The 69,841-nt window shown below is 32.7% G+C and overlaps 10 protein-coding genes and 1 long non-coding RNA gene across 18 annotated transcripts; 3 read left to right on the forward strand and 8 right to left on the reverse strand.

Annotated features, from left to right (window-relative positions):
- Positions 1-4,935: 4,935 nt before the first annotated feature.
- LOC107417109 (uncharacterized) lies at positions 4,936-6,083 on the reverse strand. The gene has a single exon (XM_060816535.1). It carries the CDS (start codon positions 5,927-5,929, stop codon positions 5,360-5,362), a length of 570 nt encoding a protein of 189 aa, XP_060672518.1. The 5' UTR covers positions 5,930-6,083; the 3' UTR covers positions 4,936-5,359.
- Positions 6,084-12,266: 6,183 nt separating this feature from the next.
- Positions 12,267-16,315, reverse strand: LOC107417098 (elongation factor Ts, mitochondrial). 4 transcript variants are annotated; one of them, XM_016025660.4, is made up of 9 exons: positions 16,175-16,315; positions 15,665-16,010; positions 15,411-15,583; positions 14,996-15,079; positions 14,398-14,572; positions 13,667-13,851; positions 13,012-13,137; positions 12,703-12,791; positions 12,267-12,606 (listed from the first exon to the last, which is right to left on the reverse strand). In XM_016025660.4, exons 2-9 carry the CDS (start codon positions 15,984-15,986, stop codon positions 12,567-12,569), a joined length of 1,194 nt encoding a protein of 397 aa, XP_015881146.3. In that variant the 5' UTR covers positions 15,987-16,010; positions 16,175-16,315; the 3' UTR covers positions 12,267-12,566. The 4 variants fall into 4 exon arrangements, with proteins under 4 accessions (XP_015881146.3, XP_015881147.3, XP_024928996.3 ...); XM_016025661.4 differs by having other exon boundaries at positions 15,665-16,006; positions 16,175-16,313; XM_025073228.3 differs by having other exon boundaries at positions 15,665-16,102; positions 16,175-16,313.
- LOC107417087 (integrin-linked protein kinase 1-like) lies at positions 16,175-22,307 on the reverse strand. The gene is made up of 11 exons (XM_025073263.3): positions 21,808-22,307; positions 21,508-21,600; positions 21,106-21,189; positions 20,845-20,936; positions 20,626-20,746; positions 18,177-18,256; positions 17,948-18,010; positions 17,759-17,850; positions 17,453-17,541; positions 17,215-17,315; positions 16,175-17,057 (listed from the first exon to the last, which is right to left on the reverse strand). The coding sequence occupies exons 1-11, from the start codon at positions 22,063-22,065 to the stop codon at positions 16,913-16,915; spliced, it is 1,218 nt and encodes a 405-aa protein (XP_024929031.2). The 5' UTR covers positions 22,066-22,307; the 3' UTR covers positions 16,175-16,912.
- Positions 22,308-22,797: 490 nt separating this feature from the next.
- Positions 22,798-28,057, reverse strand: LOC107417124 (uncharacterized). 4 transcript variants are annotated; one of them, XR_003055627.3, is made up of 8 exons: positions 27,766-28,057; positions 26,835-27,106; positions 26,090-26,741; positions 25,775-25,974; positions 25,177-25,421; positions 23,516-24,978; positions 23,235-23,398; positions 22,798-23,144 (listed from the first exon to the last, which is right to left on the reverse strand). XR_003055627.3 is itself a non-coding variant. In XM_025072674.3 (6 exons), exons 2-6 carry the CDS (start codon positions 27,104-27,106, stop codon positions 23,705-23,707), a joined length of 2,643 nt encoding a protein of 880 aa, XP_024928442.3. In that variant the 5' UTR covers positions 27,766-28,057; the 3' UTR covers positions 22,798-23,704. The 4 variants fall into 4 exon arrangements, 1 of the variants encoding a protein (XP_024928442.3); XR_003055628.3 differs by lacking the exon at positions 23,235-23,398; XR_003055626.3 differs by having other exon boundaries at positions 22,798-23,398.
- A 969-nt stretch (positions 28,058-29,026) lies between these two features.
- On the forward strand, positions 29,027-35,928 carry LOC107417089 (TPR repeat-containing thioredoxin TTL4-like). Its single transcript, XM_060816229.1, has 9 exons — positions 29,027-29,286; positions 29,618-30,203; positions 30,507-31,076; positions 31,180-31,297; positions 31,511-34,041; positions 34,313-34,508; positions 34,646-34,818; positions 35,022-35,355; positions 35,466-35,928. The coding sequence occupies exons 5-9, from the start codon at positions 33,014-33,016 to the stop codon at positions 35,637-35,639; spliced, it is 1,905 nt and encodes a 634-aa protein (XP_060672212.1). The 5' UTR covers positions 29,027-29,286; positions 29,618-30,203; positions 30,507-31,076; positions 31,180-31,297; positions 31,511-33,013; the 3' UTR covers positions 35,640-35,928.
- Positions 35,929-36,642: 714 nt separating this feature from the next.
- On the forward strand, positions 36,643-42,138 carry LOC107417100 (uncharacterized). Of its 2 annotated transcripts, XM_025073259.3 has the most exons (8): positions 36,643-37,016; positions 37,927-38,052; positions 38,539-38,739; positions 40,085-40,181; positions 40,716-40,819; positions 41,146-41,197; positions 41,479-41,514; positions 41,627-41,757. In XM_025073259.3, the coding sequence occupies exons 1-7, from the start codon at positions 36,790-36,792 to the stop codon at positions 41,512-41,514; spliced, it is 843 nt and encodes a 280-aa protein (XP_024929027.1). In that variant the 5' UTR covers positions 36,643-36,789; the 3' UTR covers positions 41,627-41,757. The 2 variants fall into 2 exon arrangements, with proteins under 2 accessions (XP_024929027.1, XP_015881148.2); XM_016025662.4 differs by lacking the exon at positions 41,479-41,514 and having other exon boundaries at positions 36,644-37,016; positions 41,627-42,138.
- A 504-nt stretch (positions 42,139-42,642) lies between these two features.
- On the forward strand, positions 42,643-50,386 carry LOC107417111 (DNA ligase 1). The gene is given in 19 exon segments (XM_060816530.1): positions 42,643-43,625; positions 43,724-43,843; positions 44,110-44,211; positions 44,292-44,361; positions 44,364-44,407; positions 45,070-45,270; positions 45,355-45,452; positions 46,014-46,101; positions 46,852-46,929; positions 46,931-46,984; positions 47,213-47,322; positions 47,691-47,792; positions 47,876-47,937; positions 48,195-48,266; positions 48,371-48,444; positions 48,550-48,606; positions 48,940-49,017; positions 49,133-49,210; positions 49,703-50,386. Coding segments are annotated over 19 exon segments (2,313 nt in total). The 5' UTR covers positions 42,643-42,860; the 3' UTR covers positions 49,763-50,386.
- A 1,901-nt stretch (positions 50,387-52,287) lies between these two features.
- Positions 52,288-53,176, reverse strand: LOC107417114 (uncharacterized). The gene is made up of 2 exons (XR_009638808.1): positions 52,959-53,176; positions 52,288-52,734 (listed from the first exon to the last, which is right to left on the reverse strand). It is a non-coding gene; the product is annotated as an uncharacterized LOC107417114 (long non-coding RNA).
- Positions 53,177-54,827: 1,651 nt separating this feature from the next.
- LOC107417110 (uncharacterized protein At5g39865) lies at positions 54,828-56,183 on the reverse strand. The gene has a single exon (XM_016025673.4). It carries the CDS (start codon positions 56,029-56,031, stop codon positions 55,048-55,050), a length of 984 nt encoding a protein of 327 aa, XP_015881159.3. The 5' UTR covers positions 56,032-56,183; the 3' UTR covers positions 54,828-55,047.
- Positions 56,184-60,998: 4,815 nt separating this feature from the next.
- On the reverse strand, positions 60,999-62,655 carry LOC125422120 (phospholipase A1-IIgamma). The gene is made up of 2 exons (XM_048472584.2): positions 62,071-62,655; positions 60,999-61,658 (listed from the first exon to the last, which is right to left on the reverse strand). Exons 1-2 carry the CDS (start codon positions 62,653-62,655, stop codon positions 61,026-61,028), a joined length of 1,218 nt encoding a protein of 405 aa, XP_048328541.2. The 3' UTR covers positions 60,999-61,025.
- Positions 62,656-67,567: 4,912 nt separating this feature from the next.
- LOC132803505 (uncharacterized) lies at positions 67,568-68,281 on the reverse strand (the record flags this gene model as incomplete). The annotated part of the gene is made up of 1 exon (XM_060816693.1): positions 67,568-68,281. A coding segment is annotated over one exon (678 nt), but the record flags the coding sequence as incomplete, so codon positions are not given.
- Between the last annotated feature and the right edge of the window lie 1,560 nt (positions 68,282-69,841).

Here is a 69,841-nt window from a genome sequence, read left to right on the forward strand (position 1 = left end):
AAATGTATATGAATTTTCCAAATGCTTTTAAACATTACATTTCATAAGCCACATCTATTAGAACTTAGAAACAGATTGGAAAGGTATATAATAGAAATATTTGCAGGTTCTTAACTTGTAGATATAAATAAGGTACACATATTATCTAACATTTTTTTAAAGTAATATATTACCTTATGTGTATTTGCAAATTAAAAACTTACATATATCATAGGAAAATTAAATAATAAATATTAAAATATAGTTTATTTCAATTTAGGCCTTCTAGTTTTAATTTGTTCAATTTAGGCTTTCTAGTTTTAATTTGTTGCAATTTATAGAGACCCTTTCTTTTTTAAAAAAAAAAAAAAACAAAGATTGCCTTTTTGTCAAAAAATTTAATTGAATCAGAATGAAATAAATTGAAATTCAAAAGCTTAAATTGGAACATTTTAAATTTAAAAATAAAAAATACAACTTTTTCAAATTATAATATACTAAAGTGCAATTAATCCTGAAAAGAATTGAAAAATATTTGAGGTACAAATTGTAATTTTGAAAACAAAGAAAAATATATAATTAGCAAAAAAAAAAGGGACTATTTTGAAATTTATGCTAAATTATAAAATAAAAAAATGAAAATAAAGATAATTTATAAGAAATTAAACACCATGACCATGCATGTTTTGCATGGAATTTGAATAAAAAGGATGACTCACTGATTGAAAATTGACTCCTTGCGATCTTTGTTTTCACCTTCTTACTAGTTTATACATATATAAGTTATCCTTGTTAATTTTTTTTTTTGATCACTTTCCCACTTAATAAACTATTTTCTCCGAAAGTTTTTGTTTGAAGGTATTTCCATATTGTTATCAATGGCTGATGCGTGCTCACAGCAGAATGGATAGTGAAGGTACTAGCACAAACGCCCACCAACATATCCGTGATAAAGTACTGGAAAAGAGGGATGAAACCCTAGTCCTACCTATCAATGATAGTATTAGTACCATCTTTGATCCAAATCATCTATGCACAATCACCACTGTTGTTGTCAGTCTCAGCTTCAACCGTGATGTAAAAACTATTTTCACGCAAATTAATTGAAACTAGCTATTTTTATTTTAGTATTATATTTGGAATACTTTTTTGGTCTTGTTTGGACGATGAAAAAATAGTAGTTTTTTTTTTTCCTGGTTTTATTTTTAATATCTGTAGAAAAACTTATTGGAAATCATTATTTATAAAAAAAAAAAAAAAAAAAAAAAAAAAAAAAAAAAGCTATTCTGGAAGGAATATTGCTTCTTTTAGGTAAAATTTACAAATTAGACACTATAAATTAACCAACTGAAACTATGAATAAGGAATTTAATAATCATTATTTATTTTAATGAGTCACCCTAATCATTAGTAGTTAACCAAAGTAATTTAACCACGTATTCAATGGTGGTACTCTAAAAATGAATAAATAAATAAATAAATAGAGATGGAATTTAGATCTCAAATAAAAAGTCTATAACCTTATATCATGACAACCAAATAAAACATATTATACATTTTGATCATTGCAAATACTTTCTTTTTTTTTTTCTTTTTTTCGTATTCATTATAATATTCAGCAAATGAACTAGTACAACCACAAAAAAGAACAGCTAATATCCCAAGTATGATCTAATCAGTTGCCCCCGTGACCCTATGATTAAAAAATAATTTATTTTTTTTATCCTCTAAATCAATGTTAAATTTTAATTTAAAGTTTAAACCATATCGAGATTCGTCCACAAAAAAGAATGAAAAGAAAAAAAAAAAAAAAAAACAGAGCTAATAACTTTTTAAATTATACAATCTCCATTCTTTTTTCTCGATAGAATTATATAATCTCTCTTTTTTCCTAACTAAAAAAAAAAAAACATCGATCTACGTCACAGATTTTCCAACCGCGAGAGTGCTAGAGTTTTTTCCCCAAGCCATTACTCAAGTCCCACATCGATGAACAGAAAAGTAGAAAAACAATTTATAAGGGAGATTTTCGAGTGCGGGGCAACAGTCGGACTTAGTAGCACTAGTCTGTAACTCGAGTGAGGGCGTTAAGATGATTGAAGAAACTGTCCTGCCGGTTGACCAGCGCAATGTCTCGGATTTCCACCTCAACACGAAGCACACATCAAGCCGCTTTTCCACATAATAAAAAGACCACAACATTAACGAAGTCCAAAAACAAAGCCCCACATGACCAAAAAACACAGAAGAAGTGAAATGGTCTCCAGAACCTAGTTAGAGAAGAGAAGACAAAGAAAAAATGACAAAACAGTGAGAGAACCCACACAAAAGATAGCCCAAAGAGGACCGACAAATACTGAACCCACAAAAAAAAAGCCCAAACAGGACTGAAGAAGGGAACCAAACCAACAAAAATGACAAATAGGTGACCACCCACACAGGAATATAAAAGACAATACCCTAGAGAGAGGAAGCCCAGTGCTGGCTGGGAATGGTGGTGCGTAAGTGTATGGCGTTAAAAGGCTGGGCTGAGCTCAAATTTCAACAGCCACTGTTTTGTTTTTTATTTCTTTATCTACTGTTTCTTTATTTCTTTATAGCTACTAATTTGTAATCATTACAAACTAAGCTTTTTTATTTTATTTTTATATTATTTTAATAGGATGATGATTTTATAAGAAGTTTTCAATGTAGTAACTTATATTATTTAAATAATAATATTATTTTAAATATATATATATATATATTTTTCAAATAAAATTTAAATAGGTGAAAAATAGTTTGTAAATTCTATCAACAATAATTATTAATGATTATTAATATTAACCATATATTTAGTAGTAAAATTTATATGAATTTTCCTAATGCTTTTAAACGTTACATTTCATAAATCATGTCTATTAGAACTTAAAAATAGAATGGATTGGTACATCAATGTTAATATATCGCCTTGTATTTCATTAGAGATTTTTGTTATTTAGGCTTTGAAGAGAAATCATGGGACACATAGTATTATTATCACTAGCCACTGCAATTTTTTTTTTCTTCTTTTTTTTTTTGTTTGTTTGTAACAGCCCACAACAAAATGTTGCACTATTACTATTCCTTTCAATCTAATGCCAATCAATTGCCACTTTGGTCATCAATATTAGTTTGTAGTTTATATTTATGTTGTACATATGTTAGATAAAATAATTAAATATACGTATTGATCCTAAGTTTATATATATATATATATATATTTGAATATTTTATTGCTTATTGTCATACAAATTTATGTTGTTTGACTAGAACCATATAATATATAATATATGTAAAACTATTAATTTTTTTGGGGATAGATCGCTTATGTATGGAATTATATTAAATGGTAGACTAAAATTACATATGTTTGTATAGATATATATATATATATATCTAGAAATGCTACTGTGGACTATAAACATTTGTCAAATGCATTGTTATATGTAATCAGATGGCAATTGGATAGTTGTACTGTACCAAGAGGTGGGTGATGATGTCCATATTCATCTTTTTATGATATAGATATTTATAAATTTTTAACTTGCAAATATATATAAGGTACACATTATTTTAACATTTATTTCAAATAATATATTATCTGATGTATATTTGTAAATTAAAAATTTATTGATATCTGTATCATAGGCAAATTAAATAAAAAATATTAAAATATAGTTTATTTCAATTTAGGCCTTTTAGTTTTAATTTGTTACAACTATATATAGATCTTTTATTAAAAAATAAATAAATAAAAATTGTCTTTTAGTGCTGCTAAACTGTTAACTGCTATTTGCCAAAAATCTAATATGACCAAAATGAAATAAAATGAAATTCAAAATCTTAAATGAGAATATTTTAAATTCAAAAGTGTAACTTCTTCGAACTATAAGATACTAAAATACAATTAACTCTAAAGAGAATTGAAAATTATTTGAAGTGTAAATGTGATTTAGAACAACAAAGAAAAACATATAAGAAGCAAAATAAAAATGGACTATTTTAAAATTTATGCTAGATTATAAAATAATAAAAATAAAGAAAATAAAGATAATTTATATGAAATTAAATACCATGACCATGCATGTTTTGTATGGAATTTGAATAATAACGATTACTCACTGATTGAAAATTGAATCCTAACACACTCGGTTTGCTTCCCTTCACCTTCTTGCTAGCTTATATATATATATATATATATATATATATATATATAAGTTATCCTTGTTATTTGTTTATTTTTTTTGTTCACTTTCCCACTTAATAAATTTTTTAAAGATATTTACATATCGTTATCAATGGCTGATGAGTACTTACAGCAGAAATGGATAGTGAAGCTAACAGCACAAAAGCCCTCCAACATATCCGTTATATTGGGAAAGAGGGATGAAACACTAGTTCTGCCTCTCAGTGATGGTATTTGTATCATCTTTGATCAAAATCATCTCTGTACAATCACCATTGTTGTTGTCAGTCTCAGCTTCAACTGTGATATAAAACTATTTTTATGCAAATTAATTGAAACTAGTTATTTTTATTTTATTAGTATGTTTGGAATACTTTTTGGAATTGTTTAGACGATGAGAAAATAATATTTTCTACTTTTTGGGTTTTTAAAGTACTTGTCCAAAAAACCTATTGGAAATCATTATTAAAGAACAAAAATATAAAATAAAAAAATTTCTGGAAGGATGTTGCTTCTTTTAGACTAAATTTACAAATTAGACACTAATAATTATAACCATTTGAAACTATGAATAGGGAATTTAATAATCATGATTAATCTTAATGAGTCACCCTAATCATTATTAAATCAACCAAAGTAATTTAATCACGTATCCAACAACTGTACTCTAAAATAAATAAATAAATAGAGATGGAATTTGGATCTCAAATAAAAAGTATTACCTTATGTCATGACAACCAAATAAAACATCTTATAAATTTTGATCATTGCAAATACTATATATTTTTTTTTCGTATTCTTTATAATATTCACAAAAAGGAACAACTAACATCCCAACTGTGATCTAACCATATACCCCTGTGCCCCTATGATGATTGAAAAAAAGAAAAAAAGAAAAAAAACAGAAATGTTTTTTTCTTTCTTTTTCTAAATTAATGTCAAATCTCTTAATTTAAAGTTTAAACCATATTGAGGTTCTTCTACCCAAAAAAAAAAAAAAAAAAAAAAAAAAAAAAAGCTTATAACTTTTTTAAATTATACAATCTCCATTTTTTTGACTGAATTATATAATCTCTCTTTTTTCCTTAAAAAAAAAAAAAAAAAGTAGAGAATTAAACAAAAAAATAATTATCGACCTATGTCACATATATTCCGACCCCTACTGCATCATCATCATCTTATCCAAACCGGTTCTTCTGCTATGGTCTCCAACAATGGCTTCTTCGACCTACACATAGACATCCTATGTATGAACTCCGGCGTCGAGAACTCCTCAATATCATCCAAGTTCAACTTCGGCGCCGGCGTCGGATCCTTGTTCCCGCAATCATTCGCATATTCCTCCACAAACTTCTGCTGCAAAGCCACCTCGACTCCGGACTCCGGCAACAGTTTAACTTTGCCACCGGAAACCCGCTGCTTGGCCGCGGAGTTGGCGGTAATAAACAAAGCCCCCATGTCGCCGGCAGTCACCACGGAATTGACTCTCTTCATAGGAAACATAACGTAGACATTACCCATCTCAAGGTCTTCATCAGCGTTGAGTGCAGAGAACCTCCTTCCGATTCGCAGAGACATCGTGTTCACCACGAAGAAGTTCGGCATCTCGAGCATTAGCTCCGCCGCTTTCGTCGGTGTGTAAAACTGCCGGACTTCGCCTCCCGGAAAGATCACTTTGGTTGCTTTGCAATGCTGCTTCCCTATTCCCGGGGTTGACAGAGTGCATGAAACATAGTTTCCCATTCTATGTATATATATATATATATACAGTAAGTCTCTTATCAGATCGACTTGATAGTATGAAACTAGAGTCGAGAAGAAGATGAATGGAGAAGGAGATTATGGTTATGGAAATGGTGGTTGTGGGGGGTGGATGTTTTTCTTGAGAAGATATATATATATATATATATCTGAGGGAATGGAAAAAGTCGCAAGTAGAAGATTCTAAATAATTTTGGAGCCAGTTGGAAAAGGATTGGGGAGGTTGACATGGTACATTTTGAGTCCGCGTAGAGCAAAACAAGCGGAAAAAAGGAAATACATGAGAAGTTGCATTTTCCAGTTGTTAAAGTTTTTAATTAGTCAACAAATAATTTGCATACATATATCGTCAATAGTCATCATCCTTTGAAATGCGTGTGGGACCCCCTCTTTTTAAAAAAAAATAAAAATATTTTGGGTTAATTTGATTTTGAATATTTATGTAAGAAATTTTTGAAACCTTCAAATGCAATTAATTTATATGTACTTGTTTGTTTCCTGCAAAATTAATTTTGGCAATAATTTTTTTCCTAAATTATTTTTGTAATTATTAGTTAGTGGTTTTTTTTTTTTTTTTGCCCTTTTCGTTTTTATGAAATAAAAGACAATTGTAAGAAGAAAATTTTCATAATTATCAAAGAATGAACTGCCTAGTAACAATACATAAATCAAACATCAAAAGAACATCTCAAAATCAGAGAAAGATACGATCCTATAACCTTAATTTCAGGATTTCAGTTCAGCGAACATAATAACAAGTTATCTTTTTCATCTATTATAATTGTCATTAATTCTTTTAACTATATGTGTTATGGGAATTAATTGTCAAAATATATATATATATATATATATATATATAATAAGGTAATTTGACTTCTGAACTTTAATTAATTTGTAAACGAATATATTTAATTTATATTTGGAAATCAAGATTGAAAAGATAATTCCAACAAATATACTAAAAATGAAATGCATTTCTCTCTCCTTTTTATGTTTTTTTAGGTGGGGTATATTCCTAGGGATGTTGGGAATGATGTTTTTTAGAGCTCTGTTTACAAAGCAATCTTGATTGGGATAAGCTTTGGTCCCAAAATTGAACACAAAGAAACAATATGTGAAGTGGGATTGGGATTTGACCACATGAAAATTGATGTGAAATGAATATGGTTGAAAAAGTATCTTTTATTTTTTCGTTTGCGTGAGAATTTTGGGTAATAATTGTATTGTGCTTGTGAAAGAAAAAGAACTAAAACTCAATAGGATGGCGGTGTCGGTTAGTGTATGAAAAAGGCAAGTGGGTGCAGCTCATCATATGCCTGCCTCGTCACGGGATTGAAATGTCGGGTGTCACATTTTCTATGTACCTTTCCATGTTTCCCATTTTCTTACTCTTTTCCTACCATAATTAATTACACTTTATTTTAAATTAATCTATTCGGTTTATTTTGAATGGTGCTGTCAATATAATATATATATATATATATATATGTCAGCTTTGAATTTGCTATTCAGGCGGTGCAAATAAATAATTTATGTTTCGGGGGTTTCATTAATTATATGTGTAAATTTTTGTTTATAATTTGTCTACTTAGATACGAATTATGAATGAAAAATAATATACTTTATGTGTCAAAAAAAAGGTAGTATATATCCATCAAAAAGAATTAAAAGGTAGTATGTGTTTGTCATATTTATGGTATTTAGCGAAGAAGACAAATTAAAGCACATAGCACTACATTTTCCATTTCATACAGCAAGGCATGTATCCGTGTTATTGGAATACATCTCATTCTTGCTTGAGGGCAACTCCACAAGTGATAAGGAGGAGGAACATCATGGATTAATCTATAACTATTCGAGTGCTCAACTTCGTACTCCATCATACACCATCATTATTTATAGACAAAATGAAAAAAAAAAAAAGTAATAATTAAATAAAAAGAATATTATTTATCACATAATAACTATATACTTTTATACGCATTTATATATATAGGCATATGTGACTGTATATATACATAAGTAATTAGTTTCTTATCAAATCAAAATTAATAGTTCTAAACTAAAGACCAACTATACTAAACTCTGTTAAAAGTTGCGTTTGAAAGATGGACTTGTAATTAATTAAACAAATATAAAAACTTTGATAATAACATTTATTAACTTACAAGTATCTAAGTCAATCAAATAAAAGATTAATTATACATAATACATTGAATTTTGCTATTTGTTATTATGAATAATAAATGTAAATGGGATCCATATTGAAATAGTAAATATTGATTTGATGTATTTAACTATATATTTGATTTTTTTATAAAAAAAATAATACGGAAAAGAAATCAGGGTCGCAGTGGCAGCTCAAGTGGCTGGGCACGCCACAACCCACGCTGTGTGCCCCGGGGGGCGGGTCGCCTGGGGGCAATGCCGCACTAGCAAAAAAAATATATATATATTCTAGTATTCCATTAATAATGATAAATAATATTTTTATAATATATTAAATATATTTTATATAGTGTGTGTACGGTTGGCCCCGCTCTCGCTAGCTTTTCACTTTAGGCTATTATCACATTCTTTGTTCCTTTTGGTGAATTATCACATTCCCTGTTAGTTTGCTTGTGACGTGTGAGAGTTGGCGCTACCAAACGACGGTTTATATATAAAATCCAGCTCCAGCAAACAACATTTCATAAAAGATTCTTTCAAGTCCTTATTAATTAATCACGGATTCTTTGAGTAGTGATTAATTATGTTGTTAATTAACTATAGTTATAAGACTTGGTTAAGTTAAACCATTAAACTAATAAGTAGCAATTTTCAATTATGAAACTTCTTAAAAATCCATTCTAATTTATTCAATTAAATGGAATTATTTATTTAGCAACGTTAAAAAATAAATTACAAAATTTTAAATTTTCCAATCTCCATCTTGAAATATTCATTCGTGTCTAATTTTATTGTGCTTGGTTGAAAGATCATCAATTCACGAGCACAAAAGTACTCCAATTCTAGCATTTATTTAAAGGTATGAGACAGTGAATGGGTCATATGAATAAGTTTGATCCAGCCATACTTGTGAACTACCTTATAACACCAAGACTTGGTAGTTGGTTTGGACACATATCACCAACCATTTAGACTATTAAACTAGAAGATAGAAGTCTCATACATCTATTGATTCTAGGTTAACGTAACACTGGGGAAAAGTGATGTTTTGATCAAGGTTATGAGAGAAAAGGTCTCCTTGAGAAGAAAATATCTCAAATCGTGAAAAGTAGGATGGATGAACGTTGTCTAAAATATAGTGTGCATGATTATATGTAATATCCGCAATTCTTCCATGAATTACATGTATATATATATATATACATATTTTAATTCTTTTTCTTGTTAAGATAAATTATATTTAAATCTAATTTACTTACTATACCCTTAATGGGCAAGCCACCTTTGTAATTACAACCTAACAGGCTGTTATTTTGCAAGTCAGTTGACTGGTGTAGGGCCAACCAGCAAAAACAATATAAGTTAATAAAAGAGGGCGCCTCTCACTTTAGCTTGAGCATTGCTGTAACAAAATCTGTGGTGCAAAAAATGAATACGGCGAGACCATAAAGACACATCGAAAGACAAAGAAAGTCCATAAATCTGGAGTAATAACAACTTCATAAAATCGAACTCTTATCATCACAACTTTCCTCGTTAAAGGAAAGCTAGACTTGAAAATTAACAGGCTGAGCCAAAGGTATCAGATGATTCTTCTAGCCTGCAAATTACAACTAAGACCTGGACTTCTGTTGCTTGAGCAAACGCAATCCTTTTGGAAATCAAAGTAGTAAAACCATGCCCAGATGTAGTTGTACTGCAACTACTACTCAGCAATTTGTTAGAGAGAATAGCACTAAGAAAACGCTTTGCTCCTCCACGGAAAGCCATGCTAACAAAACCCAAGTCTCTGTGCATTTCTTATAACCCAATATACAGAAATCCAATTTCCAATTTGAAGAAAAAGATATGGCAAATGAAAGGTCTTTTTTCAGGGGTTTTTCCTATTGTTTTCTGAGGAAACAGAAGAAGAAAAGGTAGTACATATCCATCAAAAGAATAAAACATAGTATACGTTAGTCATATTTATGGTATTTAGAAGAAGACAAATTAAAACAGCTATTATTTCCAATTTCATACAGCAAGGCGTGTATCCCTCTTTTTGGAATACATCTCAGTCTTGCTTGAAGGCAACTCCACAAGTGATCAGGAGGAGGAACATCATAGATCAATCTGTAACTATTCAATTGCTCAACTCCATACTCCATCAAATCCCATCATTATTTATTGACAAAATAAAAAAATAAAAAAATTTATTTATCATCTAACTATATACTTTGTACATGACTAAGGGCTTTCCTTTTTTCTTTTTTTTTTTTTTTTTTTTTTTTGTGGTGGCATATAAAGACAAGAAATTGGCGAATGCAGCTCAGCAGCAGCAGCTAATTGCTTCTAGTCATCTAAGAATCAGTACTTCAACAAGGTATTGTATTATATCCACTAAACTCTGTAACTAATGAATATAATTTACTTGTAATGCGAAAGCTAGCCATCATAATTTTGTTCCCAATTTCGTTGAAACATGGCTCCTTTATGATGATTGATAGTTTTAGCAACGGTTTTGTCCATTTTTGTCAATGTACTACTAAAGCAAAGGATGATATTTCTTTTGGCAAATTTCAAGTCATGAATACAGGCCATAAAATAAAATTGAACAACTGATGTTTTTATTATATATTCAAATATCAAAATGCCAAAAATTTTAACTTGTAACTCAACCATTTGATAATAAATAAAACTCAACTCATATATATATATATATGTATATATATTCCTAACAATTGCACATGGAAAATACAAAATGACAAGCATTTTTACTTGTAACAATTTATTTATTTATTTTTTACTTGTTTTTGATATTCAGAAGCTCACTTTCTTAGTTAGAAAGGAACCGGATGGGATAGAGTGAGAAAACACAAGAGAAAGAGTATCCTCTGTATTTTTATCTTGAAAAAGTCAAGGTCTGAAGGTTTTTGATCTGGAAAAACCAAGAGAGGACAGAAGACTCGGAGAGATTGTGTTTGTAACCTGTAAACTGATCTTGCAAGCATGATTTCATAATGGAACAGTGGGTATATTCAGAGATGGACATAGGTTCTCATTTGGAGAGCTGAACCAGTATAAATTTGCGTCGCTTTTCTTTGTTTTTTATGGTTCTGGGTTTCTCTTTTTTTTTTTTTTTTTTTTTGGTTTTTTTTTTTTTTTTTGGTAATATGGTTCTGGTTTTGTTGGCTTTGATAGGTCTGTGCATGTGTGTTGGTTTCTCAGCTAGTTTGCAGTATTTGTTAGTTTGCATGTGTCTGGTGGGAGATTTACGGTGACCGTGTTCGTGAGAGTTGGTGCTACGAAATGAAGAGTTATATGTATGTAAAATCCAACTCCACAGGCAACATTTCATAAAAAGATTATTTCCTTCAAGTCCTTATGATTGATTAATCGCGGATTCCTCAAGTAGTGATTGATTAATTATGTTGTTAATTAACTATAGTTTGTACGAAGTAATGCATTATTATTAATTTTGGTCAAGTCAAATCATTAAGTTTAAGCAAATCTAGTAAGCAACAATTTTCAATTATGAACTTTTAAAAATCCATACTAATTTATTTGCCAATAATATGGGATTCTTTATTTATCAAACTTGAGATTCATGATTAAAAAATAAATTACAAAAAAAATTAGTATTTTTTTTTTCCAGTCTTAATGACGTATTCATTTGTGTCTAATTTTATTGTGCTTAGTTGAAACTTGAAAGATCATAAATTTACGAGCCATAAAAATATAAACCAACTCCAATTCTAGCATTTATTTAAAAGGTATGAGAAAATGAATATGCTTGAACCAGCCATACTTGTGAACGACCTTATAACACCAAGACTTGGAAGTTGGCTTGGATACATATCACCAACTCTCGAGACTATAACTAATTAGGAGATAGAAGTCCCATATTTCTATCTAATCCAGGTTAACCTAACACTGGGGAAAAGTGAGATTTTGATTAGAAAAGGTCCCCAATCATGAAAAGTGTATATATATATATATAAAATTTTGCTATTATGGTGATATCGCCTAAAATATAGTGTGCTTGGTTATATATTTAATTCTTTTTCTTGTTAAAATAAATTGTCCTTAAATCTAATTTACTTAGTAGACTCTAAGGGTCATCTTGGTAATTACAACCAAACAGGCTGCTATTTACAAAGTTAGGTGACTGTTGTAGGGCAAACGAGCAAACACAGTATAATCTTTTATTCTCTTCTGTTTGTTGCCTAAAATAAGAGGTAATTCTTTCACAAAAATTGTGACTAGCACCTACCTGCTTAAGTTAATAAAAAGGGCCTCACTTGAGCTTGAGCATTGCTGTAACAAAATCTGCTGGTGCAAAAATGAATACGGCAGGACCATAAACAGACATCGAAAGACAAAGAAAGTCCACATATCTGGAGTAACAAATTCATAAAATTAAACTCTATCATCACAACTTTCCTCGTTGAAGGGAAGCTAGACTTGAAAGTTAAACAGCCTGAGCCAAAGGTTCAGATGATTCTTCTAGCCTGCAAATTACACATTGAATGCCTAAGATGTTGGGAAATGTTAAAAGACATCTATTATCATAGCTATGAGCTTAAAATGACAGAGAAAAGCCTTACCTTTGAATTCCTTCTCCAACTTCCATTCTGAAAAAGCTCCCAACCGTCACTGTTGATCCAACTTCCTTAGATAGATTGTCTAATATTGTCTGCAAAATAGGGTGTGAAGCATCAGTCGATATATGCACCATACAGTCAATATCTACAAACTCTTAAATGCATCTAGCATAAATGTCAAACAGTAAAGTTGCCTGCCTTGTGCATCTTATGGCAACAGATACCATAGTCTATATAGATTATGTGGAAGATGGAGCTGACAATTTCAACGTATATCTTAAAGATCAGAAATAAAATTGCTATTTAACATACCTTTACATTTACAGTGTCATTCATAACAAACTTCTGCTCCATAAGAACAACGTCCTCATAGTATTTACGCAAGCGGCCTTCTACCATTTTTTCTATGGCCATCTGAGATTTCCCAGTACTTTCCGCCTGTCAAAGGATAAGTAAAACAAGAAATATTCGGTCACTGATCCCCCAACCAAAAATAAAAATAAAAATAAAAAATAAAAAAAAATGTCTAGATGGCAATGGGATGTAGCATAGGTACATCAACCACACAATTAACACTACCAAATCCTGATCCTTTATAAATGGTACAAACTAAAGCTCCAAATTTCTTAATAGAATTTATTAGAAATAAGTAAAATCAAAATAAACATCAAAACTGATGCTGGGCAGAGTCACTAAAGCAAAACAAAAAAATACAAATATCAAAAGGCCAAAAAAAGGGTACTTGTTATGAAGTATTATTCATAAAAATATCAAGAAACCTACCTAAGCAGGTACATTCAAAGTAAAAGTCTATACATTGTCTTAAACAACAAAAATAATCTAGCTATTTTCTATCATGTGTCTGATTGAATTTGAAGATTCCAGACCTTTCAACTGCAACCAATCACATCCATTTTATATAACATAGAGTCACCTATTGGTGTTAAATCAATACATCACCACTTACCTGAGACTTAAGAACTTCGCGTTCGTTCTCTAATGCATCAGAAGAAACAAGTTCCTTTGTCAAGAATAATGGCTTTGCTGCCACCACATGCATGGCCAGTTCTGACCCAACTCGCTGGAGAGAATCCAGTTGAAAATTCCCATCCTCTACTTCAAGAGATAAAATTCCAGCAATCCGACCCAAACCTATAAATAAATAAAAAGATAATGATTAAGGCCAAAGAAATCTTTGCTAGTGCTAATTTTCCATCCTTCAAATTCTCATACTTTCCTCACTGTCTTGAGTCTAACTAAATTTAAGGTGGGAAGAGGTGACAAGATTAGATTTTGGGAAGATTATTAGAAGTCAAAAAGTAATATTTTCTTCTATGTTTCCTTGGCTGTAGCTTTTATCAATTTCAAAATATTCCTATCTGTTTTTGGCACATTTTAGCATATTTTATGCTCCATTCATGCACTGAATGGTCATTGTGCTCAATTTATGCAGCAAGGATGTCCTGTAAATTGATGCAATGTTAGTTTCCTTTTCGTCTTTTTCCTTATATTTTCCTCTCTCCTAATTTTTTTTTTTTTTCCCCTTCTTTTTAAAAAAATAAAACCACTCTTAGTCATGTTAAGTGTGATAGTATGGGTTAAGATGGACATTGTACTTATGAACTGTTCTTGTCTAAATGAGGGCATGGATATGTGCCATCTTTAAGAAAGGGAAAACAATCAGTCTGAAATAATTACCTGGTTGGGGACTGGTATGGAGATAGGTAGAGACAACACCATGTGAAGATGTAGATGTCACATAACTTCTTCTAAGTCTAACATTCTCGCCCATCATAGCAGCCACTTCAGTAATTGCATTTTGAACAGTTGTTTCTCCAGAAATTTTCGGGTGTTCAAGATTTAGTGTCAAGTCCTGGCAAAAATTAAATGAATTTAACACAGCTTTCCAAGTTGACCAAGTTTCATTAGTAATAAACGAGACTTGAAAAATTATAATAAATTTCTATAGAGTGCCTCAAAATACATATAACATATTATCCTCCCCCACCTTTTAACTTTAATCCTTAAATTTCAATTGAAGCATAAGAAGAGGTATGTCTTTAAAGTCCTTAGAAGTTGACACCGGATAGAATTCAAAATTTAATCCTACCCTGCATAACCACTAAATCTTGGCAGCTATCTTCATCCAACCTTCCATGCATTTCCGACCCAACTACCCAAAACAGAGCCATTATCATACATTTACATAAAATCTTTCCCTTTTCTATTTCCTTGGAAACAGCTGAAAGGAGCAAGCATTAACATTGTACCCCCAGAGAAATGCATAATATTTTACCAGCAAATGCTCAGGTCCAACTGGAAAGGTTCCCGGCTGAGAAGAGTTGCTGACTAGCAAAGCTTGCTTTGCTAAAGCTAAAGCCTACAAAAAGAAATTCAAAAGAGAAAATAATAATATATGAAGCATGAATTCAAATCAAACCTAATGAACAATTACAATAAGATTAAATGAATTACAGTAGAACAAAAAAGGACAAACTTATAAACATTTTTTTTTTTTTTTTGAAAATTGTTTCCTTTACAAATTTCTTTTTACAATAATGATGAAAATAATAAAGGGAAAAGAATGTGGATGCATTTCCGTATACAAATAATATAGATATGGATACATAGTCTAACTAAAACTACAATTGTGATTAGAAATGAAAGGGAACATGTTGACTATGAAAGGAAGTGGTGTCAATTACACTAACCAAATATTGGAATATCTCATTTCTAGCAACAAAGTCAGTCTCACAATTAAGTTCAATAAGAGCAGCTTTGTTCTCATTCTGGGCCAATGCCAGCAATCCCTCTGCAGCTGTTCTAGCAGACTTTTTCGATGCCAGAACTTTCCCTCTCTTCCTCAAGTCCTTCTGAGCAGCCTCTGCATTTATACTAAAACTATAACCAAAAGAAGGAAAAAAAATAAAATTAACAAAAGAAATCTTGAGAAGGGGATTTATACCAATGTCCCAATTGCTAGCAATGAGAGCAGCCTTGACATCTTTAATGGGAGCACTTGTTCTTTCCCTCAGTTGCCTTATGAGACTCACTTGGTCAATAGAAGAAGCTTCCACACTGAATCTTCTAAAGAAGGGAACAAATCCACAGGGCTGATTGGCAAAATTGGAAGTAACTGAGACCTGGGTTTCTGTGGCTTGAGCAAAAGCAACCCTTTTGGAAACCAACGTGGAAAATCCATGTCCAGAAGTACTGCAGCTACTACTCAGCACTCTGTTACAGAGAAGACCACCAAGAGAACGCTTTGCTCCTACACGGAAAGCCATGCTAAACAAACCCCAAGTCTCTGCCTTTATTGCAACCCAATATTTAGAAATCCAATCAGAAGAAAAAGAGATGGCAAATGAAAGATCTTTTTTTCTGGGTTTTTCCTTACTGTTTTCTGAGGAAACAAACAGGTTGAGGGTTTAAGGGTTTAACAATAAAGCAAAGAAATATTAGGGCAAAAACTTACCTGGAAGAAGGGGGGTTTTTAGGGAAGAAGTGATTGTGATCTAGCAAAGCTGATGGAGTGTAGGCGGGACGCAAAGAAGGTAGCAACCGAGCCGCGCCTTGGTTTTATTCTACTTTTGTTTTGTTTTTGCCTTTAAAAGAGAAGAAGGAGAGAGAATTATTTTTGCACCAAAAAAAAAAAAAAAAAAAAAATCATTTGTAATTCAAAATTTAAATTATTTTTGCCTTTTTTTAAAAAAAAAAATTATTTTATTTTTCGTTATCTGATGTTATTGCCTTGTCTATTGTTCCCAATTTCATAAGCCCTCGTTAGCCTTCATTTTCTTTCTGTCAAACATAATAATAAATTTTAAATTGAATTGTCTCATTTTAAAAAAATATATAAAATATAGCACATCGAGGTAGAACATATAATATGTACTTATTTCAAGAACCTGTTTGTATTTACAAAACTGAGTTCAATTGAAATTTAAAAATCATAAAGGGTTCAAATCATGAATTAAACCAAAACCCAACCTTGAGAAGCTTCAACACTAAATATAATTTACATAGGAAAAACGTTTTATACATCATAGTCGAAAACAAAATTCATCAAACTTAACATTCAAGATATCTTACACACACAAACGCACACAAAAAAAAAAAAGGAAAGCAAGTTTTACAAGATTATGCAAGTTTTTTGATATGAGATAGAAGAATGTTTAATTACATGGCTAAAATGCAAGGTTTTTTTGTTCATTCATGGGTGGTGTTTAATAATGGAGTCAACACAAACAGGACATGAAGCCATCCCAAGAAGCGAAAATTCCTCTTCTAAAATTGTTATGACAGCATCGAATGAAGGTCTCCGGGAAAGATCATTACTTGTGCAATTCTCTATCAATCTGCAGATATTGATAGCCATAGAACAAAGTGCTGTCTATCAGATATAAACTTGTATTGACAAATGTATATACCTCATACTTTAGATATATCTTACATTTATATATAAATATATATGTATATATATATAAGTAAGAATTGAATATGAACTATACTTACTCTTTAATTCTTCTTGAAGACCGGCTTACAAGAAATATTGGTTTAAAATCAATAGATTCAGGATCTACAGTGTCAGAGTTTGAAGGCCTTCCTTCTAGCATCTGTATTAGTACAATGTCAGACATGAAAAAAAAAAATTTTTAAAAAAAATACACAAAAAAAAATTAAGTAGTTGTGATTAACTCCTAGCATTACAATTCAGGTCCTATAACATAAAGTACCATATGCAAAAATGTACCTCATAGAATATGTATCCAAAAGAACAAATGTCTTTCTTGGTGCCATCCAATGGACCATTACTCATGCTCGCACTATCATTTCTTTGGCCTATCGAATGATTGTATTTATTAAATTTTGAATCTCAAATGTTATGGCAGAATATGAACAATTAGAAAATAAAAGGGGTCGAAATGCACGAATGGAACCAAACACCAAAAAATAAATAAATAAATAAAAAAGAAGAAGAAGAAATGACATATCACTTGGCATCTAAATTTTAACAACTAAAGAATTTGGTGACTCTAGTATTTTGATTTTTACTTACAGTTATCTTCATGTGGGTTTGTTCTTTCATACAACATTTGTACCCAATATTCACCAATCTTCAAGTGGCCACCTTCATCTTGCAACAAGTTTCTATGTTCCAAAATCATAAAAGAAGGAAAGGGTTTATCACATAAAAATAAAAAAAAATAAAAAAAAATGTAAAATGTGGAACATAATGAAGGCCAACCTGGTATTCAAATGATAGTGAACAATGGGGAAGGGCTTGTGCTCATGAAGATAATTCATTCCCCTGCCAATTGTTTACATATTTATTTTTATAATATGTAATATCAATATATATGTATATATATATATATATATATATAATTCAAATATTTGTACGTCTTCAATTATTTGATATAATGAAACAAATTGACAATGTAGAACATCAATAAGAACATAAAACACTTGTTTACCTGGCAATATCATGTGCATAGCGCAGAGCAGTGAGCAGGTCGAGTCGATCTCTTTTACTTATAATATCTTCCAGATTACCCTATAAAATTGAACAAACAATTAATTTACCAAACCTTGTACATTTTGGCTGCTTATTGAATTGCTGAGAATGTAACAAATACATATTGAAATGTTAGTTAAGTATTTGGTTTATACTTACTGTCAAAATTTTTTATCAGAATACATATATATATATATATATATGTATAACAATCTAGCACTTTCGAGCTAGCCTACCCAATAGTAATATCAACTGGATTATTGGTCTTTTTTCTTAAGTATCAACTTTCTTTGTATCTCATGCTCATTTTTTCTCGTAGTAAAAGATTATAGGAAATTTTGGAAATTTATTAACGCATTTAAGGAAAGATTGTTTTGTGCATATTGTCGTATTTGAATATGTGATTTTTGTTTCCTTAACTAGCTGTCTTCTGTGATTTATTTGTTAATTATCTATCTACTTGCCTTTTTCTATTTTTGCCCCTCATGTTAGCCTGAAAATATTAGCTTGTAATCTTTATAACTTATCAAAAGAAGTACTTTTTTTATTGTGTCTTTCTAACCAAGCAATTTCCGCAACCTTCAATTGCTGCGCTGCATATTTTGTTCTTCTCACAGTCCACAGTTGCCGCAACCCATATACTTTTTCTCTTTTTTAGCTTTTGAGATTGTGAAACTTTATTTATTTATTCATTTTTATTGATTATTGTTTTGGACATTACAGCTTTGGAACTTTTGAAAGTTCAAAATTTTACTGTTGCCAGTTTTTGTTTATTCTGCTTATTTTCCTTCCAACAATCTTTAAGGCTGTTGGGAATTAGAAAGGAAGAAGAAACTTCAAGTGTATCGGTGGATCAATATAAAAATGGCCATACCACCAGTTCTTGATTACAGTGACAACATAATATAGATTACAACCCACAAACTGAATGGTCACAATCTTCCCCAATGGTCTAATGCTGTGAAAATCTATGTCCTCAATGCCTCAGCTAAACGACCTGAAGAAGATGACCATTCCAAGTTTCCAACATGGGAAGCAGAAAATGCTTTGGTTATGTCCTAGCTTTTAAACTTCATGGAACCAGAAATACGTGAAACACATATGTTGTTCTTCCATACAGCTAAGGATTTTTGGGATTATCTATATGATACCTATTTCCACAAGATGAGAAATATTCATACCTATAATATCATGCTCAAGAAAGTGTCACAGAGTACTATGCAGCGTTGAAAGGACTATGGCATGAGTTGGACCGATATTATCATTTGAAATGGGAATGTGCTGCTGATGCTCAGAAATTTTAAAAGATGGTGGATGAGAAGCGTGTGTTCAATTTCCTAATCATGATGAATCATGAATTAGATGATGTACGTTGGCGCATACTTAGTAAGGAATCTCTCCCTTCGACTCACGAAGCATTTGTTGAGGTGCGAAGCAAGGAGAGTGTAAGGAGTTTGATGCTAAGAAGTTCTTCTGTGGATGACCAAGCTACAAAGAAAAGTGATGAGAAGGCTAAGGTTTGGTGTGACTATTGTAAAAAGCCTAGGCACACCAGAGAAACTTGTTGGAAACTCCATGGCAAGCCCCAACATTTGGAGAACGATGATTACAGTTTTTCTTGGGAGAACAACCAAGGTCTTCAATCTTCTCAAGACAGTCAACCTACCTCGAACTCTTTGTGGTTCTGAAGCTAAGAACAGTAATTTTTCAAGGAAGAACAAACAAGGTCTTCAATCTTTTCAAGACAGCCAATCTACCTTAAACTCTACTGGTGGTTCTGAAGCTCAAAACATCACCATAGAAGAATTAACAGAAAAGTACAGGTTTCTGAATCAGTACCAAACTCCTACACCCTTTAGTTCTTTAACCATTGGAGGTAACTTTGTTACTTCCTTAATTTGTTTCCTTTGAAAAATTAAGTATTTGGCATCATTGACTCAGGAGCTACTAATCTCTGATCTATTTTCCTTGTATGCTACTTAAAATTGCTGGTATTTCTATGAATTCCAGGACATGTGGTTGAAGAAGATGATTGGGCAGATTGGGGGTGGTAGAGAAATAAGTGGACTGTATTAATTTTGGGAGCAAGCTAATATTGGTAGACTCTAGACAAAGTTCATTTAGCCAACAACGGCATCTCTGTATCTACATATAAAATAATGTTATGGCATCATTGATTAGGTCATTCCGGTTTTCTTTAATTGAAACTTCTGTTTTCTTCATTAATCAGAAACAAAATTAGCTATTTTATTTTTCAGTGTGAAATTTGTGATTTACCATAACCTCATTGTGCATACTTTGATAGATATTGCAAGATTATCTAAATATTTTAAAGATAGATCAATTGCCATTAAAAGACAACCTTAAAAGTAAGAAAACAGACAATTAGCTATTATAAAAAGACTTACTTTTGATAGATACTCAGTAATCAGAACCATCTCTTCTTGCTGCTCAATTGAACCAAGAAACTGCAGAATATTGGGGTGCCTAAGCTCTCTTAGAAGAGTATTATCCTTAGCAGAAAGTATCCTGCAAATCAGATTGAAGCAATAAATTTTGTTTTATATTTACTAATAATTCCAGCAAAGCAAAACACCTAACCAATAAACTGTTCTTATAATGCATACATCTTCTCAGGCTGAAATATGTGTCGCTTGACAACGGTTTTAACAACCCAGGTTCCACGCCATTTGACCTTGACAGACTCACCAAAATCACCCTGAACATTAACAGCACAAGAAAATGTCTTAGGAGATAAAGTTTATAAGAAGAAATTTTGAATTTGTCTCATCTTTCTTTTCTTCATTCTTAATCTCTCTTTTTATCACTGTTTGCTTTACTTTCTTATTTCTAGCTTTCTTTTCTTCTCGTTATCTTTTTTAGTACACCTGCTTAACCGATGAGGAATCCGGTGTATGTAATTCCGAAATGTCAAAGTTCACTTCATTCGAATCTTGCTCATGCCGGATTGTCTGTGCAAGAAATAAAACAGGCTAGTATGTCAACAAAAGGAACCGAGCAGTGTCATCTTTCTCATCATCACGAAGGATCATTCGCATGAGAAATACATAGAAATTTTCTTAAAAGAAATACAATTAAACAGATAGTAAGAGGTCAGAGAAGATAAAATGAAAGAAGAAGAGAGGGAAGAGAGGAAGAGAGAGAGAGAGAGATTTATATTCTATCAGAAAACATATTGAACACTTTTGATTAAATAGGGAAAAAAAGAACAGTATTTGCATTTTTAAACCATTAATATGTTTCATAAGAATAATAATAAATTCAATTACCAATGGTTGGTCATGGATAAAATCCTTGCCTCCATTTACTTCTAATATCCTGCATATATCTCGATGTCCATAGAGTCTTGCATCTGTCAGAGGCTTGATATTGAAAATGAAATATAGAATTAATATTTATGAAACTTACAGATCTCAAGGATATTTAATTCAACTAAAAGAAAGAAGCATGAAAATAAATGTACTTTATACAGGCAGATGATAAGAAAAACACCAGCAGGTACCATGCAAATTCAATGAAAGTGTAGGTAGATGAGAATTTGAAAATTTCCATTCTAAACAGGTACTTACAGTGCGTTGCCATCGGTCTTTGAGATTAACATTAGCCTTGTAGTGAAGAAGCAGCTCAATAATGGAAGCATGGCCTTCACTTGCCGCAAGGTGCAATGCAGTCCTATTGTCATAGTCTTGCACATCAGGGGATGTGCCTTTTATCAACATCAGGTTCAGTCCAACTCTGTCACCCCTGGAAGCAAAACTCAAAAACTTCCCTATCATTTGCATATCAAAATCACCAAATGAATTCCTTTCCTTCATTTTCTTCATCATCTTGATCCTCAGACCTATGTATGTATTGTATATATTCTTTTCTTTCACTTTTCCAGGGGTTTCTCAAACAGAAGAGGAGGTGAGTTTTCCTTGAGTATTCTAAATTATGGGTTGTTGAGATTAAGCGAAGAAACCTGCAGAGAAGCTCTTAGAGAAGAGAATAGCATAAGCCGATATTTTGCAAAGGAGACCTTTTTTGGTTGGAAAAACTGACGGTTATGTCTATGAACAACAGGGTTGGGCATAACGACAACTTTTTTATTCCATTTTTTTTTATCTAATTTTATTTTCATCATCACTGCTGTGGTAGATGTAAATGATTTTTTTTTTTCTACATCTAGATGTAAATGATTTTTTTTTTCTACATCTTTTTAAGATGTGTTATTTTAATTTGAAACTATTTGTTATCTTTTTAAGACGTGTTATTTTAATTTGAAACTATTTGTTATTATATGCAGTCAATGAAAAGCAGTTTTATAAGAAGAAAAACAAGAAAGTTGGTAGCATTGTTATATCAGAAGCATTGCTATTGTCATCTGCTGATGATAGCTGTTAGTCCTAGCCATAAATTGATATATATGCTTGTTTACTTCTGCAATTGAGTATGAATTTACTTTGATACCCATAATTTTTATGATCATGACCGCAACCATTTACCAGCTTGGTGAGAGATGATAAGCAAATCTTATATTCAGGAGTTTTAAACACAAAAGACCAATCAATTCACAATCATGTTCAAGGAGCTTATTTGGGAACTCAAATAAAGTAAAATCACTGATCAAGTTTTCTAAGCGTTTCTCCAAGAAAGTAGCAGATTACAGTTTCTATGGATAAATTTTTGCAGAACGTTTTTAAAAGAAAGTAAAATAGACAACATTAACCGCTCAATAGGTCAAACAAGAGTTTCTTTCTCCCTCCTTGAGGGGGTCAAATGAGTCTTCTACTAATGTATAATGTTTCACAAGATGTACATATGCAGTTAACTTGACGTGGTAATTTGCAGCTGTAGGCCAACCTTTTCACCTTCCACCAGGCCAAATATACTTCCTCCTTGGAAACTTCATCAAAATGGTGTGAGACTGATCAAAGTAAGAATAAATCAGTACAATTAAACGGCATAAATTCTTAAATTTGGAATAACAAAGATAAGTAAATTAGAAACCGCCTACAGATCCACTATCACAAGGGCATATTCCAGCAAATATCTGATGTGTGTTAGACACTGTATTTGAAAAAGAGTCTCCTGCAGTCTCATTTACATTGAATCATTTCTCTCACAGCAGCTTAAAAGAAACCAGAAACAGCATCTAGCTGACTGATCATCTCATTATAGCTGTTAACATAATTAGCAACGTTTTCAGTTTAGAAATAGTTGCTTGAGTTAAAAACAAAAATGGTAAGTATTACCATCTGTTTTCTTTAGATTCAACCTGAATAGGTAGCAGTTTACCTCTGTAGTTTGATGCTGATGAGCATTTTATCGACGATTGTGTTATATACATCATAAACTGCAGCATGCCTTCGATTTGAGCAAGAGTACAACCATTTGTCACATCACAGTGCACCTCATATGCAATAGCATCTTCTGTAGACTGCAAGACTGCAGATACTTATTGATGCTTCCATTGTCACTTTCAAATTACATTCGCTCATTCTCTTTAATAACAACTGCAGTTTCAGACATTTCAACCTCTTCTGCCTCAACAGCTATTGCTATAGATGGGGAAGTTTTGTTAGATAGGTTATCTGCACCCTGCATATTAGAAATACCAATGAGTTTAACATCATGGCTATGGACATCACTTCGATTAGTCACCGCACACTGCTCCACAATCTCTAACATTGACGGAGGGATATCAACAGAAAGTGGTTCAACATCTATTGTACGTTCTTGACGACCTTTAGCTAAGACATCATCTTCAAGACAATTTTTGTTTGTAAGAGCATCACTTCTGGAGGGGAAATGTTCATTATCTGTGTCAATCTCTCTGTTCACTGAGAAGGCACCATTAGATACAACCTCATCAACAGAATATAACCCAGGTGGTGATATGCAGATGGATGATGGGTCAACATCCATCTCAGCACAAGCAATTTCTACTTCAGCACTCTCACCAGATGCACCATTCCCACTGCCCATATCATTCAGCTCACTATCTGCATCGCCCATAACTCTAGCTGAAACATCAAGTCCATTCCTAGAAGCATTCTCATTATGAGACATTACATTCTCATTTGTATGATTCTCATTCATAGACTGTTGATGTTCGCTAGAAGAAACTGCTTGATCCACAGTGGTATTGCTGCTTTCTAAATCAACCAGCACATCTATCTGATTCTTTACAAAGACAGATAAAGAAACAGCATAATCATGAACCAAAGAATCATGGGGTGGGCAGTGCAGAATGCTCATTAATGCCTGGTGATACTGCAATAAGCTGATAGATGGCATGACAAATTTCTTTTTGCGACAGATACTTATAACTTTTAGCATATGCTCGCACATGTTACCCATTTGTGCCCAATTGCAATCACATATACCAAACTGTGAACCAGGGTTCCAAACAACATAAACCCTATCTCGATCAAGCTGGTCAGTAACTTTTGCACATCTACCATCCATGAGCAAATCAGAGTCTGAAATTTTCAAAGCTTTGCGCCAAGATGTTAAACCACTCACCCACTCTTCCTTCCAATATCGTGCAAAATTATCTTTCCCAGAGTATTCATCGAGCCAGAAGTACGAATGCACTTTAGTACCCAACTTATCAACCAACCAGTCAGTTCGATGATAAACACTAGATTCTTTCTCATTCAACAGCCTAAGCTTCAGTTGGTTATGGTAAAACTCCATTGCAGCACTAGTCTCCTGGCTGGCAAGAGGAAGAGTTTGCAGTGCTGTGATCCACTTCCCTAAGTCAAAGAAAGTTCTCATTAGTAAAACCAATAAAACTAGAGGCTCAACCTTATACAATCATGGACCACAATACCGTTTTTTATCTCCCACTCCAAAAATCAGAATCTCATTTTCTGATTAGGATTGCAAAATAATTGGCAGACAATAATACCACAGGACAAAAAATACCTCTACTTAAGATGATAATGACCAACCTATTCTAGGATACCAGGTAGCCTTAAAGTAATCCATAAAATCTGATTCATCAACAAAATCTTCCATCAAATCCTCAAACAAACGTATGGTTCCTTGTCCTCTGCAGATGCTGTCCACTATTTCCCCAAGTCGTTTTGATATCTCAACTCGCATATCATTTTCCATACACTTCTTTACTAGATTTTTATGCCATGCATGGCGGACCCTCCAAAAGCATATCAATACTGAACACTGAAAAACATCCCTGAAAATAACGCACATAAATATATTTGTTCAGATTCAATTCAAGTATTCAAACCATCAAAAAAAATAAAATAAAAAATTACAGCTCCTCACCCTGTTTCAAAGGGCCAATCGCCTGCACCACTTAACTATGATGCACACAAACTTATTTATCCAAAAGGCAAAAAGAACTTTATAAGAATAGGGTGTAAAACCCCTGAAAGGTACATTTGCAAGCCCTTTAATTTTGATTTACCACATCCTCTACAAAGACAATATTACATGCATTGAAATCAACAGACATCTTAGAATATGCAGATAATTTTTTGTATTAACAGAATGTTTTGAGTTTGAATGATAGACTAAGCAGCTAACCTGATCATGTAGACATCAGCTAGAGGATCATCCACAATATACCCAGCCAACTTCCATGTAGGATCTTTTGTTTGAACTCTATTATGAAGAGCACGCATCCATTTATAGGCATCGGAGCTTGCAAACCTTGGAGATATTATCCATGCTACTGGAATGGCTTTGTTGTCAGGGTTGAATACAAGGAGACTGTGAATTGGATACTGGATAAAATTGAAAAATTAGCAAAATCAGTTTCTCATGCTACTAACAGTCATGATTAACAAGACTTACTAACAGTCATAATTAACAAGACAAGGTTACGTAAACAAAACAGACCTTCAATTTGTTTGTTCCAAACCTTGAATCAGAGATTACAAGGCTGCGATTACCAAAACGAATCATTTGTTGCAACTGCCACTCTGTTTGAATGCCCAAAGTAAAAGGTTCAGAATCAGAGAAATCCTCATAGAAGAAAACATTGCTTTGATGGCTTTCCACCCACATGCTAACACTGACTGCATCATCTGCATCTAATTCGTATATAGAACGTCGAATGCTCCTCTCTTGTCTCCGGACATACCGATGAGTTAAAAGGTCATCACGATTACTTGGACCACCCTGTCTTTCTACTGATTCATTGTGTCTCTGCATTATGGTCTCAACAGAAACTCCCACATGTAGTAGTGATAACACACGAAGACGAAGATCTTCTGAGATGTATGGGGCAAATGAAGCACGAGTTCCAGCAGCTTTCTTGTCCTGCGGGCCATGACATGGCAGCCCTTTTTTATCCACATGCTTATCCTCGTTATATATGACAAGCGCTACTGAAGGTTCAGCAATTAAACGTTTCACAATAAAGTGGCAGGTGCAACCTCTCTTGGTATTTGGTCGACCAGCATTTTTCTTCTTTGGCACATAAGTACTCCTACTAGGCCGTACGATGCCACCCGACCTGTGGTCATCAGGACCAAAGGAACACCAATACCTACATGTTCAAAAGGATAAACTAAGCAGATAATATGCAGGAACAGTAAAAAAGAAAAATGAAATAAAATAAAGGAACAAACATTCAACTTACAGAATATATTCTAGAACCCCATCAACCTTTGGTTTATAAGGCATTGTTGGACTCCTCCTCCGCCTCGCTTCAACATGAAATCTTGTTGGACAGTCCTTGTTTGCGGATTCACCCCTAACAAAATCATCCACTCTAGCAAAGGGGATCAGAGCAAGTCTATCCATATTGTCACGCCAACCTTCCACCTTCGACCACACCAGATCAAGAGCAGAAAACTCTAAGGTTGGAGGATTCTGTACAGGAAGGGACAGAATCTCATCCCATCTGGCCATCTGAAATAGATTGAACAAAAGCTCATAAACATTCTAAACACTCATATTAATTTACAATCAGCAAAAAACTTAGATGCTATAGTTCAGATGCTTAACTTAAATACCCAACTTAGAAACTACGTCCTATCTTTTAAATCTAACTATTAAATCCAACACAACTCACGCAGCCTAATTAAAAACCAACTTCTTTGAATTGGTTTCTTCTTTTTCACTTCTACATCTTCAACAGCGAATTACTCTTTTCTTTTATTTTTTCAAATTGTTTCTCTTATTAATACAACTCTCATTCTAACATAAGGTTCAAAGTTCCGGAAACATACTCCAAATTCCTTAAGTTCCTTTTGTCACAAAAAATTCTCAGCTCAAAATTTGCCCTTACTTTTTCTATTTCTTGAATTTTGTTAAGAACCAAACAAATACTTCGCCAAACTCAAAAACCCAAAACATAAAAATAAAAAATAATCCCAAAAAAAAAAAAAGAAAAAGAAAAACTACAACTTCTAACAACAACCTTTTAACAGCATGAATAAAGAAGCTAACTTCAAACCATTTTTTTCTCAGACATAACAAAAGGGTCTTACACAAACATGGATATAAATAAGTTCATGTGTGTACATATATATATATATATATATATACGATATGTTGTTTAGGGTTACCTCTTTATTAATGAAGAAGCTTCCAGCTACTGCTTCCGCTTCTGCTATCTAACTCTCTCTCTCTGCGGTATGGAAAATGAAGGAGAGAATTCAAAGGAAGTGAAATGGATAAGACGACGACGGTGTGAGAGAGTGGAGTCGCCGGCGACAGCGAAGGTGATGGCGTTTACAGGGGGTAGTGCGAGTGAAAGACTGAAAGAGGGGTTCTGCTGCAGTCGGCTGTTGGGAATGAGTTGAGAATTGTGAGGAGGATTGTTTTTCTTTTTTTATTATTAATTTTTTTGTTGCAAAGAAAATTTTAATTTTTTTCTTTTGATATTAAGAAAATTATAATCTATAAAAAAATATAGCATTTAGTTAAGGTATCATCAAATTATTATATTGTTATTTATTTATTTTTAATCAAAAACCCCTGTTTTATAAAAGTTAGTATAATAACATTTTAGTTATTAGCAAAATTATATATATATATATATATATATTATATTACCATTATACTTTCGAATGACATTGACATAAAGAACTTTGATATTGACTTTTTTTTTACTCATTTTTTTTTATTAAGAACTTTATTGACTTTTTTTTTTTGGTAATAAAACATAACATACATTAATAAGTTATGTATAGTGAATTTCATAAAATCTGTGAAAAAATTGTATGATTGAACCAAACAAACAATGTTCAATTAAAACACTAGTAGGAGTAGTACTAGGGGCAGTTTGAAAATCTGTTTGTTTGGAGATAAAGTAAGGAACATATAAAGTTTTTTTTTTTTTTTTTTTTGGGTGGTGAAAAATATGTTGACAAAGCAGCTATATTCTTTTTCAACCTTTGTTAGTAGTGCAACACCAGACAAAATAATCCTTCACAATGTACAATTATACTTAGCCATGTAAACATTAAAAAAAAAAAAAAAAAAAATCATATTTTTATTAACTTAAGAAAGATAGATTTTTTATGGAAAAAAAAAAAATGCTTCCTAATAGTATTGTAGATTGATTGATTAATGGTTTTTTGTGCAACGGTATGAGATCTTCTAAGGTAATAAAAAGTCATACCAAAATTTTGAACCACAAATTTAAATTTGTAAATGTAATGGTTAGCTTGGTTCTATCATCTTTGGTGATACTTAAGAAAGACAGATTGAGTGGTGAAAGAGTTAGCAAGACATTACAGCTTGATATATTAATGTCGAATATCCACCACAAAAAATATATATATTTTCCAAGCCATATTATCATATTTCATACCAACCCGAAAATCCAACTCTACGTAGAAATTTAAAAAACCTACTCACATAAAATCTCCAACTTCCTAGTGCCCATCCACTGTATCTGTAACAGAATGTTGCAATGACAATTTTACATGTCGAAATTTAAGTATAGGTGAAGATTTTGGAAGAGGGATGGCAACAACAATTAATATTCATTTAAAATTAAAAATAATTCAATACCATCCAATCCGATCCACTTCAGTCCTGCATATTGCTGTTTCTGATGAAGAGCCTATACCAGCAACAAGGTAAGCACACTCTCACTCTCTCTCACATGCTAGATCATTTTTTTATTTTTTTTATTTTTTTGTTTCTCTGGAATTAGCTGATTTGGTTATTCATGAAGATTTCTGTTTTCTTACTTTGCTCTATGTACTGTCAAAGGTCGTTTTTGCTGGAAATAAGCAACATACTAGACACATATTTGAACATTTTTACAGATTCTCATTTTGTATACATTGCTTGCAGCACAAGAAACTTGAAATTTGCAAACTGTATGATATAAATGAGTTAGATTTTATATTTAATTATCTGATGTAATCCATTAATTTGTAACACATTATGTTGTTTCTTTGGCAGAACATAAACAGAGAGAAATTAATCAAATTAGTCATATTGAAAATGGTGAATTTATCATTTAGAAATATGGTACTTTGAGCTATGAACTTGGAGTAAATTCAATATCCAGATTTCAGAAGCATTTCGTAGTTAGATACACAGACAGAATTGAAGGACAAGAATTGACCAAAGAAGCAGCAAAGTTTCAAATATACAGAGTCACACACTCAGTTATGGATCCCATTTTCCATTTCTCTCCAAATTTAGCTTCACTCTTTTCTTCCTTCTCCAACTCCTCCAAATTCCACTCCTCTCGGGGTCCTCTGTCCTTGCTCAGCTTGGCTAGCAGAATCATAGCGGGAGAGAGGTGGTTTGTGCACCCAAATGCAAGGAAAACAAGATCAGGAGTGGTCGTTTCCAAGAAAGTGTCACCGATACTGTCAAGAGATCTGCAGAGTCTATCTCCTTTGATAAGGCCTTTTATAAGCATGATATCATGGGAAGTAGGGTCCATACTTCTATGCTCGCCAAACAGCTTTTTGTACTTCTTTTCTGGGTCTCTCTGAGATATTGTGTTCAGGATTGTTTGGTTTCCAGGAAAATGTAGGTAAATAAATGGAACAAGCAACTTCCAATACACTAGAGTGATTGCCGCTAGTTTTGCTTGGCTGATGAAGAAAATAAATGTAAAGAGAATTTGGACTTAAGAAGTTGCTTAAATTGTATAATGGATGCTTGATTGAATCGTAGTTGAGGATTTTATGTCAATATGCGTGAATAATAACTTTGATCTGTTTTTCCTTCTCCAGGGTGGTTTTAGTTTAACAAAATGAAAATTTTTTCATATATATATATATATATATATATACATACAATGCGCATAACACACTCTAAATCAATGTGGTTGTAGGGATTGATCAGCATCAATGATAAGGACAGTATTCTTGAAGGTCTTGATGAGATAGAGAGGCTCATTGAAAATGGTGAGTTTGTATGGGGAGTTGACAGAGAAGATGTTCATATGAACATTGAAGCAGCACTTAATAATATGATTGGTGAACCTGCAAAGAAACTTCATACCGCTCGGAGTTGAAACGATCAAGTGTTAAAATTCACCTAGACAAAAAACAGAAAATGCTGAGCATATATAATGTAAAGCCCCAGCCTATTATTATTTCATTATTTCACGGTATTGATGCAGTCTCAGAAAGATTTTGTATTGGAGTTTCTTTCTGTTAATTCTATTGAGGCAATTCATCTTTCTTGGCTTGGGGAAGAATGGGCATTGTGGGCTTCAGAAAGGTTTGGATTTATCACTCCAAGTGACCCTGTCTCCTCTGGAAGTAGTCTCATGCCTTAGAAGAAAAATCCAAGTCCTGTGGGGCTTGTTTGCGGAAAGTCCACTAGAGCAGTAGGAGACCTTGTTACTCTTCTCGAACTTTCGAAAGGTCTTCCTTCTGCTTATAATTGTGATTTGCAGGTACAATTCTTTATTCTGTTTCAGTTCATGATACTTATAAAATCATTGAAAAGAAGCTTGGAATTTTTTTAATTGCATTTTAACAACCTGTTTTCTTAGGCAGGAAGATAAAGAACCTGTATTTGACAGTGTAAAGACAGTACTAGGCATGCTTGAAATGTCAGCGGAGTTTGCGCAGAACATTACTTTTAATCAAGAAAGAATAACAAATGCTTTACAAGGTGGTCATCTTGATGCAACTACACTTGCTGATTATCTTGTGAAGAAGGCAACCAATATATGCTAATTCAACCTCTTTTTTTTTTTTTTTTTTTTTTTTTTTTTCACCAAGTGAAAAAGAGGTTAAATTTCTTTAATTCAAGAATTACCATCATATTAGAGATTAGATTTTGCCATTTCTGAAAACTCATCCTCATATGGTTTTTCTTTTACAGGTAGTACCCTTCAGAACTTCTCATGGCATAGTTGGAAGGTTAGTTGCCTTGTGTATCACATAGATTTGCCAGCTTAAGTACCTAAGTCTTTATGAACTTAGGAGTATAAATCCCATGTTTGATACCGATGTTTATGAACTTCTTGAAGTTGAAAATGCAGTTGAGAAATTATGCTCATATGGTTAAACCGGATCAGAATGCGTTGCCAATCAACTCAACCACTGGATTACAAAACTCGAAATCAGCGCAAAGCCTTAATAATTAACAAAATGTGGAGGCAAAAATCTTATGCTGACTCTGGTAACAATTGGAAAACCATCTTCAGAAACTTGACATAGTTATAGTTCTTCAATGACGTCAAATAATCTTGAATACAAAAAAAAAAAAAAAAAAAAAAAAAAAAGGGAAAATAGATGGCTTAAAGATCAGCAAACAAAAGGTGACACTTATTTTGCTTTCCGGAAGTGCTTCTGCTTTTGGTTACTTATTTCTACATTGCTAGACTGATCCTAATTGTAAATAAATTCATATCTAGCTGTGGAAATGGTATTGCATGGCCATTGCATATAATTTGTAAAACTATCATGGGAAAACAATTGTTTCTGTAAGGATTAGCTGTTATAGTAAATCGAACCATACCCAGAGGGCAATTCTTTTGTTCATACGAACTTCGGCAAATGCGGAAAATGTCCTGAAAGACACATTCAAAGTCAACAAACTTGAAGAGGGAGGGAGTTAAAAAAGATCATTACAGGTAATTGAATTTATCACAGACCTACAAAGTGCTACTAGAAGTAAAGGACCGGAAATTTTATGTAGGAGTGATTTTTGGGATGGAAAATTTTCAATGGTGGTGATATATTTTGACAATTTTATTATTGTTATTATTTATTTATTACTTATTTTTTTAAGATTTCCTCATTGATTAAATTTCTTTGTCATATTAATTATCCCTATGAATGAAATATATTAAGCATATACATGTATAATGTACTTTATACATATATAATGAATCTACAGCTGGCCATCTTCAGATATTGGTGGACATGCATGAACACCCACAAGCCACAACGTGACCTCCTCTATTTCTAAAAATCTAGAGATCCTCATTTGTCCAAAGACCGGGTCTCCTGCTTTAAGTTTCCCACCAAACACAAAAACAAAGAAAAATAAAATGAAAAAAAGATAAAAAAAAATTCAAAAATCAGAAAGAGAAAAAAATCTATACCGGTTTCAATAAAATGACTTAACCTGTTAACTATTCTTCTCTTTTCCTGCAATTTTCCCTTCCCCAAAAAAATTTGTCTGAATCCATTTCTCTTTTTCCGAAATATCTATGCAGCCAATACTCCAGGAGGCCATGCATACCATTTCCTGGGGTTAGGTTGATCGTTCTTGCAAACCTCCATTTCTCAAACAAATATTCAGCTTCACATTTTTCAATTTTGCAAACTTTTTGTTTTTATCTTTTGGAAACTGATCTCCTTTCAAAAGTTGATATAAATGGGGGACACTTCACCGGATAGGAGATCAAGTTGTGGCCTATTAACCGCGGTGTTTGGTGGAAGAAGAGGTTTTTGGCCAAGAAGATCAACCTCAACAGGTTCTCTTCCAGCCATCAGTGAAACTAGTAGTACAGAATTTGTTAGGACACCTAGCACACCAAACTCGAAACGCAGACGCAATGGTTCCACTGAAATTCCATTCCAGTTTGATTCCTCACAAGATGTTTCATCGTCAACAGCTCCATCAAAACCCATTAACAAACCTCCTCCAAGCAATAACCAAAGGGCAGTCCATGTCCATGTACAAAACCAGAACAAGAACCAGAACCAGAACCAGAACCAAAACCAGAACAGCCAAAACCATTCCAGAAGTATACCTACTTATCAAGTCTATGTCAACCAAGGAAGAAGGGTACCAAAGGATGCCGTTGGAATATCTGGTGAGCTCGAAAGCATGATTGCTGACCACCAAAAAAACAGAGGAAGCAACACGCTAGTTCGGGCTTCGTCAAGCAATGTAATGCTCCATGGGAATTTAGGAAATTTAAGACAGCCTGGTGGTGGAAACAATATAAATTCTAATAAAGTTCTTGATTATCTTCCAAAAACCGCAAGAGAGGACGACGATGACGACGATGATGACAATGATCGGATTGGACAAAGCACAATGAGGTATGGAAGATATGCAAATGATGTAGGGAAGACTAGTCCTTCTGCTTATAATAAACCCTCCATTGATCAACAGCCTAGTTCTTTGTGTCGAGCTCTATCGACTAGAATGGACCCGGAAACGTTGAAGATCTTGGGAAATGAAGATTATAAAAATGGAAGATTTGCAGAGGCTTTGGCTTTGTATGATGCTGCTATTTCTATTGACCCTAATAAGGCTTCCTATAGGAGCAATAAAAGTGCTGCTTTAACTGCTCTTGGTAGGATTCTTGAGGCTGTTTTCGAGTGCAGAGAAGCCATTCGGATTGAACCTCAATATCAAAGAGCTCATCAACGTTTGGCCAACTTATATCTAAGGTATACATTTAATCTGCATGAAACTTTGTACTTGTGATTTAAGAAAGGTTATCAATTAATGAGGTTCAAAACCTCCTAAATATACTTTTCATAGTTTGTTTTGGTACTGTTTTTGGTTTTCTGTTTTGCTTTTTCATTTAAAAGACTTGAAACATAAGCTAATGATGAGTTATCATTATGATAACCAACTTAATTGACTGAAAATAGAAATGCAAAAACATCAATGTTACCAAACTAAGAAGCACTTAGTAATGTGTTTGTTTGAATGTAGATTAGGGGAAACAGAGAAAGCAACCTATCACTACAAACATGCTGGACCGGAGGCCGATCCTGACGTTCTTACCAAAGTGAGATCGGTTCAGGTTCATCTCAACAAATGCACAGAAGCTCGCAGGTTACGAGATTGGAACACCCTTATTAAGGAAACCAGAAATGCCATATCTGCTGGTGCAGATTCAGCGCCACAGGTGCCTATAGTCATAACTATCTCAAATAATGTTGAAGACTTTTCTCTCTCAATTATAGTTTTGTGCTATGTTTAGTTACCTAAATCATATGTACTAATTGAAAATAGTATATATTTTGGATAATATAATTGACATAGATATATGCTCTGCAAGCCGAGGCCTTGATGAAGCTACATAGACACGAAGAGGCAGATCAAACACTGTCTAATGGTCCAGATTTTGATGTTGATTCTTGTACTAAATTCCTTGGCCCCATTAGTAACGCAAATGTGGTAGCAGTGCGAGCTCAGGTTGACATGGCTGCTGGAAGGTATTACTTTACATATAATCATCTTCAACATTAAGTAAATAAATCGTTCTCGAATCAAACATTTTGAAATAATATATAGGCACTTTTGTACTTACCCTGCTTTATATGATTCATTACAAGAGGATTGGATTTAAGACCAACCATGCTTTAGCATATGAAAATTTAAAGTTGTTTTATTAGGCTAATGATTGTTTTGGTAGCAGATTCGATGATGCATTAGCAGGAGCTCAACGAGCAACTCGACTCGATTCGAACAATAGGGAAGCAAACATGGTGTTGAGGAAAGCTCGAGCAATCTCGGCAGCTCGGTCAAAAGGGAACGAGCTTTTCAAGGCAGCAAGATTCCCAGAGGCAAGCAATGCTTATAGTGAGGGACTCGAGCATGATCCATACAACTCGGTTTTATTGTGTAACCGAGCCGCTTGTTGGAGCAAACTCGACCAATTCGACAAAGCCATCAATGACTGCTCGGCTGCTCTACATGTTCGTCCGTCTTACAGCAAAGCCAGACTAAGAAGAGGAGATTGCAACTACAAGGTTACATATTTTTTTGTAACTTTCATGATTGTATCTTCCAAAAGTGTTTGATGATTTCTATGTTTCCATTAATATTCATGTTTGGAATATGTGTTTATATGTATATATAGTTGGAAAATTGGGAAGCTTGTGTACAAGACTACGAGGTTTTGATCAAAGAAACACCGGAAGATGAGGAAGTGATTAGAGCACTGTCGGAGGCAAAGGCAAAGCTCGGGAAACAACAGCATGGTAAAGCTGCAAAACATGTGGAAAGTGGTGGAGGAAATGACATTGCCTTGTAGCACAAGAAAGAATTTTTTTTTTTTTTTTTGACTTGGATATAAAAAAGAAATTAATTAAGCAAGGGAAATAGCTGAGCTAGCTTTTTGCAATGGAATTTGAATGATATAGATTGAAGAATATGAAAGTTGAGGCAGAAAAATTGAAGGGAAACTAATTAATTAATTGTTTTGCGTTTTGGATATGTAACACAACATCTACAAGTAGTTGACCCAATTTGTTTTTTGTGTATAGTTTTTTAATTTGTATGTGTAATTCATTCTTTTATTTATTTATTTATTATTATTATTATTATTATTTTTTCTTTTTTTGTCCAAAGATTTATGTTGAGGTTTCTTGAGAAACAAATTAGGAAGGAATATATGCTAAACTCGTTTGTTACTCCAAGCCCCAATGCCTTATTTATTATTTATCTATTTTTGTCAAACGAGTTTATTCAAAAAGGATGTTTTAGTTCAACTAAATTTTTTTCCATCTAATTTTTTTTTTTTAAACACATCGGTCAGGTAGTTAATTTTGTTTTAAGTCTAAGAATACAAAATCTAATAGAAAAACTAATTTGACATAATATTAGAGGTTTAAATTTAATATAGTTTATTATCCTCTACTTTTGGCTTAATTTTGTTGAAGACTTTTTCTTTCAATCAATAAGCTCTAATTTGTCTAAAAAAAGAAAAAGAAAAATCAATAACCTCTAGTTTTAAAGTGAATTGACCATTTTAAGGTCCTCTTAAATTAGATATTGAATTGATTAAAGAAAATAAAAAAGTTTTAAATGAAAGGCTTTAACCGAAATTAAGCCAAATTAGAGAGATCAACAAATTGTTATTAAAAGTTCAGCGAATTACTTCTAAAAAAATTAATAAAATCATTGATGGATTAAATTTTTTAGTTTTGTTTGATAAATTAAAATAAATAATTAAAGTTTCTAATCCTAATATTTAACATATCGAATTGGGTATTTAAGAATAAAATATATTATTACTATAAACTATCTATATATATATGATCCGGGAAGACGATAGGATCCGATTCCAATAAACCAGACCCGGAAGTTGGCCAAAGATTCCTCAGAAGAAGTCCTTTCACATTCCTTCTCCTGGAAAGCCTGTCTCTCATCCGATTTCCATTTTCCTTTCTTTGTCTGCAAAAATGGCCGGAATCCGATTACCGCCAGAGGAATCAGACGTCTCTCAGGCGCAGCAGACACGTGCAGCTCCGGCTGCCACCGATCTGGTCTCCGACGACGACCGCTCCGTCGCCGCCGATTCCTGGTCCATCAAGAGCGAGTACGGTAGCACCCTCGATGATGACCAACGTCATGCTGACGCCGCCGATGCCCTCTCCGCCGGCAACCACCGTGATGCTTCCGATTACAGGTTTGCTCTAATGTCTTCTGCTGTTGCTCTGTTTGTTTTTCGCGAGTCATTGTCTCTCAAAGCTATAGTATTGAAGAACAAGACAGTTATTGCTAGTATTTGATTGGAATGTTAGGTTTTTTTTGGACTGCTTTGTGTTTTTCTAGGTTTAGGATTTAATATGCGGTGAAATGGAATGTGTTTGACAAAAAAGTTTTGTTAGTGGTTTAATGTTAACATCTGGTGTTTCTAGAAATAATTTGATGGGGCTCTCTTTAATGCTTGGGTAGTGTTGGTGGGAATTTTTTCTAGGTTTAGGTTTGTATACGGTGAAATGGAATATACTTTTCAAAGATTTTGTTACTGTTTCAATGTTGTTTTTGTCAAATACTTCTTGTGCTTTGATGTTTCTAGAAATAATGGTGGGCTTTTCATAAAACGTTTAGGCTTAATATACCGTCAAATGGGATGTATACTTTGAAAGATATTTCTCGTGTTCTGATGGTAATTTTGGTAAATAATTGAGCTTTGGTGTTTTTAGATATTATTAATGAGCTTTTTCATAATAATTAAGTAGATAATGAGAATGGCAGTCGATAGTTTGACTTTTTAGGGGATAGGGGAAAATTTTCTTCTGCTTATTCTCTTTTTTTTTTTATTTTTTTATTTTATTTTTATTGGGGTTAATAGTATATTGAAATATTCTTTATTTCGAAGCAAGTTGGTTTAAGTTGAATGGTTTCCCTGCCTACTTAAACATATTGTAAATATGGAGTAGCTTGTGTTTTATGCGAGAACGGTAAAATTCTGGACACTCTTAGAGAAGATATTAAGTTTGAAATTTAAATTGTTGGGATAGATTAACATCATGATGTTTTGACTTTGTTCAGTCATTGTTTTGTGCTTTAAATCAAGTTTTATATATGTGCAGTTCTGACAAGGATGAACCAGATGCTGAAGCAGTGACATCAATGCTAGGCCTTCAGAGTTATTGGGATTCTGCATATGCTGATGAGCTGGCAAATTTTCGTGAACATGGCCATGCTGGTGAAGTTTGGTAAGCTCTAGGTTGGGTGTGCTATTTTCCTGCTATTATTCCACTGCAGTTTCCTGACTTGCGGGAGTAGCATAATGTGACAATGTGGTTATAATATTTCAAAATTCACCCCTTCTCTACCTTTCATTAGAATGATATGATGATAACCTGGGTTGTGATTAGGCATAAAGTTTTCTATGTGATATGGGGATATCATTGTCTTTTGATTTCTCTTGGCAGTGAATCAACCATCTATTTGCTTCTGCTTATAAAATATTAAAGGTTGTAATTATGTTAGATTACTTTTTAGCATATTCATGCCAAATTTTCTTTACATCTCGTCCATAACAAAATAGAATGAAATTATCCTCTTTATACTCTGTGTTCACTTCCCCTGAAACAGATGTAATGGATGACCTAGCCTTCCTTTTTCACAATTGGTTTTCCTTTAAGACACCAGAGGTCAGTAAATCATTAATTTATCTCATGTTTCTTCTGTTTTTGTAGGTTTGGAACTGATGTAATGGAAATTGTTTCTTCCTGGACCAAAAGCTTGTGCATTGATATTTCTCAAGGTCACATTCCAAACCATGTGGATGATATCAAATCGGAGCCTGTTGAAGATGGCGAGAAATATCTTTCTACTTGGAGTGTACTTGACATTGGGACTGGCAATGGTTTGCTACTTCAAGAACTTGCCAAGCAGGGGTATGCATTTTTATTTTCTAAAATTTATCTTCTACTGTTTATTTACTAGTATTTTATGCTGAATTAATCTGAAAGGAGTTATGTTTATTGTGAAAATATGACATAATGCTACAATCCTAAGACTTTTGCAACTTAGTTGTGGTTATTTTGGAAACAATCAGAAGGACATAGCAGGATTTCATGAAGTTTTGGTTTAAGATTTAGGATTCTTATCTGTTGGGACTTTAGTAGGTGTTATGAACACTTTATTTTAGTTGACCCTCCGGCTAGCTTACTTAGTGCCTGTGGAAACTGGATAAAAAAAACAAAAGAAAATAATTCTTTTTATAGCATCGCTTTGTTAAATGTTCTGACTGAAATAGGTGAGGAGAAAAGGGAAAGAAATAAGCTTATGCAATGCATTCTCACAATTAATTTATTCGATTTTTGTATATCATCAATTTATGTTGAACATGTAAAAGGTTGGTACTGGCAGTGTTGCGGAAAATAAGCAATACCATTTGAATACAAACTATGGGTCTATGACTAGGACCATCAAGACTGAAAGTATATACTTCTAAAGAAAATTTCTCCTGATCCTCTTCTATCTTGTTCATGTTATCCACATTGGCTTTTAATGTGGATAATTGATGCGTGCTTATCGTTTTATCCAACTCCAAGAATAAAAAGTCTACAAATATAAATGCATCAAGTCAGTCTGAAATGATTTCTAGAATATTTCATCTTAAAACATATTTTCTTCTTCTAAGGAAGGTGAGGCTCTAAAAAGTGCTTTTTAATCCTTTTTTTCGTATGGAATAGAATTCTGTTAGAACCTCAATCTTATACTTTATTGGAAGTAATTGAATTTATTGAAATTCAAAAGTGGTGCAATGATTCAAGAAATCAATGGAACATTAGATGTATTTGACTATAACCAAGTAATTACTTTGTATGGCGAAATACTCATCGCAGCCCCTCTCATGTGTTGTCTTTCCCAAGTTATATGTTTAGGTTTAACTAAATTTTTTTTGAATTGAACTGTTTGCAGGGTAAATTTTCATTCATTTCTCAATTGTTTCCTAGAAGAAAAAAAAAATGTCATGAATACAAATTTTTAATTGTCTATTATGTTGAGTCCTAGAAACCTATAGTTTTGGGGTTCATGGTAACTTGGAACTGTATCTTAATATCTAACTGATCATGCGTTTGTTAACTCATATTTTGTAGTTGGGTGAGACTAATTGTGAGGGATAGTGTTTATTGTTTGGTTGGTAACTCGATTAACCTAGTTAGATCTACTTTCTAGCAGCTTAAGTTCATATTGATGGTAACTTGACAAAAATATTTGTTATTTTTGGTTTAGATTCTCTGATTTAACAGGGACTGATTATAGTGAGGGAGCTATTGACCTTTCTCGAAGCCTTGCTCAGCGTGATGGGTTTGCTAATATTAATTTCTTGGTATGGCTAATCTTCTAGAATATGTGGAATCATAAATTCACTTATATAATTGCATTAGATTTTTCTATCCTTTAAATATGATATCAATTTATGCCAAGTAGTTTTGGGCCCTGTAAATTTGATTTTGACTTCTGTATTCTATTATTTTCTCTATTCCTGTGCAGACACTGTGCAGGTGCTTTCTATTTTCATTGTTATTGTGATATGGCAATATTGATTTGGACATTAATATAGGATTCTTCTCAATTATTTCAATTCTCTTCATGCTCCTCCCTTACTAAAAGGAAAGAAAGAATATACGCCTGTCTAACAATGTATTCATTTTATTTGAGGCTTTTCATGTGGTTAACTTACATGGTTTGTTTAAAGGTTCTTACTTATAGTTGTATAATGTCATTTTTCCTTGTCGTATTTGTACCCATATTTAAGTGTAGGCAGTTTTGTTGTGTTCTATCACGTGTCCCTTTCAAATACTTTGAAAATTTTATTGTGTATTGATTGTCAAGAGTGATGATATGTGTTTTGATTGTCAAGGTTGATGATGTACTTGACACGAAGCTGGAACGGGAATTCAAGCTTGTCATAGATAAAGGAACCTTAGATGCCATTGGATTACACCCCGATGGCCCTATTAAAAGGTAATGACAAACATCATTTTCAACATTGCTAGAAAAAGAAAAGATAGAGTGGATCATACAACTGATTCCGTGCTTGGAGAATCCTAGCTTAAGAAGACAGAGAAACTATCTGAATCATTGAGCTAATTTACTTCTTAGAGAACTCTAACCTATGTACATAATAATTCTGCATGGCTTAATATTTCAACCCAGTATAACAATACCATATTTTTGAGGAACTCGAGTGTTTCTCATAGAATAATTGGTTTTTGAGTTTTCTTTCATTCTCTTAAACAGTATAGCTGGACATTTATCTTCACAATATAATGATTGTTATCTTCATACAGGATAATGTATTGGGACTCAGTTTCTAGATTAGTAGCTCATGGTGGATTATTGGTAAGCATTTCTGTCGACAAAATATGTATTATATATGTATATGTGTATATATATATATATTCCCCCCCCCCCCCCCCCCCCCCCCCCCCCTCTCTGAAGTTTGGTCTTTGTTATAACTTATGGAAGGAAAACATATCCTTTACACCTGTTAACTGTTGCATCAGAAGTTTGTTAGTCAGTTTGAAAACAAAGTTCTACAATTTGAATGTCATATTTGTTGATGTGCGAGTTTTAAATAGGAAGACTTGATAAGTAACTAACTCCTGATAACACCTGATTAGGGAGAAGGAAACCAGTGGACATATCCGCTTAGTTAGGTATATGTGAATATGTACATTTAGATCAGATTTCACTGTGTGTGTTTTTTTTTTTTTTTTTTTTTTAAATGTCAAATTTTTAGTTTAGCTGATTATAGGTTGGTTATGGTAGGTGATCACATCGTGCAACAATACAAAAGATGAATTGGTGCAAGAAGTGGAAGATTTTAATAAACGAAGTATTGGAGCGCACCAAGAAAGTGAGCAGACCCAAAAGGAGCAAGAACCTCCATTTCGATACATTGCTCATGTTCGGTCTTATCAAACATTCGAGTTTGGTGGTTCTGTAGGTTCACGCGTTGCCACTGTAGCTTTTCTGCATACCTAAAAAATATCACCAACCTATTCTATTTTCGGTTTGAGCATGGCCGGCTTAACTTGGTTTGCAGCCTAGTCAAGGGGGGAAAAAGTGGGTTTATATCAACAATATTAACTAATTTATGTTAACAATATAGTTTAATTAAGTCTATTTTCTTGTTTTGTGCTGAATATAGTAAGAAGTAAGAAAGTTTGGGTTCTTTTTTATTTTTAGTTTTTTTTATTTTTTATTTTTTTTCCCTCTCCTTTGTGGTTTTTACACTTATTTAAAGGCATGTGGATGATTGTTTATTTTCTTCTTCTTAAGGGATGCGATTTTTTTTTTTTTTAATTTTTTTGGAAGTTAGGGGTGTTAATAATTTCATTGTGTGTTTTTAGTATGGGTCATGTTTTAACTTTAAAATTGTGGTAAATGTAGGGTAAGAATGTAAAAATATAGTAATGGTTTATTTGAATTCTATTAGGAGAAGAATAAAAGAAATAAAAAAAAAGAGAATATTTTATATGTTTCATAAGAATTTTGAATTATTAAATCATATTCAATAATTTCATTATCAGTTTATACTGGCCCATTTTATATTTATATAAACATATTTTTTATTTGTTTTAAATTTTATTGATTTTTATATATTATAAGAAGCAAATTGAGTAAATAACTTAAATTCATTACAATAAAATTATTTTATGATTTATCAGGCAATTAATATTTTCATAAAAGAGAAAACAAATTACATAATTAATTAATAATTTTAAAGAAAAAAATCACTAAATAAACAAAATTATAATAGTAAACAATTAAAACAATTTAAATCTTAAATAAAAATTTATTCAATAAAGTCTTACATTATTAATTTAAAAAAATAAACCCAAAAAAATAAAAATAAAAATTAATTAGCATAACATATTATTGCTGATCACAATCCATTACGTATACCGTGGTCAGCTTTGTGCCTTGTTCATGTTTATCGTATATTTGTTTTTACACCCTCTCTCTCTCTCTCTCTCTCTCTCTCTCTCTCTCTCTCGCTATGTATAAAATACAAAAAATACAAAAAATAGGCGCGAAAATTAAACCATCAATGTCGTCTGGTCGTTGTGCCACAAGTCTCCCAACCCTACCTCTAAACATGTCTTCTCGCCCTACTGCTTTCGAAGCTCTCATGGCTGGCGCTCGAGCGGCAACCAAGATGAAAACGCAGTCGTCTGACCCTAAGAAACGGAAAGCTGTTGATTCAAATCCCCCGCCAAAACCCGATTCGCCGCCAAATTCGGTTGGTTCTCGGGAAGCGGGGGCGGCGGCTCCGGCTGCCAAGAGAGCTTGTTTTAGGTGGGCTTTAAGGAGCAGCGGCAGCGTTGAGGAAGAGGAGGAGGAGGAGGAGGAGGAGGAGGAGGAGGAGAGGAGGGGGGTTTCGGAACTGAAGAGTAAAATCACTGAATTGAAGAAGAAGGCTTGGGATTTCAAACCGGAATCGGTTGCCAGTTGTTGGAAACACAGACAGAGCGAGAGTGAGAGAGTGCCATTCCTGTTCCTTTCTTTGGCTTTCGATTTGATTGCTAACGAGACGCGACGGATTGTGATTACGGATATAGTGTGTAACATGTTGAGGACTGTCAGGCATACCACCACCACCACCACCACGCATGAGGATCTATTGGCCGTTGTTTATCTTTCGGCCAATCGGATTGCCCCTGCTTACCAAGGTTTGGAGCTAGGAATTGGGGATGCTTCAATCATTAACGCGCTTTCTGAAGCTTATGGGAGTGGTAAATCCGAGGTTAAAACACAATACAAGGTAAATTAAGGTGAATTGTGTGTGTTTTGGTTTTGGTTTGTTTACTCGCATAATTTTTTAATAAGAAACAGCTGCTGGGTTTGAATCTGAATCTTTAGGATCTGGGAGATTTGGGTCTTGTTGCAAAAGTAAGTCGTTCATCGCACAATATGATTCGTAGGCGCCCTAATCCATTAACTGTTGCTAACGTTCTCAAAACATTCCGTCTCATCGCCAAGGTGATATTATCTCACTTATTTTTTTTATTTTTTTTATTTATTTTGAGTTTAAATAAGAATTCTTTTTCAGTTTAATAGCCAGATGCATTGTTTTATCTTTTCAATTGGAGTTATTGGATTTTTCAATCAGTGTTTTTGTTGTAGTTATTTGCAAACTAATTGAAAATAATTGAATACATTCCTCTATAGTGATTTATAGTTTGACAATGGACATGATATTTTGTTTTGCTTGCAATCAACTTTCCCTTGCTTTTGAATCTAAATAGGAATCTGGGAAGGATAGTCAAATGAAGAAGAAGAACCATATCAAGGCACTTCTCCTCGCAGCCACTGACTGTGAACCCCAATATTTGATTCGTTTGCTTCAGGTCGCTGTTTTATCACATTACTTAGACTGCATTGTTGGCTCCTATGGAGTATAATTCAATTTCTACACTATTATTTGCAGGCTAAGTTGCGAATTGGATTCTCAGAGCAAACTCTGTTGGCTGCTTTGGGACAAGCTGCTATATTTAATGAAACCAATCTACCCCATCTCCTAGTATTCAGTCTCGTCTAGAAGAGGTGAGATTAGATTATGTCCTTCAATAGCTCCTGCAAATGTATTGAAACTCATCGTTGTATTTGAAAAAAGATGAACTTTATAGCACTTGTTTCCCTATGGAGAAAAAATATATATATATATATATATGTATATATATACATACCAACTGATAGACCTGGCCAATAGTTTTTAATTGTCTTGTCATTCTTCACTGTTAAAACGATGTTAAATTCTATCATTTAATTGTAGCTGTAAGCAACAACAGTTTTTTCTTTAAAAGTGACCATTTACTCTTGAATTTTAATGCTGTAACACTATAGAGCTTTTAACAAATTAAGAGCACTCCAAGAAACATATAAATCAAGCACTTCTATTCTCTAGATACCTACATTATTAAAAATTTTCTAAGTCCATGTATTATTTGCAACTTATTGTTTATTCATTCCATATGAGTGCTTCCTGTAGATCGACATCTAGGTGAGCCATGGTTATATTGTGTCTAGAAGGTAAAGGAACAATGATCCTGGGTTCCATTAGGAAAAATCTACCCAATTTAAATGGGGGTTATCCCCTTATGTTCACACAATAATAGTTTCAGACAAACTTCCTAGTAGCTTCATGCATATTATTTTCGTTATTTGTATTCTCCTAACAAGCTCTATCTAACTGTGTTCTACATCAGGCTGTAAAGATTGTTAAACAGGTGTACTCTGTGCTTCCAGATTATGGTGTATGGGATCTTCAGAAGACTTGTAACTTTACTGTAGTTGTTCCTGTTGGACCTATGCAAGCAAATCCAACTAAGGGGGTATCTAAGATTGTACAAAAGTTCCAGGACACAGAATATACCTGTGAATACAAATATGATGGAGAACGTGCTCAGGTGATTCTATGTAGTTAGCTATAATTGGTAAATTTGTCATGCTTGTGATATAATTATGAGCCATAACTTTCTTGTTCCTTATAGATACATTACTTGGAGGATGGTTCAGTGACTTCAGTTGAGATATATAGTAGAAATGCTGAATGAAATACTGGAAAGTTTCCTGATGTTGTTGCCGCAGTGTAGACTTTTTTCATAATTATTTGTATCATATATATTTGATTATATGTGCGAGACTTCCTGAGGGAATTTGTTTCTTTACAATAGATTCAGAGTTACATCGTTATTTTAAAACAAAATTATATGGACCTTACCTTGTATTTCCTTTTCTGCACAATAAAAAAAACTGTTGCAGAATTAGGTTTTTGTTACTTCAATTTCACAATGATTGTGGGTTTTTTGTTGTGTTAATCAGCATTAATGCAACCAGGTTGCATAAAATATTAATGCACCATAATGTAGAAAGTAAAATATTAAAATGCTAGTAATTGAAGTTTCTACGAATACATATTGAGGCACTTAATTCAGAAATGCATGTTCCATTGAATCTGTAACTTAATGATTGTGTGGTGCGTCTGTGTTTATCTGTATACTCTGGTACATTGCTCACATACGAAAAGGGTTTTATTTTTATTTTTAGTTTTTTAACTCAAGGGATCTATACTTTGCATCATTTATGTTATATGAAACACTAGCAGTTTACCAATGATTGTCTCTGCTTTGTTTTTTTAACATTTTGTCAGGTTAAAGCAGTCATCTGTCAGGTCATTTGTTCTGGATTGCGAGCTGGTTGCTTATGACCGTGAAAAACAGAAAATTCTGCCCTTCCAGGTTAATTTTTTCACATCTACTTTGTATTAATAATTTTTTCACATCTACTTTATATGTCTTTATAAGTGCAGTGTGTTACATTTCCAATAGGTTTGAAACTGCCTATAACTTTATATCTGTTACATAGTAGGATTAGATACATCTGCAGTGTTTCATCAAACTCTTTAGGGAACCAAATTGACTTTGCACTATGTTACACAAGTTTTTATGTCAACTTGTCAAGTGCCTTAAAATCTATTGAAGTTGTAATATAGGAGCAAAAATGCCTTTGGTATGTTACATTTGTAACGTCTCCTAATTTCAATATATGCTATATGCTGTACTACTGGCTAATTTTGGATTGTTCTGAAAGCATCGTCGCTTTGATTACTTTGCTTTAGAGATAATTTTAGTGATAGATTCATTTGTTGCAGTTTACATACAATCGCTGGATTGAGATAGAATATTTATTTTACAAAGACTTCTTCGAAGATCTATTGAAGTTATGATATAGGAATAAAAAATGCCCTTATGAAAAGATTGCTGGCCCTAATTTTAGCTATACACAATTTGTGCCTCATCCTAATTTTAGTATATGGTATATGCTATACTAAACTTCTGCTTTTGGTTTGTGCTGAAAGGATCATTGCATATTTTGCATTGGTTCCTTAACTTTAGATGATAATTTGACTAATATATTCTTTCAATGGTAGTTGATATAAAATTGTTGGATTGAGATAGAATGTATACTTTACAAGGACTTCTTAGCAGATACTCAGTACTCGAGCTCGGAAAAACGTGGTTATGAGTGAGATTAAGGTTGATGTTTGCATATATGCATTTGATATTGTTGTATCATAATGGTCGACCACTTATTCAGGAAGAACTCAAAGTTCGGAGAGAGGTGAGCCTATTTTGTCTTTATACAGTTATAGTTGAGAATTCTGATGCTATTTTTCTGTTGTTTGGTAGTAATAATTGTTAATTGCAAGAACACACCTGCATAAGAAGTTATTTTATTTAATTTTCTGACTATATGCTAATTGTATTAGTTCTGCCAGGTTGTTTCTATAGCATTATTAAAGTAACGAAACTGAATGCATTCTAACCTATGGATCTTTTGCCTTATCAGTGTCTTTATGGGTCTTTTGAAGAAGAAGCCGGATATTTTCAGTTTGCTACAGCAATAACTTCTAACGATAATCAAATACAGAAGTTTTTTGATGCTTCTGTTGATGGAAGGTATTCACTTTTTAGCTTTTGGTAAATTAGTTATTCTAGTCCCCTTGGTTGATCAGGCCTGGAGCTAAGAAAAGGATGTATTGTATGAAAACAATTTTAATTATTTAAATATGGTAATGCTACATTTGGATCAAATCAGTGACGCTAATGTGATGCTAATTGTGTATTACGTATTTTTCACCAATGAAGAGAACCACGTACCAATTTACGTTGCTTGCATTAGTTCCCTGAATTACATTTATATTAGAGTTGCAATTCTTTTTAAGTCCTAGCTGCATCTTGGTTTATAATTATTATTTTTTTTTGGGCCAAAAACTGTATCATTGATTTATTGCACTTTTAGGATCTTGATTTATCCTAATTTACAGTTGTGAGGGTTTGATTATCAAGACTTTGAATAAAGATGCTACATATGAACCTTCCAAGCGATCCCTAAACTGGCTGAAATTGAAGAAAGACTATGTGGACGGGTTGGTCATAAAATTCTTTTCTTTTCATCCATGTCCTGATTAAGCTTTATAATTTCTATTTATTTATTCGTGGAACCATGCAGTATAGGGGATTCACTGGATTTTGGTACCTATTGCAGCTTTTCATTGCCGGGAAAACGTACAGGTAACTGTAACCTAGAAATTTTTTCATTTAACTAAAGTGATAACTTGCTCATGTAATTCTTTCTTAATCGCACATTTAATTATTGAATAGTCTTGGTTTTTTTAGGGATATCATAGTTAAGCTCCTCTGGTTTCCACTCTTTACATCTGTTGTTTGTGTCTCTCTCTATGGTGCCTGAGCCATTCTATTTTTTATTTTTATTTTTTAAATTTTTTTTAATTTTCTCATCTAGTAGTTGCCTTAAGTTTAATCTTTAGGCGTCTATGGTGCCTTTCTTCTGGCTTGTTATGACAACAGTAACGAAGAGTTCCAAAGCATTTGTAAAATAGGTAAGTGAAATACATGCACGTGGCAGTCTGCAACTTCTCAATGGTTGGTAAGTCTCTTTACGTATGGATGATTACTCTGCCTGATTCATTTTGCTGATTGATAGGTACTGGATTTTCTGAAGCAATGCTTGAAGAACGTTCTGCTAGCCTCCGATCTGAAGTGATTCCTCAACCAAAAGTTCCCCTTTTTTCTTTTTTCTTTTTTTTTTTTTTTCCTTTTTTTATGTGCATGAGATTCTGTTCATTATTTTAACTTTTAATTGAAAATTCTCATGAATTGCAGTCGTACTATCGGTATTCAGATACCATTAGTCCAGATGTGTGGTTTGAACCCACTGAGGTAACAATTACCAACTTCTTTTTTTGCTTGCTGTGCTTATTGTACTTTTCTTCTACACCCTGCTATCTTTGTTTTTGTTTTCTACATGTTTTTCTTGGATTGCAATAATAACCGATTGGGGAATCAGATATTTAGCTATTATTACTTTTCTGTACCTCCATTCTTAAAATTTTGCGGCATGAGTTAATGTTAGTTTTACAATGACGTTGCCAAAAGGTTGAGAAAATGCTGAAGTAATTTGATTTAAAAAAAAAATAAAAAAAATCATATTTTTAATTCCTCCTTTGAAGTAGAGCTTCTTGTTTCTCATGTCCTGCTGTCACTCTCTTCCAGGTTTGGGAGGTGAAAGCTGCAGACTTGACTATCAGCCCAGTTCATCGTGCTGCAGTCGGCATAGTAGATCTAGATAAGGTTTTAATTGGTCCTTTATCTGTATTTGAAGTTTACATTGTTTCCTATTTAAATTATGCTTTTATTCAATTTGTGGAATGCAAATATATCTAACCCAATTTGTGCTTGTGATGAGGGTATTTCCCTTCGATTTCCACGACTTGTTCGTGTTCGGGAAGACAAGACTCCAGAGCAAGCCTCATCGTCTTAACAGGTCAATCATGCTAACTGGCCATTTAATTTCTTATTTCTGAACCTTTGATGTCCAAACATTTTTTAAAGATTTTCTCTCAATTCTTACCTTTTTTGGTTTTTTGTTTTTGTTTTTTTTTTGTTTTTCTTATATAAATTCATTTTGAAAGTGTTATCACACACATACATCCATATCTTCAGTAGCATTCTCATTAATCATTAGAATTATAAAACAGAACCTTTTACTTTTAAAATCTAATCTAGAAATATCAACAAAAATTTCGTTCAACTTTTTGTAAAATGTACTACACGGGTGATCAAAGTGAAACTGGAGGAATTTCCTTCTGTAACCTTTTTAGGGAATTGTTGTTTACACTGACTGATTATTTAAAAATAAATTAAAAATATATATATATGGCAATGCTTGAGTTGTAAAATCTCTATTTTTACTTGATTGGAAAAATATTTAACCAATTACATTTTATTTGTCTTTGTATATAAATCTCAATTTTAGGTTGCCGATATATATACTGCTCAAAGTCGCAACCACAAAATCAGGACGTTCATATTGTAAATAGGGTTAACATAAAATAATCATTGGTTGTATTTAGAATTATTTTAATTTTATTTATTTTTTTTTAAAAAAGAACATGGCCGTGTTTTTTCTTTTTCTTTTTTTAACAACATATGAGTTTTATTTTTATTATTTTTAAAATACAGGCAACAATTTCTTTCTTTTTTTTTGGGGGGTTTACACAAGTAGCAATGTTAGAGATGTTTATTTGGTCAAATTCCCTCAAAAATATATTCAAATTTTAAAAAAAGTACACTAATTAAAAAGGTCGTTCAATAATCATGAGCTAGAAAACAAAATCATATGAAATAACAAGTTTATTTATTAATTAATAAAGTTTAAAATTTAGAATAATAAATGCAACTATCCCAATCCGGGATTAACCCGGGAGGCAGCTTGCTATATCATACAAAGGCATCTCCTTCGAGTGATTGCAAAAATTGTCGAAGACATAATGCTCCATTCTTAGAGGTCTCTCCGATAAGAAGATCAGAAAATACCTTCTTTTTTTTTTTAAGAGATAATGCCTTGATTAGTGGGGCCAAATATCTAATTATAAATAACTTTTCTTATAAATGCCGCATGTATTTTGTAAAAGTTAAAATTTGAGTTTTATCTGTGTAAAATCTGAAGACCAGCAATGTTGTTGATGGACTTTAACCTCTCTGTTTTCTCTCTCCTTTTTATTTTACTTTTAATCTGAAATGCTCATCTTTAATTTTATTTTATAGTTTTAATTTTTACCAAAAGTATAATTAAGATTGTAATTCTCTTTCTTATTCTTTAACTAAAGATTATAATAATTTTTTTCTTTTAAATAACGTTTTGAGCTTAATTGATGTGTCATTCTTTAAACTATTTTAGCAAATTTGACCATGTTTTGTGTGAGAATGATCTTTTTGACATTATATTGCCAATTACATCGATGCAAAAATTTATAATTTTTAATTAAAATATAAATGATCTAATATCATACATGTATTATCATCAGAGTCTTTATTTTAGTCTCTAGGGTCACGGTGTACTTTTTAATAACGATAAAAATAAGGAAAGAATAATATAAATAAAATAATAATTTGTCTTTGGAATTACGTGATCGACATGAAATAAAAAATATAATAAAATTAGATTTTATGAGATATCGCGTGCCTACTCATGTACAGATGAAATTGCTGATAATGAAAGACGAATATATCGAGCTTGACAGTCTTACAATTAATATATATATATATATATATATATACATATATATACACATTATATACATCAAAATTAATCATGTTAAAAAGGTTTAAAAATACTAAACATTTAATAATGATTTCTTCCAACAACCTTTAAATGAATAATCATACAAATATATAATATATTTATGATGTATATATACTTCCATATAAACAGACAAAACTTGTAAGTTTAATCGCCATCTAAATATGTATTGTTCATGCATGCCGTCCCAGTCAATATTGTAATCTCCATTTGTATAATTAATGTTTGTCAGCAATTTTGTCAGGAGATTAATTAATAATGCAAAATATAAGGTTATCTTTGGAATACAGATTCTATTTTGGAATATAGATTCTATATTATGATAAATGAATAGATAAATATAAATAATTTTCTTATATGTCTTCTTGAGAATTTAAAAATACTGAAATGTATTTTTTTTAAATATCATTATCAGTTTTTTGTTATCTATATTATATTTATATATTTTATGGCAACGTACTTCCCGTTGATAACCATGGAAACGTGTATTATATTCCGGATGAGCTTGAGGCTCTCTTCCAAGTCTCAAAATTCATTTTAAAAAGGTTTAATTACATGGTGCTCAAGTCACTTATAATTAATTAAACACATATGGCTTATTCCGTTACCCTCTAATCGATTAAATGAATAATCCTAACTATAAATATTGTATTAAAGACAAAAGGTATAAATAGTAATTTACCTATAAACTTTTTCATGCATGCATGCCGTCCTAATCAATATATTATTAAAGTTTTAATTAATGAAGTCCAATCTAAATGGTTTGTCAGCTTCTGCATCTAAGCAGTTTGATTTTTTTACATAGAAAACCAAGTTATGCATCGTTGAAGTTTCAATTCTATCATAAGGGGGGAAATTATCTTTTACCTTTTTCTTTTAAAACAACTAAATACAATTTTTATTATGATTTTATTTTGTATATATTATATATCTTATACTCTTTTCATAATTTGGAAACTGTAATAGATCATCAAAGAAAAAAAAATTTTTTTCTCATTTCCTTCGTAATTATTTATAAATAAACATAATAGACATAAGTTGCAGAAAAGATGGTCAAGAATCAACAACGAGTAAAAGTAACAATTAATATGCTTGATATATGTAAACAAAAGTTTCCAGAAAAAGAGTTTCAAAACTATTACTCCAAATGAATTGAATTCATTAGTCAATTCGGCCAGTTCTTGGAGACAATACATGCTTGAAACACTTGGTTATCCTAGTTATTCAAAGAAGATTAACTGATAAAATGAGCCAGTACATAAAAGAATTCAATTTAGAAAATTTTTTATTTCGACTACCTGCATATGCAGAGACACTGAAAAATGACAATATAATACGCAGTAGCTAGTACTGTACATTTCCTGTAACTTGGAGCTTGAATAAGTCAGTGGTAGTAGTATTGGAAAACGGAAATTGAATTTTTCAGAAACTAATAATTTGATTGAAATGGACAAGGAGAGAAACAAGGCAGAGAAATAGTATTCCTGTGAAGAAGGTGAATCCTAAAGACCCACCAATGACTCCCGCAACTTCAACCATCTTCACCAACTGTTTGTCTCTTTTGACTTTGTAATCATAGCATTTTGAATAATTCCATCCCACCTGCCCTCTGCAACACCTTTCCAGTTTTTCCTTCTTTCTCACAACCTCCATTCTCTCTATTAAAATCTTCATATTTTCATCCACCATATTGCTTGAATACCTCTCTATCAAAAGCAGTTAAAAAAAAAAAAAAAAAAAAAAAAAAAAAAAAAAAAAAAAAAAAACAAGACACATTAATAATTAACCGAATAATCTTTAATTTTGCAATTGAATTTTCATGCTGAAATAATATATCTTAATTACCAGATTATGAATTTGATCAAAAGTTGTTTAAAAATGTTAAAAAGTAAAATGAAAAATAAACCTATGCAAGTAATATTGGGATTACCTTCATCTCTAAAGCTTTGAGCTCTTGCTTGTACAGATCCATAAGTTTTATTCAGTTTCAGAGAGGATTTGAGCTTGATTGCAGCACAGAAACAGGGTAGAGAAGAAGCCATATATTATATGTTTTCTATCTATATGTTTCAATATTTCATATGTAAAAGATTAGCTCAACTGGTTTCTAGGGTGGGTTTCCCTCTGAATTAAGCTGCTTCTAAGCTTCTTCTTGGGGTTTCGCTGTATATATATATATATATATATATATATATATTATGTGCTCCGCGCATGGTTTAAAGAGATGGGTCAAGAGAAGCAACAGACAAGATAGCATTCTTTTTTAAGGAATGTGTCTGGTAGGACTGATTTTTAAGACATTGAATTAAACTATGATAAAAGCAGGCCAGCTAATGAGAAAAATGGAAGAGCGTTCCAAGAAGGTTCGAGTTTTTTTAACATATCTTATACTATTTTATATGATTGAAGTTGCTTCAAGTCAAATTTAAGATATGAGAGTAAGAGAATCATATGGAACTATGCATTTGGATTTCTTGCAAATGCATTATAACTTTTCTAAAGAATGTTATCAAATACAAATATTGTTTCTTATTTAGATTTTGGGCTTGGGCCTGTATATATTTAACTAACCCACCTCTCACTTTACTCTCAAGTCCTAAGTCCATCTTCTTCCCTTATCATCTCAAACTGTCTGAACCCAAGTTCCCTCTGGCTTTGATCATCAACTTTAGTTCACATTCTGCATTGCATGTCTTTGCATGCATTTATAACTTAAGTGTGCTTTCAGAGATGTATAAAGCTCTGGACCAACACAACCATGACCCGGCTGGTGTGGTTTTATAGATTGGGAATAGGATCTAAGTCAATCCATGCAGTGGTAGAAGTATTTCCAGATATGTGTGTTTGCAATAGTTTCTGTCGAACACTTGGAAGTATACGGCTTCCACTGCATGGATCGCCTTAGGATATTTAGTCCCACTTCTGCAAACTTTCCTAAACAATGCTGGGCTGTGATTGCCTTCGTTCATGGCCTTGTCCATCTCTTTGAGGGAACACTTGATCTTATTGCAGTGACATGTAACATAGAATCAACACCAGAGATGGTGCAAACCGGCGTGGGTTTGGACCTGAAAGACCAGAGTTCATCGCATTTTTGGTTCTTCATTCATTAGTTTCTGTGATGATTTGGCTGTTGGTTGATATTAGATATTAGATGTTTGACTTTGATATTTGGTTTAAGTTTCTTGTGGATTCGACTGCACGGTAGATTCTTGAAACGATTAGCCTGCTGTTTGATTGTGCTAGGCTTCGATATGCTAAATTTGAAATGAGCTGATTAATAATCAGTCTTGGACTATTTTCATATTGAACTTCTGCAGTTTTGGCCAAATATGGAATAGATTCAACATAGTTTAATAGAAAAAAAAAAAACTTGTTTCTAAAATGGGTAACTTTTTTTTTTTAATATATAGCAATCCTCTGTTTTGTCCACAATAGTTTGGGAAAACATTATTCAGGAAAATTTTTCACATGTAGAAAAGAATTTTTCAATATTTTTCTTTTGTTTGCTCCTCCTTCGGTGGAAATGCTCTGTACTTTGTAAGTTTGTCTCAATGTGACATTTTAAAATAGGGGAATTTTTCACATTTTTTCCTAGATTGCTATGGTTAGACATGCTTATATTTACACTTTACAGCCAATTGCTTTATTTCTAATAAACTTCAAACAATTTGTGCCTAGATTACTAAAGAAATGAACATACTTTTGCTTAGGCTTCCAAACTAAAACTCTTAAAAATCTAAATATACATCTAGCTCAATTATCTTCCAGAAACCAATTTGAAGTTAGACGAGCTGATTATATAACTAGAGATCCATAATATTCCCAGTAACCAAACTCAGAATACAGATCACATAAGCATTTCCATTTCATCATAAAACTCGATAAACCAAAGTTACGGAATGAGAGGGATCATATATCTTACTATGACTTGGCCAAAAAAAAGCTTGATATAAAATACAGACCCTTTTTTTTTTTTTTTTTTTTTTTTTTTTTTTTTTTTTTTGTATTCTCAGCAATCAGCTACAGATTGGGCAAAGAACCAAACCATTTTCATTGCAATCTGGACATCTCACAACCACAGCAGCACCCCCTTGCTTCTGACCCATTTCTTCTTTCACCGCCATAACCATCTTGCAGCTTCCATTGCATCGAAAACATGGCAAAAATCTAACATCCCCACAACCTTCGCACACAGACCCAGTTCTTCTTTTGGGCAATCCTTCAAGAATCTCACCCAGAAGACCCTCTTCAGCAATCTTCAAAACCTCCTCAGCACCACCAATGTACCTCCCTTTGACGAACACTCTCGGAGGAACCAGAGTTTCTTTGCCTTTCCCTCTCATCAATTCCCTAAGCTCATCTCTAAACCCTCTATCCATCGAAACGTCACGCTCGCAGACCGTAACTCCGGAGGCTTGCAAAGCCGATCGAACCGCATTGCAAGCCTCGAAGGTACTCCGAACACCTCGCAACGTCGTCGTATAGACCACAACTCTGTTTTCACCACTCGACGGGCATATATTCTCGAACCGATCCAGAAGCAGCAAATTCCTCTTCGAGGGTGGTCTCAATACGTCGTCGTTTAGCGGTTTGAGATTCCGATTGGGGTTCGAATTCTCTTTATCGGCGCCGGCGGCGGCGATTGGGTCTCTAACAGCGAAGGGTTTGGGAGGTGGGATTGGGGAGAATCGGAAACTGTCGGCGTCAAGACCGGCCATGAGTTCCCAGGAGTTAATGACTTCCGGGTCGGTTCGGGGCGGTCTGGGTTCAGACCAAAGGGATTTGGGTTCGGATAATGGGGTTGGGAAGATGGAGCCGAGAGTGAAACGAGAAGGTGGGGTTGGTGGGGTAGTGGGATGGTTTGGAGGTGGAGGTGGGTCGAGAGTGAGGAGGCCATAGGTTGATGATTTGAGCGAGACGATGTGGTGACTCAGTGCTGAGCTACCCAGCTGAGTGAACTCGTCGTCATGGTGGAGAAGATTGGAAGAAACACAACCCATTTTTTTTTTTTTTTCAGTGATTTTTTTGGTTTGATTTTCAGAGCAGAAGAGAGCGGGAACTGCAAAAGGAAGTGCAGACAAAAGGATGAGGTTTAGAAGATGACTTTCTTAGCTAACAAAATATAATTTGTATTTTTTAGGAGATTTTTTTTATTATTATTATTAGTTGAATTTGAATATTTAATGGTAGAGAAGATAAGAAGAGGGATTGGAAATAAATATATAAATAAAAATTGGGATATGATTTTTGAAAAATAAATAAATAAAGACTGGGTTTGATTTTGAAAATAATGGTGGTGGGTGGGGGTCCAATGGAGGCTAAAAAAAGGCACACGGGGTTTGGCCTTTTAAGCGCTAAAAAATTTAATTCAAATTTATGAGATGAAATGAAACACGTGGAGGGTGGAGATTATTGGCTCATGGGCTCTCTTGAAGTTTGGGCTCAATGTGTGACTCATAATAATCATTCCGTCTTTTTAAACCGAGCGCAAAGCAGTGTGTAGCGTAATTTACCCCAAAAAAAAAAAAAAGAAAAAAAAAAGAGGTCTTTATTTATTTATTTTATATTATTATTGTTATTATTATTTTTTGGTGAATATTTATTTTATATTATTTTTAGAATAATTAAAGCTTGTTATGCATATACTATATACCAAGCTACCTACCAGTCAAATAAAGCAAAAAAATTTCTCAAAATAAAATAAAGCATTAATTAATCATCTATGCACTATCAAATCGACAAATTCTGTAAATTAGTGGAATTAAGTATCTGTTTTGAAGTTATTTTAAGAAGTTCAAACTTTATTTTTGTTTCTTTTTTGTAAATATAAGAAGGTCAAAATTACTATTTCTAATTAAGATGATTTCATGTGTTACCCTAGTGTTAGATATAAAATATGCAATTATTGTAATACCATGTTCCGAATTACACCGAAAATTTCTCAAATTTAATCGAGATTGACCAAATTTGACCGAGAAGGGATCAAATGTTGACTGTTTGCTCTTGATGGAATTTCACATTGATGGAGGTACCATTAAAAAGTACACGTTGTCACGAGTCCATAGACTAGTAACACATTGAAAAAGGAGCTACAGATTGAAAATTATGAGCAAAACAAGTTGAGATTAAAATTGTCCAAGGGGTACCAGAGTTGACTTTTTTGTTCATGCAAATTTGAGTTTTGACTCATGCATGGTTGTGAAGTACTCGTCGATACAAGTTCATAGACTAGTGGTACGTCCGATTTGGACATGTGATTTGAAAGTTATGGACATGCAAAGTTTTTTAAATACCGTAATATTTTAATATATTTTGACTTGAGTGAACAGTGTGTGTGCCACGTGTCATATTTTCAGCCAATCTCGTGAGTGAACAGTATCACCCACGGGTGACTTTTATTTTGGCTAAAACATGTGAGTCAGGGGGAAGAGAGAGAAAGAAGGGAGGAGAGAGAGAGGGGGAGAGAAGCCACCACCACTGGCTACCACCGTTGACCGCTGTCCAATCACTTTTAAGCCACATGCGCCACCCTAGCTTGAAGCCCACCTGAAAACCGACCGGCCAGCCAAAAATCACAGCCAGATCACCAACGACGCGCCTGAATCGGGGCATTTTTTGGCGAGTGGTCGATTTCTTTCTCTCGCCGATATCTCCCAAATCAGACCTCCGTTTGCCTCACCACTAGTCCCGTTGAATTATCCATCACCAGATCTACCATTTCACCAAGTTTCACGGCCAGTGGCCACCGGACGAGCCGCCGGCGATGGCGAATTCCGGTGACCGCGATGGTTCACGGGAAAACCCAATTCTGGTGAGTTTTCGATTACTCTACTTATCATTTCCCACTAATTCGACCTCCCTAAACCCAAATCCACGGTTGAGAGCTTTCCGACGAGATCCCGGCCACCACGGGTCTGATCTCCTGGAGATAAGCCTCAATCCGCGATGCTCGTTCTATAAGCTTCGTTTCGGTATATTACTCACAAATTTTGGTTAACGTTTGTCTTAAATTCCCCGGGTATCGGGTATTATTTAACTGAATAAAATATTAATTTATTTGAGTTATGTAATATTGTTGTTCTAGGTGCACGTGTGGGTCGTGGAATGGATCCTATGGAGGATCTTGGTTGGATTGCGTGCTCGAGGTGAATGATCCACCTTCAAAACTATTTTGGGGTGATTAATTATATTTATTTTGTGTTAATTTAATATTTAGAAAATATGCTCATGTGGTGGAATTTATTTAAAACTATGGTAATTTGTATTATCAATTTCGGTAATTTCTATATATATATATGTGCTTATGATGCTAAATGAAAGTTTGATTTATTAAGAAATTCTTGATTATTATTATTGTGATTTAATTGAATTTATTATGCATGAGCAAGGTGCTTTCATTTAATTAATTGTATTTGGATTTTAATATTATTTTTTTTGGACATGATTCGATTTTAAATATTTCAAGAAAAATATTGGTTTAAGTTTGGTGCTTTCAAATTATATAATTATGCCCTTAAAATATTATTTGATTGATTTTATGATTTGGAAAAAGTTATTTGTATATTATTATTGATGGATTTATGCTGGAGATATTAAAGAAAAAATGTGGGATTCTGAATTTGAAAAATTATATGATTCCCACGGTGAGTTTTGGAAAAATTATTATTTTTAAAATAATATGGTTATTTGTTTTAGACGCACTCATATAATATTGGTATTCTGTACTGTGTATGTGGATAAGCACGCAAGTTATAATGTCTCCCATGAGTTGCCATCGGATCGAGAGCAGACAAGTTTGATATTGGCTATAAGCCGTCCCCCTCCATGACTAGGTTGACGGTTTAAGTAGCGACGCTGTCGGGACGCCGAAGCGACCGTATGCAAGTTTTTCTCTTTAACCTTCCACCGGATGGTGCTCGGGACACTGGGTATCATAGGGCATCACTGGTATATAGTGTAGTGTATCAAGTATTATTTTTCAGATATAAATTTCAAATCCTAAAGTTTTAAAGCAGCATTTAAATTAAATGCATTTAATTTGTTTTATCACCTATTTCCAATTAGTATTTTCTAAAATGTATTTATTCATATTTTATGTCACTTATTTTAAATTAATATTTTTAGAATGCATCTTGCCATAAAAATATTATATAGATTGGTTGCATATTTCAAAATGAATATTATAGTATTTTTCTACCACTTATTTTACAGGATTATTTGTAATTATTTAAATTATATTTTTGACACTGTTTATTTTGATTTATTAAATCAAATTTTATGAATTATATATTGAATTTCACTTTTATGTTATATTTCTTTAATGCAAATATTATAAATTTATTTTATTATATTTTATTCGCATTTGGATTATTTAAATTTTATTAAATTATTTATTCCTTGATTTTTTGGGCATAAAATATTGAATTTTGCGAAAATGTTTTAAAAATGAAACTTTTCCAATTGAGTGAATTGTGAGGGTTTTGGGAAAAAATATTATTTTTAACTATTTATTATTTATTTACTTATTTCTTATTAATCAATTAACTAAGTTATTTACCTTTTTATTTTTATTATTGTATAGTAGATTGGGTTACTCAATGAGATGATTAGCATCTCATGTTTTTAAATTCCATTCCCCTAGGCCCAGGTTGGGAGACGTTGATCGTCCGGGGCGAGCCCAACGTCTTAGTTCATTGCCGAAAGTCCAATAAGCATTTCCTCCCTTTTTCCTCTCTATCTTGTATTGCTTCATCTGTCATTGTATTAATTTCATATTTATTTGTATAATACTCTGTATACGGATTGGACAGATATTTGTTTAATTGCTTATTGATTCCCTGTTATTATTTTATAGTGCTGTAAATTTGTGGAAACAAATTGTAGTAAGGTGCGAGGAATAATGAGATGTTTCTAGAAGTGTTTTTTTTCGTGCAAAAAAATTTTGTGGTAAGTTCAACCCTTAGGGGAGGTTCTGTCGGATTTTTCATTAGAAGGTCTGGTAGGGTTTTCCTAGGATTAGAGGGTCTGGTAGGGTTTTACTAGGATTATGGCTTGTCTAGAGTTCCGGTGAAGAATTTTGGACGGATCCTGACAATTACTTTTTATACATCATTATTTTAAGATATGTATACATACATTCTACACGTTTTATGCCATAGAATTGTAGATATATGTGAGCTTAGGACTTCAAATAATTGGTTAGTAATTTTGGAAAGAGGCCTTACAAATCATTACAATTAGTATCAAAATCATGATTAAGCTAGAACAAAATCAATTCCTGTAATAGGCCAATCAAACAGTATTAATATCCTAGCATAATAGAATACAAGCACTTTATTAATTAAAGGGTAATGTTGTTATGCTTATAGCTCATATAACAATTAAATATGTTATTTATCATTATTAGTGATAATTATAATTTTATATGCTAAATTTTATTTTTTAAAAAATTAAATTTTATTATTTTTATATTAAAATTCTATAAGTAAACTGTTTAATGATAACTATTTAAATTATCATACAAATTTCATTAATGATAGTACATGAATTATGACAAATAGCGTTTTCCATAATAATTTGTAATATTTGGTATATAATTTAACTGGCAGCAGGAGATACCCGAGGGAAAAATCCAAAAATTTATAAACATTGATACAAACGCCCAAAAATATAGAAAATGCATGTGAATACAAATATAATAGCTATTTCTTTTTTCAAGAATAATGTTGCACTTATTTTTTTTGAAATTATTAAGTGATAATAATATTTATTGAACTTGTTGGAAGACACATTGAAGGCATATAATCACGTACACACATGCACATGACCAACATTAACATCAGCCAAGCAAATTATTATATGCCAAAAAAAAAAAAAAAAAAAGCCTTAAGCAATCAAGAGAGGTAATATAGAAATTAACCCTCAACCTCGAGAGTAAAATGGTTAGTTATTTATTCAAGCTTGGTGGTTTCCAATGACTACTGTAGCTAGCCAGCTAAGGTTTGTCATCTTCAATATCGATCTCGCGGTCCAAGACAACAACCCAATTCCCATCAGCCATTTGAATCATGCCTTTGTTACTCACACACCACCATTCAGCACCCACATTGTATTCATCTTTCAAAGCATCCAACTTCTTGTTTATAAGAGCCAGATCTCGTTTCACTTCCAGTTTGAATCCACCAGTCGAGCCTTGAGTCCCTGCAATTCCATGCAAGTAAACCTGCAGATCATGCAGAACATTTTCAGTGCTTATGATCTTTTCCTTCAAGTAGGGCGACTGTGTGGTATCGATCACCAGCTTCTTCCCCACGTGGACGTAACCTTCTATCCGATCTGGAAGCTCCGGGATTTCGTCCTTTTCGTTCCTCACTTGCAAAGCGTGGATATTGTCTAGACTGTTGAAGACTCTTCTGAAGCCCGGATCTCCTACCGGTGGGCTTGCGAACAAGAACGCCGTCACCAGACAGGGATTGTCCGGCTGATCTGTGGGCTTGTTGTATCCGTTGTATACTATGTCTGTCGATATTAGTGTCGCAAATGCACCTCCCATGCTGTGGCCTGTCACTGTAATGCTGATTTCCTCATCCTTGTACAAGTCCACCAACTCTCTAACTCCACTTAGAATCTGAAACAATAAACAAAATCAATTATGTCTTGGATCTTGCATATTTAAAATGCATGTCTATGATTTTTCTTTTATATTTTATTTACCAAATTCCTTCTACATTACTACATTACTAGTATTAATTTCCGGATATTAGATTAATTATATATAGCTCCATTTTCTTGGGCGACGGAGTCTAGGGCATATTATTTGATCATGTCCTGCAATATCTTGTTAGACATGTAAAATCAAAATCAACATACTGTAATATGTTGTAAGATGCTGTATTAAAGAAATACCATGTGTTCTGTTACCTAATAAAATATGTTCCCAATTATATATATATATTATAATATACACACAAATATTATCAAACCAGGATATAATGTAAATCAGTTGGGATGCATGTAGTGTAAATAAATGATCAATCTACCTGATCCCTCATGCTAGTAGAATTATAGGTTGATCCAGGATCAGCCGTAGTGTAGTAAGTATACCATCCTTGCTGAACCCTAGGGTCATATTCCGTTCCAAGTATATCAGAAGCTGAAACAAGTTGGAATTGAAAGTCAATATTCCATTCTATATCCATAAGAGTTCCCCTTATTACAACCAAAATGTCTCTCCTTCCCAAAGCCAAGCTTCCGGTATCGGAGCTCACGGCGATGTATCCCATCCAGTTCGAGTACCCGGCGACGGGCTTAGACTGCGGCTGCAAGCTTACCGAGCCTTTTTCCAACTTAATGTCTTTGGTGGAGGCGTAGAAATATTTCTTGACCTCGTAGTCGAATGGATTTCCATTCACCAAACCAACCCTGGGGAAGAGATGTCTCTTTATGTATCGAGGGAGGCCGATATTCTTCGAGGATTTGTCGTCGATGAAGGAATCGATGACGGCTTGGATCTTGTCACCGTACTGAATGAGGTAGCGGCGAAGATCGATGTCCAGAGGATCCAAAAGACCCTCCCAGTCGTTCTCTCCACTCAGTTCCTTCCATTTTTGTGCTATGCTACTCATATCTCTCTCTGATATTGTTTATTTTTTTATTTTTTGCCAAAGCTCTTACTTTCTTAGTGGATGTGTTTCTTTCCCTTCCTAGTCTTTGCTATTTATAGGTGATTATATTCATTATTTAATTGATTCCCGTGATATTGAGTGTAAAACTAGATCTTTTCGGTTCGCTAACAATATTATAATATATTTTTGGCATGCATTATTTAAGAAACAAAGTGACAAAGAGTCTAGTCATTAGTTTTTGTCTTATATTTGAGTTGGCTGGCTTTTGAATTCATTATTAAAAAATATATCTCTAAGGATAGTGAAGGATTCGGTCTTGGCTAATTGATACGATTAATTATTTTTATGTAGAGACTCTAAAAAAAAAAGGTAGAATTTCAAGGTTTTTGTTTTTGTTTTTTAAGAAAACGTACCCTAGCTCTTATAAATCCCGTAAAAACATATGACTATTACTATGTAACTAAATATGCTAAATTTTATATACCATATGATGTAGAACTAGGTAATATGTATGTATAGTTAATAAATAAATATTATAGGCCAAATAATTAATTAAAATTGGATGAGAAAATTCAATGACACAATATTACATAAACATATTATTATTCAAATAAAACAAACAAATGCTACATAAATTAATTAGTATCCAAGATTTGGCACAAAAAGTAAGAGAGATTTAGAGAGAGAAGTGGAACATGAAGATCAAAGAGATTTGCAGAACTTCCGACTCTGGATACGGTCACATGCAATATGTTCAACTTTTTCTTTCCTTTTTTTCTATAAAAAAAAAAAAAAAAATTGATTCAGTAACATAATATGAATATTTCTTTTTGCTAATTATATAAATCCTTTTAAAGTACATAAAAAAAAATCCTCGTGGTTACATAAATAATGATATGAGGGACAAGAATAGACAACCTGAATTTTATTTAAACTAGACCAATTAATATCCACGTGCTTACCCAAAAAAAATAATTTGAGAGACATAATACCGGAGCTACCGAACCCGATAGCGTGTTACTTCCATGTGGGGAAGAAGCTGGTGATGGACACGACACAATCGCCTTAATTGAAGGAATTGAGCATTAGCGATGAAAATGTTGTGCATGATTTGCAGGTCTACTTGCATGGAATTGCAGGAACTCAAGGCTCGGCAGGAGGGTTTGAATTGGAAGTGAAGCGAGATTTGGCTCTCATAAACAAAGCAGTTGGATGCTCTGAAAGATGAATACAAATGTGAGTCCTCAATGGTGGTGTGTGAGTAACAAAGGCATGCTTCAGTTGGCTGATGGATCTTCGGTCGTCAGTGAAATCAATGTTGAAGATGATAACTTCTCTGTTGTAAGGGTAAGCTGGTTAGCATACCCATTCATGTTGACTGGGCAATCTGTGTTTCACAAGGAAATAAGAATCATGGAAAAACCTCCCTGTCTTCTCCATGGAAAATGTGTCTTTCATGTATTATATATATATATATATCTACCAGCCAGTATTATATAAAAGTTACTCACTTTAAAAAAAATAAAAAATTATGGAAAAAGAAAAGGCATTTTGAGTTATTTGTCACATATTAGGGTGACTAACGTCTTTTTAAATAAAGATATTTTTATTTTACCAAAAAAAAAATTTTATTTTTTCAATTTTTGATAGTGAGCAATCAAACAAACCGTCAATACCCTCTTTTTTATTTTTTATTTATTTATTTATTTTTTCTTCCGAAACGACTAAAACCATCTATCCATACTTAACTATAAGCTTTAATAATTCAAAAAAATAAAAAATAAAAAAAGTCAAACGGGCTTAATTTAGATACGGGCCTATGCTAGGCCCACTCATATCATATATTAATTTGATGCCGTGGGATCATGCATGATTTGAAATTTTGCAAATTTTTATAAAAGGCGCCAAAATCTCTTTCCTACTCCTAATCAACTACTTGTTTCTTATTTCTCTACCCCATTTTAGTTTCTATACATTTTTATTATAATCCTACTAAACTTCGAAATATGCATTATATATATATATATATATATATATATATATATATATATATGTATATATATTGTGCTTTATTGCATAAAACAGCTAATCTCGTTTTTCTTTTAAATTCTTTTTCCACTGTTCACTCTTTTTTTCAATTTTTCTTGACAATGGAGCAGACTGATGAAGAACTTTGGTATGGGCTGAATCTTCTTGCAACTGTGAGTGTTCAAATACTAGAGTCTATGTCTGCTAAAAAATCCACTTCTGGACACCCAAAATCAGGTATACCAATCAATTTCCCTAAGAAGAAAAGATCCAATATCCGTTTGAAGAAAAAATCGAAAACATCACCAATTGAAGGTCAGCCAAATTTGAAAATCTCATCAGATAGTTCTAGTTATAATTCTAATATTGTGAGTAATAATTGTTTTTTCCAAGAACATCATGGCCATCATAAGATGACCAATGAGCAATTGATAATGATGAGAAAGATGAATATGATTGAGGAAGAGGAGGATGATCAGGGTCCAAATTCAAAACCCAAGTTGTCAAGAGGGTTATTGGGTCGAATCCAAGAGATGGGTGGCTCGGATATAAAATTGGTGATCCAAAAGAAACTTTACAAGAGTGATTTGGAGAGAGACAACAACAGTCTTTCCATGCCATGGAATGAATTGAAGTCTGAATTTCTTAGCCCAGAAGAAAAGACTTTATTGAACACAAAGAGAGAAAATAACAATCGTCGTGAAGGCATAGAGGTTTTGGTTATAGAACCAAACCAAAATGTATCTCAACTCTGCTTGGAAAAATGGGATTCTAATGATAATAGCAGCTCTTATGTGCTTACTAAAAAGTGGTATGATGTTGCAAGAAACAACAATTTAGAGGTTGATGATATCGTGCAGGTTTGGTCATTCAGAGTCAATTCGGATCTCTCCTTCGTAGTCGTCAACTTAAGCTCCCAGCAGTCATGTACAACATCGATTTAATTTGCGCCAGGAAAATTCTTTATTGGAAACTTTCATTTACATTATTTATCAGTTTATAATTAGTTGTTTTTTATTTTATCAATTTTCAATACAATTATTACTTAACTATTTGTGGAAACAGAAAGTAACTTTTGAGATTATGCTATTTCGGCCATTCTAGATCCCATAATTTAATGTAATACATCAATCTTATTAGCTCTCTCTACTTTTTTTCAACCCATATATATATATATATTTAATGTAATACATCAATCTTATTAGCTCTCTCTACTTTTTTTCAACTCATATATATATATATATATATATAATAAAAAAACATATTAAATTAAAGAGAAATAAATTAAAGTTAATTTTCCTGTTATACATACCTTCGAACCTAAACCATTTATATGTAATTAAATAATTAGATAGCTGATTAATTGTTCAACTAGTCAATTTAGATAAAGTATTTAGATAGCTGGTTAATTGTTCAACTAGTCAATTTAGATAACGTATTAACCCCGAATGCCATATATCCTAACCTGAGATGATCATTCAATAGCTAAGCTAGTTTAGTCTAAATTCTAATACCAAAGGCAAAATCATGAGGCATAGATACATTAATTGGTAAACCTACTTTTATGTAGAAATTATTTTATCTTTTGCGAAGGCCATTAAGATCAACTATAAGCACCACGTCAAGTGAGTTGAGTGAGTTGATAAAGCCAATCATACTTACATTTGAAAGGTCGTGAGTTTGAAATATTAAAACATAAAGAAGGGAAATCATTGTAACTATAAAGAGGTATAATTATAAATAAAAAACCCATGAGCATCAGGTTTCAAACCAATAATGTTTCAATAATTTCTTGAATATTTAAAGGCAAATTTGACTTGAGGAGTACAATTGTAAGAAATTAAAATTAATTTTCTATATTTGACTTGGAAATATCATTATTTTATTAGTTGAATAAATAATATAACTATGTTAATTATAGATAAATAAAACTTTGAAGGAATAAGTGAAATTAAATATAAATCAGCAAAATAATAATATACAAATTATCAATATCACTTGGTAAAAAATTTGATAGGCTTGTCGGTGTCCTTGACATTATTCATTTAACCTTGATGGCTTTATTTTTTATTTAACATTGAAATGGAGATTGAGATTCTAATTCCGTAGTAAAACACTAAACTTTTCCAACAAGAGTCTTTTAGTGTTGATCCAAATTAAATATATATGGAGAGCGTATGATTTAAATTGCGTACCTTGAACATACTCATCTGGGGTCATTTTCTTTGCATATTATTGCTTTAGGATACCATTTCATGTGCACATTTAACATGTATCATCATTTCCATCTCCTGGTGCTTATCAAGAATTTACTATCCAGATAAATTTTGAATTTTAATCTATGATAAGAAAAAAATTACATAAATATATATACGTAATAAGTTTAAAGATGAAGATTCAAACTGGATCTAATTCTATATCTATATGACAAAATATGCAAAATTAATAATATTGTGTAATCATGGTTTTTCATGGCCAACTTTGCATAAAGATCTAAAGTGCTCGTTTTCAATAACCGATTTTATATTATGAGTAAAACATTTTTAAAAACCAACTTTTAAGCACTATGATATATTTGACCCATTCATCAGTTCAAATTCATTTTGTAAGAAAAGTTTTTTTTTTTTTTTAATTATTGTAATTGCTATCAAAGAAAGGGAATTTTCACTTTAAATTTTGAATTTTGAAAGTATATATATTTTAAATGGAACTTTTTTTAATTATTTATAATAATTTTTTCCATTCATTTTGATATCTCAAATCTACAACCTTTTAGTTTAAAATATTAACGGTTTAAAGTTAATCTATTTAATAAAACTCTCTCAAATACGCTAATTGACCCACGATGAAACCAACAACGAATGTCTATAAGGAATAGCGGGAATATTTTACCTTTATTTTTGGGTGAGAATACATAATATTAATTACTAAATAAAAGGGACCCAGAAATCAAATAATAATCTAGTAGGTCCCTGAAACCAACTCCATATAAGTTGTAAACTAGTTTCCTACCACTCGACGGGCATATATTCTCGAACCGATCCAGAAGCAGCAAATTCCTCTTCGAGGGTGGTCTCAATACGTCGTCGTTTAGCGGTTTGAGATTCCGATTGGGGTTCGAATTCTCTTTATCGGCGCCGGCGGCGGCGATTGGGTCTCTAACAGCGAAGGGTTTGGGAGGTGGGATTGGGGAGAATCGGAAACTGTCGGCGTCGAGACCGGCCATGAGTTCCCAGGAGTTAATGACTTCCGGGTCGGTTCGGGGAGGTCTGGGTTCGGACCAAAGGGATTTGGGTTCGGATAATGGGGTTGGGAAGATGGAGCCGAGAGTGAAACGAGAAGGTGGGGTTGGTGGGGTAGTGGGATGGTTTGGAGGTGGAGGTGGGTCGAGGGTGAGGAGGCCATAGGTTGATGATTTGAGCGAGACGATGTGATGACTCAGTGCTGAGCTACCCAGCTGAGTGAACTCGTCGTCATGGTGGAGAAGATTGGAAGAAACACAACCCTTTTTTTTTTTTTTCAGTGATTTTTTTGGTTTGATTTTCAGAGCAGAAGAGAGCGGGAACTGCAAAAGGAAGTGAAGACAAAAGGTTGAGGTTTAGAAGATGACTTTTTTAGCTAACAAAATATAATTTTTTTTTTTCGGAGATTTTTTTTTTTTAATTATTATTAGTTGAATTTGAATATTTAATGGTAGAGAAGATAAGAAGAGGGATTGGAAATAAATAAATAAATAAAAATTGGGATATGATTTTTGAAAAATAAATAAATAAAGACTGGGTTTGATTTTGAAAATAATGGTGGTGGGTGGGGGTCCAATGGAGGCTAGAAAAAGGCACACGGGGTTTGGCCTTTTAAGCGCTAAAAGATTTAATTCAAATTTATGAGATGAAATCAAACACGTGGAGGGTGGAGATTATTGGCTCATGGGCTCTCTTGAAGTTTGGGCTCAATGTGTGACTCATAATAATCATTCCGTCTTTTTAAACTGAGCGCAAAGCAGCGTGTGGCGTAATTTCCCCAAAAAAAAAAAAAAAAAAAGTCTTTATTTATTTATTTTATATTATTATTGTTATTATTATTTTTTGGTGAATATTTATTTTATATTATTTTTAGAATAATTAAAGCTTGTTATGTATATACTATATACCAAGCTACCGACCAGTCAAATAAAGCAAAAAACTTTCTCAAAATTAAATAAAGCATTAATTAATCATCTATGCACTATCAAATCGACAAATTCAGTAAATTAGTGGGATAAGTATCTGTTTTGAAGTTATTTTAAGAAGTTCAAACTTTATTTTTGTTTCTTTTTGTAAATATAAGAAGTTCAAAATTACTATTTCTAATTAAGATGATTTCATGTGTTACCCAAGTGTTAGATATAAAATATGCAATTACTTTTTATACATCATTGTTTTAAGAGATGTATACATACATTCTACACGTATTATGCCATAGAATTGTAGATATATGTGAGCTTAGGACTTCAAATAATTGGTTAGTAATTTTGGAAAGAGGCCTTACAAATCATTACAATTAGTATCAAAATCATGATTAAGCTAGAACAAAATCAATTCCTGTAATAGGCCAATCAAACAGTATTAATATCCTAGCATAATAGAATACGAGCACTTTATTAATTAAAGGGTAATATTGTTATGCTTATAGCTCATATAACAATTAAATATATTATTTATCATTATTAGTGATAATTATAATTTTATATGTTAAATTTTATTTTTTAAAAAAATTAAATTTTATTATTTTTATATTAAAATTCTATAAGTAAACTGTTTAATGATAACTATTTAAATTATCATACAAGTTTCATTAATGATAGTTCATGAATTATGACAAATAGCGTTTTCCATAATAATTTGTAATATTTGGTATATAATTTAACTGGTAGCAGGGAGAAAATCTACAGTGCAACGGTGGTACCAGATCAGCTTGTACCACTTCAAGTCAATATTTGGCACCTGTTAAAAATACCACATCATCTCACCATTTTAACTTATTATTTTATTTTTTTTCTTGAAAATATAAAAACTTTTGCAGGCAATTTTTCCTTCTTCAAAAGATTCTTTTTCTTCCCTTCCATGGCGTAAATGAACGGTCCTTTTCTTTGTCTGCAATTTTAGATTATCAAAGCCAT

Source organism: Ziziphus jujuba, chromosome 4 (assembly GCF_031755915.1).
Source record: "Ziziphus jujuba cultivar Dongzao chromosome 4, ASM3175591v1".
Taxonomy (NCBI): domain Eukaryota; kingdom Viridiplantae; phylum Streptophyta; class Magnoliopsida; order Rosales; family Rhamnaceae; genus Ziziphus; species Ziziphus jujuba.

Excerpts from the sequence above, each read along its gene's own strand:
- LOC107417109 (XM_060816535.1), bottom strand. The coding sequence starts at position 5,929 with ATGGGAAACTATGTTTCATGCACTCTGTCAACCCCGGGAATAGGGAAG.
- LOC107417098 (XM_016025660.4), bottom strand. The coding sequence starts at position 15,986 with ATGGCTTTCCGTGTAGGAGCAAAGCGTTCTCTTGGTGGTCTTCTCTGT. Across the intron at positions 15,584-15,664 it reads TGCTAGCAATTGGGACATTG|AGGCTGCTCAGAAGGACTTG; the intron begins GTATAAATCCCC and ends GTATAAATGCAG. Across the intron at positions 14,573-14,995 it reads TTGGACCTGAGCATTTGCTG|GACTTGACACTAAATCTTGA; the intron begins GTAAAATATTAT and ends AATTTTTGCCAG.
- LOC107417087 (XM_025073263.3), bottom strand. The coding sequence starts at position 22,065 with ATGATGAAGAAAATGAAGGAAAGGAATTCATTTGGTGATTTTGATATG. Across the intron at positions 21,601-21,807 it reads AAGACCGATGGCAACGCACT|CCTCTGACAGATGCAAGACT; the intron begins GTAAGTACCTGT and ends TTCAATATCAAG. Across the intron at positions 20,747-20,844 it reads ATATTTCAGCCTGAGAAGAT|GATACTTTCTGCTAAGGATA; the intron begins GTATGCATTATA and ends TCTGATTTGCAG.
- LOC107417124 (XM_025072674.3), bottom strand. The coding sequence starts at position 27,106 with ATGGCCAGATGGGATGAGATTCTGTCCCTTCCTGTACAGAATCCTCCA. Across the intron at positions 25,422-25,774 it reads GCTGATGTCTACATGATCAG|GGATGTTTTTCAGTGTTCAG; the intron begins GTTAGCTGCTTA and ends CGTTATTTTCAG. Across the intron at positions 24,979-25,176 it reads TACCTGGTATCCTAGAATAG|GGAAGTGGATCACAGCACTG; the intron begins GTTGGTCATTAT and ends TCTTTGACTTAG.
- LOC107417089 (XM_060816229.1), top strand. The coding sequence starts at position 33,014 with ATGGGGGACACTTCACCGGATAGGAGATCAAGTTGTGGCCTATTAACC. Across the intron at positions 34,819-35,021 it reads GTTGACATGGCTGCTGGAAG|ATTCGATGATGCATTAGCAG; the intron begins GTATTACTTTAC and ends TTTTGGTAGCAG. Across the intron at positions 35,356-35,465 it reads GAGGAGATTGCAACTACAAG|TTGGAAAATTGGGAAGCTTG; the intron begins GTTACATATTTT and ends ATGTATATATAG.
- LOC107417100 (XM_016025662.4), top strand. The coding sequence starts at position 36,790 with ATGGCCGGAATCCGATTACCGCCAGAGGAATCAGACGTCTCTCAGGCG. Across the intron at positions 37,017-37,926 it reads CGTGATGCTTCCGATTACAG|TTCTGACAAGGATGAACCAG; the intron begins GTTTGCTCTAAT and ends ATATATGTGCAG. Across the intron at positions 40,182-40,715 it reads TTGCTAATATTAATTTCTTG|GTTGATGATGTACTTGACAC; the intron begins GTATGGCTAATC and ends TTGATTGTCAAG.
- LOC107417110 (XM_016025673.4), bottom strand. The coding sequence starts at position 56,031 with ATGGGTTGTGTTTCTTCCAATCTTCTCCACCATGACGACGAGTTCACT.
- LOC125422120 (XM_048472584.2), bottom strand. The coding sequence starts at position 62,655 with ATGAGTAGCATAGCACAAAAATGGAAGGAACTGAGTGGAGAGAACGAC. Across the intron at positions 61,659-62,070 it reads CTACTAGCATGAGGGATCAG|ATTCTAAGTGGAGTTAGAGA; the intron begins GTAGATTGATCA and ends TTATTGTTTCAG.